Raw genomic sequence first — 72,089 nt, 5'->3', positions numbered from 1 at the left:
AACAGTCTCTCAGACCACAGTGCAATCAAGTTAGAACTCAGAATGCAGAAACTAACTCAGAACCGCACAGCTTCATGGAAACTGAACAACTTGCTCTTGAATGTTGACTGGATAAACAGTGAAATGAAGGCAGAAATAAAGATGTTCTTCGAAACCAACGAGAACGAAGACACAACATACCAGAATCTCTGGGACACATTTAAAGCAGTCTCTAGAGGAAAATATATAGCAATGAGTGCCCACATGAGAAGAAAGGAGAGATCTAAAATTGACACCCTATCATCAAAATTGAAAGAGCTAGAGGAGCAAGATCAAAAAAACTCAAAACCTAGCAGAAGACAGGAAATAACTAAGATCAGAGCAGAACTGAAGAAAATAGAGACACAAAAAACTCTTCAAAAAAATCAATAAATCCAGGAACTGGTTTTTCGAAAAGATCAACAAAATAGACCACTAGCCAGATTAATAAAAAAGAAAAGGGAATAACGAAATCGATGCAATAAAAAACGATAAAGGGGATATCACCACAGATTCCACAGAAATCCAAACCATCATCAGAGATTATTACAAGCAACTCTATGCACATAAACTAGTAAACCTGGAAGAAATGGATAAATTCCTGGACACCTGCATCCTCCCAAGCCTAAACCCGGAAGAAGCCGAAACCCTGAATAGACCAGTAACCAGGTCTGAAGTCGAGGCAGCAATAAAGAACCTACCACCCAAAAAAAGCGCAGGTCCAGATGGGTTCACAGCCAAATTCTACCAGACATACAAAGAGGAGCTGATACCATTCCTTCTGAAACTATTCCAGACAATCCAAAAAGAGAGAATTCTTCCCAAATCATTTTATGAGACAAACATCATCCTGATACCAAAACCCGGCAGAGACTCAACAAGAAAAGAAAATTTCAGGCCAATATCCATGATGAATATAGATGCAAAAATCTTCAATAAAATACTGGCAAACCGATTGCAACAGCTTATCAAAAAGATCACCCACCATGATCAAGTAGGCTTCATCCTGGGGATGCAAGGCTGGGTCAACATACGCAAGTCTATAAACGGAATTCACCACATAAACAGAACCAAAGACAAAAACCACATGATTATCTCAATTGATGCAGAGAAGGCCTTTGACAAAATTCAACAGCCCTTTATCCTAAAAACCCTCAATAAACTAGGTATTGATGGAACGTATCTCAAAACAATAAAAGCTATCAATGACAAGCCAACAGCCAATATCATACTGAATGGGCAAAAACTGGAAGCATTCCCTTTGAAATCTGGCACTAGACAAGGATGCCCTCTCTCACCACTCCTATTCAATATAGTACTGGAAGTTCTAGCCAGAGCAATCAGGCAAGAAAAAGAAATAAAGGGTATCCAAATTGGAAAGGAGGAAATCAAATTGGCTCTAGTTGCAGACGACATGATTGTATATCTAGAAGACCCCATCATCTCAGCCCAAAATCTCCTGAAACTGATAAACAACTTCAGCTAAGTCTCAGGATACAAAATCAACATGCAAAAATCACAAGCATTCCTATACACCAGTAACAGACTTAAAGAGAGCCAAATCAAGAATGAACTGCCATTCACAATTGCTACAAAGAGAATAAAATACCTAGGAATACAACTAACAAGGAACGTAAAGGACCTCTTCAAGGAGAACTACAAGCCACTGCTCAACGAAATAAGAGAGGACACAAACAGATGGAGAAACATTCCATGTTCATGGTTAGGAAGAATCAACATCGTGAAAATGGCCATACTGCCCAAAGTAATTTACAAATTCAACACTATTCCCATCAAGCTACCAATGACCTTCTTCACAAAATTGGAAAAAAACATCTTAAACTTCATATGGAACCAAAAGAGAGCCCGCATAGCCAAGTCAATTCTAAGCAGAAAGAACAAAGCAGGAGGCATCACACTACCGGGCTTCAAACTATACTACAAGGCTACAGTAATCAAAACAGCATGGTACTGGTACCAAAACAGAGATATAGACCAATGGAACAGAACAGAGGCCTCAGAGGAAATACAACATACCCACAACCATCTGATCTTTGACAAACCTAGCAAAAACAAGCAATGCGGAAAGGATTCCCTGTTTAATAAATGGTGTTGGGAAAACTGGCTAGCCATGCGCAGAAAGCAGAAACAGGACCCCTTCCTGACACCTTACACCGAAATTAACTCCAGATGGATTAAAGACTTAAACATCAGACCTAACACCATAAAAACCCTAGAAGAAAATCTAGGCAAAACCATTCAGGACATAGGCGTAGGCAAGGACTTCGTGACCAAAACGCCAAAAGCGATGGCAACAAAAGCCAAAATAGACAAATGGGACCTAATCAAACTCCACAGCTTCTGCACGGCAAAAGAAACAGTCAATAGAGTGAATCGGTAACCAACAGAATGGGAAAAAAATTTTTGCAGTCTACCCATCTGACAAGGGGCTGATATCCAGAATTTACAAAGAACTAAAACAGATCTACAAGAAAAAAACAAACAAGCCCATTCAAAAATGGGTGAAGGATATGAACAGATACTTTACAAAAGAAGACATACAGGAGGCCAACAAACATATGAAAAAATGCTCATCATCATTGGTCATTAGAGAAATGCAAATCAAAACCACATTGAGATACCATCTCACACTAGTTAGAATGGCGATCATTAAAAAATCTGGAAACAAGAGATGCTGGAGAGGATGTGGAGAAATAGGAACACTTTTACACTGTTGGTGGGAATGTAAATTAATTCAACCATTGTGGAAGACAGTGTGGCAATTCCTCAAGGACCTAAAAATAGAAATCCCATTTGACCCAGCAATCCTATTACTGGGTATATATCCAAAGGATTATAAATCATTCTACTATAAGGACACATACACACGAATGTTCATTGCAGCACTGTTTACAATAGCAAAGACCTGGAACCAACCCAAATGCCCAATGATGATAGACTGGATACAGAAAATGTGGTACATATACACCATGGAATATTACACAGCCATCAAAAACGATGAGTTCACGTCGTTTGTAGGGACATGGATGAACCTGGAAACCATCATTCTCAGCAAACTGACACAAGAGCAGAAAATCAAACACCGCATGTTCTCACTCATAGGCGGGTGTTGAACAATGAGAACACATGGGTACAAGGAGGGGAGCACTACACACTGGGGTCCGTTGGGGGGAAATGGGGGAGGGATGGGGGAGGGATGGGGGTGTTGGGAGGTGGGAAGAGATAGCATGGGGAGAAAGGACAGATACAGGCGAGGGGACGGAAGGCAGAAAACCACACTGCCATGTGTGTACCTATGCAACAATCTTGCATGTTCTTTACATGTACCCCAAAACCTAAAATGCAATAATAAAAAAAAAAACCCAGAAATAAAGAAAATCAGTCTTGTGACTTTATGCTGTCTTAATATACAGAGAATAAAACAATACAATCCAGAAACAGGCAGTGAGAAACACAAGGCCTCTGGATGATAAAAATAATTTCATTCATTCTATGTTTAAGTATTTACTGAGCACTTATTAGGTACTAAAAATGTAAATATAAATGTGAGCAAAACATAAATATTCCTTCCTTTTTTTTATGTTCCAGTGTGTGCGTTGGGCTGGGGATGTGAAACGGACTATTAATAATAACTGAGGCAACCTACAAGATGACTTTTATAAAGAGAAAAATGCTATGGAGAAAGATGGGATTTCGTGACAGAGTGAGTTGTTTGCTTGTGTGATAAAGACAGGCAGAATCAACAAGGTAGTCAAGGAAGGTTTTCTAAGAATAAGATATTCGAGTTGAGACTTAAACAAGAAAAAGGAGTGGAGGGTCAGGAGAAAGAAATTCCAGACAGAGGGTATAGCAAATTCAGAGGCCCTAAGTTGGGAACCACGTTGGCTTGTTTGGGCAAGAGTAGAGGTAGCTTGGCCAGTTAGGCTGTTTTTGCAGTGGACTAGGCGTGTGATGATGATGGCTTGGAGTAGAGTAGGAGCAATGGAAATGGAAAGAAGTGAATGAATTTAGGGTGTATATTTGGATGTGGATTGGATATGGAAGATTAAGGAGAAATACTTAAAGAATAACTTCTAGGCTTTTGGATTGAGCAGCTGTGTGGGCAGTGGTGTGCCATTAGCTGAGGTGCGGAAGACTGGAAGAGATATATGCCGGGGTGTGAGTGGAAATCAAAACCTGCTTTGTACATGTTACATTTGAGATGCTGATTAGACACACAAAGGTGGCTGCCAAAAAGTCCTCAGGTCCTCTGTCACAGCAATTTTTCTTATTTTATCCACAGATTAAATGAACTTGGTTCTCTTGTTTTTTTTTTTTTTTTTTTTTTTTTTTTAACCCACAAGATTAAAAGCTTGGCATCTCTTTCTCTCTTGCACACCAGATTCCATATATCAAATTGCCTACTGAAAATATCCACCCAAACCTAATATGTTCAAAGCTAAAGCTGCTATCTTGTTCTTCACACTTGTTCTTTCTGTATTTCTTATTCTGCTCAGTGATTCCTTTGTTCACCCTATGACCCAAGCTTATTTCTACACCCTGTCCCTCCCTCACCCCAACTTTCAATGCATTACTAAGTTGTGTTGAACAATGTCTCCCAAACGTCTCTCTAATCTGTTTCCTACTCTCCATCTGAGCTGCTACTACCATTCAAGACCACGTTACCTCTTGCCTGGATTACCATATCAGCATATGCTGCTGTACCATTTTAGAAAATCACCTTTAACCTCCTACATTTTGAGTAACTTCTGCTTTTTCTTCAAAACTCAGTTCAGTGATAACTTCCTGCAGGAAGACTTCACTGACATTCCAACTTATCCTCCATCCTATCTAGATTAGGTAACCCCTCTTAGATGTCCCTATAGTGCTCTGCTTTTACTTTCATCATAGCACATAGCACACAGTATTATAATTGCCTCTTTACTTATCTGACTATTCAACTATACTCTGAGCTCCCAGATGTCAGAGACTATATCTCTTATTGTCATATCTCCCATGTCCAACATGGTGCCTGGCACATGATTGGCACTCAGTAAATGTTTTTCAATGAATGATTGTTTGAAGCCAATTAGAAGGAAAACCTGCTTAAAGGCAAACTGACAACAGTAAGAGATGGTAGTTTATAGTTCAGTAGGTGAGGATGTAAACAGCAAAATAAGCCATAGAATCTCAAGAAGTACCATAGTCTAGGGGCACTTAGCATAGGAACAATTAGTATTATATTGTATTCTAGTGTTGCATTATAGATGCATAGGATAATGCAATCATTACCATTCATTGTAAAGACAGTGGTGCATCCAGAAAAGACTAAATTGTATTTAGTTAATCTTTGGTTAAGAAAGTTTCAGGGTATGCACTACATAATAGGAGTTAAGACTGACCCAGGATCTATATCAAACCAGGTTGGAGATAAATGATTATATAATACATCAACAGTTTTAACACAGCTAGTTCCAGGACGTACGTGTTTCCCTGCAAATTGATTTATAGTTTTAGATATATATAGAAAATGTTAGAACTGAAGCCCAAGTCATCATTCTATTTTCCTAGAAATGTAGTATTGAGTTTCTGAAAGCATCCAAAAAATCTCTCATATACTAGACAATTAAAGACAGCATTTCTCTAAATAGAAATGTCTGAATAGTGTTTATGGCCTGTGTAAAGTTTATTATCAATACTTTTATGTAAAGCAGCATGAAATTGATGACTCATGCTGACACTCTTTCCTTAATTGCCCCATACCACTATATTCTGACCTCATTTTCCTATTCCTGATGATTGCCCTAAAACTCTTCTCTCCAGTTGACTGGCTAAGCAAATTGCTAAAGTGTAGAGAATATAGGTAATAAAGATCTGGGCAACTCTGAATCCATATTAAGTGGTCAGTAACCTTATAAACATTTGTTTAGGAGTGATTGATGACTGTTGCTGAAAGGCAGCAGTACCAGGATGAATGGTTTGGATACAGTCCACTGACTGCTTACATCTTCATAGGATGATCATAGCATGCAAGGACAGGTATTTGGGTTGGGTAAGAAGAGCAGATTGGGAGAAGAGGCAGTGTTGCAACCAGTTAAAAAAGAAGATAGCAGTGGCCATTCACACATCATTTCTGTCCGTGCAATGTAAGTAATTATTTTTTTCTCTCTGAGAAGATAAAGATCTCATTAGGTCAAGATAGAATTGTGTGATTTCAGAATGGATGTTCAGCCTGAGATGTCTGTTATTCTAGTTTCAATCTGACCTAGAAAAATGATGTGTTGTGTAGGACTGGAAACAGATAGACAGAAAACTCTTTTCAAGGGGACATCAAGATTCATCCCTATCTTTTTAAGGTCAATATTTTGCTGAAAAACAAAGTAAACAGATAGTTTATATGCAAAAAAAAAAAAAAATCCATTCACCACTCTATATTGCCCAGTACTAGAGGGACTATACAGACACAGAATCATCTGGCAAATGCTAATGCTTGACATAGAAACCGTAGAAACCTACAAATCATGGAGAAAAACTAATATTTATTCAGTGCCTACTATGTACTATGCTTTGTGTGTGTTTTCCTCCCTTTTAAATTTAATCCTCACAACAAGCCTATGAGGTACTATTATTATCCTATTTTCCAGATGGGAAAACTGAGGACTCCAGAAGGTGAGGTTAATTGCTCAAGATAACATAGCAAGTAAGTGGTGGAGTTGTCATTCAGACACATGTATTTGGAATTCTAGAGGCCATGCAGTTTCTGTTAAAATATATTATCTTGTTCACTGGCAGGCACCATTTTTCTTTCCCTTCACTCTTTCTCCTCCCATGTTTCTGGGTAGAGAAATAAATGTGGTATATTGGCTTTGCTAAAGCCAAGGTGTGCATGTGGAAACACCTGGTCACCAGCCTGTAACTCCAGAAATGCCTGGAGTGTTTGCACAAGTGCCTCACAGCAGCAGTGGTTCTAATATGATTTGAGGACTGCATAACCTGAGGAGGTTGGTGGTCTCTCACCAGCATGCCATGTGGGCCAACTGGGCCCATATTTTTGAGTACTAGATAGAAATGAGAGCTCTGTGGGAGTGAGGGGATAGTCCTGCTGAGTCCTCAGCAGTACTCAGACACCTGTAAGATGCTCACCTGGAATGGGCTTTGAAGATGAAGTTACATTAAAGCTCCAACATAGAATTATGTGGCTCATGAATATGTTTGTTTCAGCCAAGTATGTCACCGCTGTTGGTTACTAATGGATATGTTAATTCTAATCAGAAGAGGATTTTTAAAAGAACTATCAGAATGCATTTCATGTTTTGCACTGGAGAAATGACAATATTTCTTTCAACTGAGATAGAAACCAAAATATTTCAGTAGCTCCTGTGACACTAATGAATCACAGACATGGTGAGCTTGCCAAAGACACAGAAGCAAAATATATTCTTTGTTCTGCCTGAAGCATGTCAGGATAGTAGTAGATTTTTGTTCTGGTTTCAACTTTCAATGAGTGAATGAGTAAGAAGTGTTTCAGAAGTTTTTTGGTAAGATGTCTTCTGGTCTCTCCTGAGATTCTGAAAACATTTTTTCACAGAAACAGTGTTGGAAATCGTGTTATTTGTTGGGCATGGTGGCTCACACCTATAATCCCAGCGCTTTGGGAAGCGGGCAGATTGCTTGAGTGCAGGAATTCAAGACCGGCTTGGGCAATACGATGTAACCCTGTCTCTACAAAAATAGAAAAATTAGCTGGGCACAGTGGTGCACATCTGTAGTCCCAGCTACTCGGGAGGCTGAGGCAGGAGGATCTCTTGAGTCTAGGAGGTGGACGTTGTAGTGAGCCAATATTTTGCCACTCCTGCAGCCTGGGAGCCAGAGCCAGATTGTCTCAAATTTAAAAAAGGAAGAAATAGTGTCATTTCTTCAGTCTGAAAAATCCACTAAAATCTATCTGTATATAAATTGTATCAACTATTTGTTGATCACGTACTATATTCTAAGCACTTTTTCACGCCATACACACAAAAACCATATGATATGGGGTACTATTAGGTTGGTGCTAAAGTAATTTATGTTTTGCTATTAAAAGGGAAAATTGCAATTGCTTTTGCATCAACCTATATTAATGATATAATTTAACCTCAGAGAGGTTACATTTTTTGACCCAGGTCACACAACTAGAGATTGGTGATTTTATTTGACTCCACAACTCGTATGCATATGCATAGAGTACTCTTAAGTAACTAGTCCAAGGCAAAGAACACAGGTAGTGGTAGAGATAAAGAATTGAACTCAGGCAGTCATAATTGAAGAACTGAACATTTAACCACTATCTTAAAATATCTCAGAAGTGCCTAACTAACATTAGTGAGTAAATGGCGCAGAGTTTGTGTCTATAGATAGACATAACTCATGTGATGTAACTCCTGTCATTGATTGGTACGGGGTGGGAGTGAAAGGGCAAGACAGTGTGTTCATTAGTCCTGGGTGTGCCTGGGACAGATGTGGTTTATGCCTGTTGTTATGGTGTAATTATTACTGGCGTACCCTTTTACTCTCAAGAGTGTGTCTGGGTTTGAGCAATAAATGACATGGTCACCCTAACCACAAGAGAAGAGAAAACACTTGGTCAGTTAATTCTGAGGTGGCTGAAGCCATCCCCATTTTATGGTCAAGGATAATCCAAAAAGGCTTTATAAAGAAGTGGTTTTTGAAAAGAGAGCACTTAAAGATGAATACAATTTCTACAGGTGGTAATAGTCAAGGGGCCAGAGGAAGAAGGAGCTGGGCTCAGGAGGAGCAGGAAAATCACCTTCAAAGGTCAGCAGGGAGTGGGGTCAACTTAAGCAAAAGCACAAAGTCTGCAGGTAGGCACATAGCATATTCAAAAAGTAATGCAGCTCATTTGGGGCATTTGCAAATAGCCTAAAATGAAACTGGCAAGGTAGTTTGTGGCCAACTTGTGGCAGATTGTGAGTACTAAGATAAGGAATCAGACCTTGATTTTTCAGTCAACAGGGTGACGCTAAAGGTTTTTAAGCAGGAGAACGGAGCACTTTTTGCATGGTTATAATTTAGAGAAGTAACTGCCTTGCCCTTTCACTGCCACCCTGTACCAATCAATGATGGGAGTTATATTACATGGGATATGTCTGTCTATTAATGTATGTACAAGCTTTGGGCTAGCTTCCTACTAAGTTAAGCACTTCCGAAACATTTTAAGGCAAATAATAACTTATTTTAAGGTAAACAAGGCATGGCTTATTTTATCCATATTCTAGCTATTTCCAAACTTATGGATTTTGTCAACTCCTTGGTATCTTCTGTTTATTATCTGAAATTTATAACAGTATTTTGAATGTACACAGAAGCCCTCTTATTTTTTTCTTTTCTTTTTTTAAGCTATTTTAAAATTTTTATTTTTTATTATATTTTAAGTTCTGGGGTACATGTGAAGATCTTGCAGGATTGTTACATATGTATACACATGCCATGGTAGTTTGCTGCCTCCATCCCCCTGTCACTTACTTTAGCTATTTCTTGTTATCCCTCCTCAATCTCCCTCCTCAATCTCCCCACCCACTGCTATCCTTCCCCTAGCCCCCTATGCCCAACAGACCCCAGTGAGCGATGTTCCCCTCCCCATGTCCATGTGTTTGCATTGTTCAACACCCACTTATGAGTGAGACCATGCAGTGTTTAGTTTTCTGTTCTTGTGTCAGTTTGCTGAGAACGATGGTTTCCAGATTCATCCATGTCCCTGCAAAGGACAGGAACTCATCCTTTTTTATGGCTGCATAGTATTCCATGGGATATATGTGCCACATTTTCTTTATTCAGTCTATCATTGATGGGCATTTAGGTTGGTTCCAAGTCTTTGCTATTGTAAACAGTGCTGCAGTGAACATATGTGTGTGTGTGTCTTTTTAATAGAACAATTTATAATCCTTTGGTATACCCAAAGGATTATATGGGATTGCTGGATCAAATGGTATTTCTATTTCTAGATCCTTGAGGAATTGCCACAGTCTTCCACAATGATTGAACTAATTGACACTCCCACCAACAGTGTAAAAGTGTTTCTATTTCTCCACATCCTCTCCAGCATCTGTTGTCTCCTGATTTTTTAATGATCGCCATTCTAACTGGTGTGAGATGGTATCTCAGTGTGGTTTTGATTTGCATTTCTCTAATGACCAGTGATGGTGAGCGTTTTTTCATATGTTTGTTGGCAGCATGAATGTCTTCTTTTTAAAAGTACCTGTTCATATCCTTTGCCCACTTTTTGATGGGGTTGTTTGCTTTTTTCTTGTAAATTTGTTTAAGTTCTTTGCCGATTCTGGTTATTAGCCCTTTGTCAGATGGGTACCTTGCAGAAATTTTTTCCCATTCTGTTGGTTGCCTGGTTCACTCTAATGATAGTTTCTTTGGCTGTACAGAAGCTCTTAAGTTTAATTAGATCCTATTTTCCTATTTTGGCTTTTGTTGCCATTGCTTTTGGTGTTTTAGTCATGAAGTCGTTGCCTACGCCTATGTCCTGAATGGTGTTGCCTAGGTTTTCTTCTAGGGTTTTTGTGGTGTTAGGTCTTATGTTTAAATCTTTAATCTATCTGGAGTTAATTTTCGTATAAAGTATAAGGAAGGGATCCAGTTTCAGCTTTCTGCACATAGCTAGCCAGTTCTATTTATTTATTTATTTTTTGAGACAGAGTTTCACTCTTGTTGCCCAGGCTGAAGTGCAGTGGCACGATCTGGGCTCACTGCAACCTCTGCCTCCCGGGTTAAAGTGATATTCCTGCCTTTAGCCTCCTGAGTAGCTGGGATTACAGGCACATGCCACCACGCCCAGCTAATTTTTTGTATTTTTAGTAGAGACAGGGTTTCACCATGTTGACCAGGCTGGTCTCCAACTCCTGACTTCAGGTGATCCACCTGCCTCAGCCTCCCAAAGTGCTGGAATTACAGGCATAAGCCACTGTGCCCGGCCTAGAAATCCTCTTATCTAAAGTGATTCTTTTCGCTGAATTAATTGAAAAAGTCAGATTAAGGAAAATATTAATTAAACATGATACTTTAAGCATGATATTTTTCTCAATATATATATTTCACTTATTAACTGATCTTTGGATTTAGGACTGACCAAGGCTGTCTTTTCTTTGAAGTTTAGCCCATTGAATAGAGTTTTATGATTTCTCTCTCTTTCTGTGTGTGTGTGCGTGTGTGTGTGTGTGCGTGTGTGTGTGCAGAAACCACACCTACAGGGCATCAGCTGATTTTCAGGGCAGTGTCTTTAAAGTATAGTGAGTTCCTAAAGACAATTGCAAAGCAATAAGTAATAATTCTCTCCTTAATTTTTTTTTTTTTTGAGACTGGGTCTCACTCTGTTTCTCAGGCTGGAGTACAATGGTGTGATCTTGGCTCACTGCAGCTTTCATTTCCTGGGCTTAAGCAGTCCTTTCAACTCAGCCTCCTGTGTAGCTGGGACTATGGGTACATGCCACCACACCTGGCTATTTTTTTTTTTTTTTGTAGAGACAGGATTTCACCATGTTGTTCGGACTGGTCTCAAAATCCTGGGCTCAAGACATCCGCCTGCCTCAGTCTCCCAACATGCTGGGATTACAGGCATGAACCACCTCACCGGGTTTCTCCTTAATTTTTTGTAATTGTTTCACATATAACTAATTGAACAGTAGTTTTTAAGTGACTCTCCTTTAACTAGTCTTTCCAAATCTTTTTATGTAATTTTTTTCATAGAAACAACTCTTTTCTCACGAACACTTTAAAAATTTGCATAACATTTTATTAACCTACACAACCAACTGGCAAGTAGAATTGGCAGAAGCAGGTTTTGGAAACAAATGCAAATGACTTTTGGTAAGCCCAGAGCACTGCGCATGGGAGCAGATGCAAATGGAGAAACTGGAGATTAGCCTACCAAAAGGAAAGGTTCAGTGCACTTCACGCATTAGTCAGTAGGTTTTACAATTCATTAAGTGGAGAATTAGTTAAGAGAATATTTACTATAGAAGATTCCAGTAAATATTTGTTGAATTTAATTTAATTCAATTGGATCTTTAGGAAGAAATGTTTCCACCATCCATTCGTACCAGTCATTTATCTACTGTGTCCATGAAAGGGGAAATGCAGATAGGACAATCAGTTTTATGAAAATTAAAATTTCAACTCTTGCCATCCCTCCTCCCTCATGGTGCTCCTTATCCTTCCCCTGGACTCTTTTTCTCCACAGTACTTGACCAGCAGCAGACATATTTAAGGTATCATTTGTTCATTGTCTGTCTCCATACACTAGAATCGAAGGTCAATAAAGGGAAACAATTTGGGACGTTTTTTACTCACTTATGTGTCCCTAGAGTCTAGAAACAGTGATTAGCACAGAGTAGGTGCTCAGTAACTATTTACAGAATGCATAAATGTATGAAGACTGGTTTCATAGACCGCCAAAGCTGCAAGCAACCTTTGAGATTGTCTAGTTCAATATAGCGTTGTGTAGAGGTTTTGTATGGAATATAAAGATGGATCTGGGTTCAAATCCATCACTTACTTGCTGTATGATTTTGGGCAAATTACTTGACCTTTCTGTGCCTCAGTTTCCTCATCTGTAAAATGGGGATAATAATAGTGGACTGTGTTTTAGGGCAAATAGTGAGGATTCAGTCAGATAATGTATGCAAAACACCTTGTGTAGTGCCTAACACACGGTAGCTTTGCATCAGTGAAGGTTTAGAAATAGAAATCACTTCATTGGTTGACAATACAGATAATTTAATTCAGGGAACTGGTAATAAAGGAGCTGAGAAACCAAATGGGATGGCAGGGTAACCCATAGATTTGCAACAGCAGAGCTAGGGCTCTGAAGGACAGTGGCATGGGATGGTTTTATCAGAACTCAGAGGCCTGGTCATGTGAGGTAAGCTAGAACCTTAGTGAGAATGTCTGTCAGGAACTGAACTCACATGGAACATTTAACTGGTATAGGAAATGCCACCCTCGGAGGAGAGGGAGAGAGAGAAGTACTTGTTCCTGCTTTTAGTTACCCTCCAATATCTCTCATTGGCTGAACCTAGTTAGAAACTAACACACAAGGGAACCTGGGAAAGGCAGCTTGGAGAGGTCAAGTCCTTCCTCCTTCTATACAGAGCAGAGCTGAAGAAGGGTGAGGAAGAGTGTACTGTTTAATCAAAAACTATTATTGCCATTATTGGCTTCACTAACACAATGCTGAGCTAACCAGCTAGAGGCAGCCTGTTACATAAGGGGAAATGTGTTAAATGATGAATCAGAGCCACATTTTGTCATGTTCAACCCCATTTACATTAGTCATGGTGTGATTGACTCACAAGGGATTGGCTGGATGTTTTAACGCTTTGAGGTTCCACACACATTGTGCTCCTGGGCTGGGATATCATGAGTTAGCTATGGACATAAGCTTTTCCTCACCCCTAAACTGCGGCTACTTCTCAATTGCACAACTAAATGTTACTTACAGTTCCATAATTTACAACCAAAATTAATGTAGACTGAAATGTTTAATTTTTTTGATGTTCTGCTTAAACAACCCAATTATGGACTAAATTTAAATTAAAAACTCAGCATGAATTGGATGGCTTATGTCTCTGTGTGATGGCTTTTATATTAAATGATTTTCACGAATGCTGTTGTTTATCTTGGAAACAGGTTGTCATGCATATTAATGAGACCCAGGTGTTAACTTCATGCTGTTTTCTTTCCAATGAAGAAAATCTTTACATTAAGTTAAAGTGTTTTTACAAGTATTTGTTGTAATAATTATAAGACAATGCTTTACACATCACAGTGTTTACCAAGTTCATTTCCTAATTCCAGTTTATTTCTTAATTCGTCTCCTATCTCATTCCTTTTTTGCTTTTGGATGCTGAGGGCTTGCAGCTAGACATCTTGGTAGATCTCGGTAGCCTGAGGCTCCTAAAGAGCTAAAGAAGGATAAACTTTCCTCCAGCAGCTCTTCAAATGCCAAGACTTCATGTCTGCCCAAGGACATTTTATACTCACTTTTTGTGGCTTACTTCTTTCCTACCAGGCAGGAAGATTGGCGAAGAGATTGCAGATTAAAAGGCCCCGTATCTTTTATAATTTAAAAATTTTCCTTGGGGTGCTTAAAAAAAAACTCTTTTGATCATTTCTATGACTTCTCTGTAGCTCTCCAACTTTTCTGAAGGTGCAGAAGCCCGGGCTGGTTAAAATTCTCTCAGAGGAACTGACCAATGTTATATATAGCTAGACAATACTTTGTGGATCTTACTCATTTTAGAGAAGATTCATGGAGTAGCAGGAATCTGCCTAATTTTATGAGATTGATGTGGGGCTTGTGTTCAAAGAGGACACCTGTCTGAGTGGTGGGGGCACACTCCTCAATTTTATAAACAGTTCTTGAGTCTGTACTGTAAGCTCAGCACTGTTGCTATGTTCTAGGAATGCAAAGGTATGTAAGACATCATCTCACCCTTTGAGAATTTATAGTCTCACAAGGAAAGACTTGTACATATAGTTTTTTAAAGTGTAGTGTGGACTTGCAGGTGTATGTAAGGTCATTCTAGAGTTCACTAGAAGCACCCAAATCAGTCTTGGGATTTGAGGTAAGGGTTCTAAAAGAAATGATACATGTATGAAGTCTTGAAGTTGAGCTGATTTGGGTGAAAAGGTGAGGGAAGGGTGTTCCTCAAAAAGAGAATAACATGAGCAAAGGCATGGGAATGTGAGGAAACATGGTATATTCATCAGTTCAGTGTTACTACGGATTGATGAATGAGGTGAGGTGTGAGGGGAGAGTGATGGGAGGCGGGGTGGGGTTATGCAAGGCCTGCTGGCCATGCTGTGGACTACAGCCTTTCACCTGGAATTTGTTCTTGGGGTAGGGATAGGGTTAGATGGTCTGAGGAGAGATGGGAGGTTTTAAGGAAGAATATGTGTTTTCTGTGAGGTTTGAAGAGAAGTGATGGGATGAATAGCACTTTATCTTGAAATGGCACTTTTTTCTTTAAAGATTTTCAAAAGCTGACATGTACGCCCTGAGGCTTCTGTCTCTGTGTATGGGCGTGTGAAAATTTTTTTTAATCATGGAAAAAAAAAAAGAGCCCAAATCCAAAGGACTCAATTTTTAAAATAACATTTATTGTGTTTTTTCTTATTCAAAGTAACACATGTTCATTTTTAAAATGTGGAATGTACAGAAAAGTACAACTAAGAAAATTAAAATTACCAATAATCTTGATACTGAGAGATAATATGGTTAACATTTCTAAGTTTTCTTTATAACCTTTTCTATATACATCCATACACATACATCTGTACATATCCCCACATCTGTATGCATTTTACAAAATTAGGATTATATTAAATACTGCGTTTTCTAACTGGCTTTTTTTTTTCACATAATTACATTATATGGCGACCACTTTTCCAGGTTATCTGTTAATTATTCTTTTACCAAATAATTTTTTTCTTTCTTTTTTTGCAGAGTCTCACTCTGTCACCCAGCCTGGAATGCAGTGTGCAGTTTTGGCTTACTGCAACCTTTGCCTCTGAGGCTAAAGTGATCCTGCCACCTCAGCTCTCCAAACAGCTGGGATCACAGACACACCACCATGTCCAGCTAGTTTTTTGTATTTTTTGTAGTGATGGGGTTTTGTCATGTTGCCCAGGCTGGTCTTGAACTCCTGAGCTCAAGCGATTCTTCTGTTTTAGCCTCCCAAAGTGCTGGGACTACAGGCGTGAGCCACTGTGCCCAGCCTCTTTTACAAAATAATTTTAAACCTGTACAGTATATTCTTACACTTATGTGCAAACTATTTACTCCATTTGTATTGTTAGACATTCATTTTCCACCACTTGTTTTGCTATTATATGTAATGCTGTGCTAATCGTGCCCCCACATAAATATTTGAGTACCATACTCATTTTCCACTGGATAAATTCTTAGAAGTGATATTTCTAGAACAAGGGGAATGTATATTTTTAAAACTTTTAATGGAATTTCCTAAATTGTCCTTTAGAAATACTCCATTTTTTAATTCCACTTGTTCTAAATGTTAAAAGGGGGCTGTTTGTTTCTCCACATCTTTGCAAATTTTATAGATAAAATTGGTATCTCATTTGTTCTAATTTATTCAACCACTAGTGAATTTTATCATCTTTACTTATGTCTATCCATCATTCAGATCTTTTATGAATTTCCTATGTGCATTCTTTACAAAATTTTTATTGGCATGCTTTTTATTATTGATTTTTGAAAGTCTTTATATAGTAAAGATATATTTCTATTTGTCCTTTATGTTGCATTTTTTCTCAGTTATTTTCCTGTTTTTTATTCTTGGCATTTTAATACACATTTTGATGTAGTCAAATCTGTAACTTTTCATTATGGTTGCTTTTTTTTAACGTTCGTTCTTAGAATAAAGGATTCTCCTCCACCTCTGATCAGATAGTCACTCATAGTTTCTTTTTTAAAAATATTATATTGGAAAATTTTTACCTTTCTGCCTTTTTATTTTTGTTAACTTTACTTTGTGTTTTTTTCTTAGAGACAGTGTCTCATTCTGTTGCCCAGGCTGGACTGCAGTGGGGTGATCATAGCTCACCGTAGCCTCAAACTCTTGGGCTCATGGGTTCAATCAATCTTCTCACCTCAGATGCCACCACATCCAACTAAGTTAAAATAAATATTTTGTAGTGAAAGAGTCTTACTTTATTGCCCAGGCTGGTCTCGAACTCCTGGATTCAAGTGATCCTCCCACCTCAGCCTCTCAAAGTGCTGGGATTACAGGTATAAGTAACCATGCCTGGCCTGTCTTTCTACTTCATATGGAATTTAGTTGACAAATAGTGTGATAGAGGGGTCTAAGGCTTTTTGTTTTCAAATTTTGTGCCACTTAGTCCAATGTTTATTACTCCAGTGTTTATTGAATAATTTATCAATTCCTCTGCCATACTAAAATAATATGCACATTGTATATTGAACTGTCATGTAAATCTATATCTTTTTCTGGAGTTGTTACTCTCTTACTGTGAGCTGTCCTGGCACTAGTGTTTTTTATTATACATATTACAAAGTTACGATAATATCTGATTGTGTATATTCTTCCTGAATAATCATACTTTAGCTATTCTTTTCTGTTTATTGCTCATATGACCTTTAAAATTATTTTGTTGACTCCCAAAGTAAAATCTAATTGTGCTTTTGATTGGAATTATGGTACATTTATGGAATGAAGAGAGCGAGGAAGTGACATCTTTATGTTTGGTCTTAACCATTTGGGAACATAATATGGGCCTTCATTTATCTGAATTTCAAAAAAGTATGTACTCAGAACTCAATGTTGAAAGTGCCCTTTCTGTTGTCTGTAGACTGGGACAGAGAGCTTGAGTGTAGAACCTGCATCTTCACGTTGAGGATCAATTGGTTCATTATCTGACCTGATTGGGCAATTTGACAACTGCAAACGCAGTAAAGAGAAAGCAGTACAAAAAGACTGGAGAGGCCCTTTCAACATTTAGCCCCCAGTGTTCTTCACATGTTCACAGTTGCACATATCCTCCTAGGTCACTTTGGGCTTTTATCTTGGCAAAAGCACTCTGCTCGAATTTTATTACTCTTAGGGAAGAACCCGGAGTCTCCCAAGTGAACAGCAATATGTCAACACTTCACTAGTCAGAAGAGACCTTAGAACTGAAAAGAGCCAAGGATGGGCTGTGATTTCAAGCAGAGACCTAATTTTAAAGCACAAAACGTAGCCAGAAAACTCTATGTAATGAGATTCTCTAACTTGGTTGTTAGCATTCCCAGACAAACCCACGCAGTGTCAGACACACACACACATACACAGACACACGCATGCACACACACACATGCACACACACGCACACACACAGGCTTGTGACTTGATTTGTTGAAATGGGGACAATTTCATTGCTATGAAGAAAAAAGTAACTCGCATTACTATATCACTTCATCTTATTTTAAAATTGGAGGCATTAAAAAAGTTCCTTATCAATTAGGGAAATACGAAGATTGGGTTTGATAGCCTTTGGAGATAACATGAAAATGGGAAAAGCCAAATTCTGAAGTAAATAATCACCAATGGTGGAGGAAATATTAATGATTACTTTAAATAATAGAATTCCATTGGCCAGGTGGATTTGGATATATTTTGGGGGACATTAACATTCATTATTACACTCTATACAGCAATAACTTGGTGAGACAGGATTAGTTTGTAAGGTAGTAATTATAATGAGTTCCATTGTATGCAAATAAGTATCAGGATTCTTATTGATCTCTGTCATACTAGGGTATAAGTATCAACAAGATAGAGTTGGTTATAACAGTGGATGGGGAGACATGACTTCTCGAATGGTGGAGTGAGTACCTCCATACATCTGGATGAACCATGAATACACTATGCTACATGAAAGAGCCCGTCACAAAAGACTAGATATTGTACGACTCCATTTATATGCAGTATCCAGGATGAGGAAATCTACAGAGACAGAAAGTAGATTTCTAATCACCTCAGATTTGTTGTAATAATTAAATGGTTGCCTGGATTTAGGGCAGGGCATGGTGAGGATGGGAAGTGACTGTCTACATGTATTCCATTTTTGGGGGAGGAAAATATTTTAAACTTAGATTGGGCAAATGGTTTCATGTCTTTGTAAATATAGGAAAATCTACTGGCTAGGCACAGTGACACACATCTGTAATCGCATCACTTCCTGAGGGACGACTGTCTGAGGCCTGAGCAGCATCATGAGACCCCTCTCTCTACAAATAATTTAAAACAATTAACCAGGTGTGGTGGCTTACACTTGTAGTTCCAGCTAGTTGGGAGGCTGAGGAGATGGAGGCTGTTGTGAGGTGTGATTGAGCCACTGTACTCCAGCCTGAGTGACAGAGTGAGATCCAGTCTCAAAAAAAATCAAACTACTAAATTATATACTTCACGTGAATTTTATGATATGTGAATTAAATCTCAATAACTTTTTTTTTCTTTTTTTGAAGAGGGTACAGAATAAGAATTTAGCAGAGTGGGAATAATTGGGATGATACCATCAGTCTTGAACAAGTACCCAAGTCTTCTGGGCCTTGGTTTCTTCATTTATAAAAATAAGAGTAATGACATCAACATCAGACAGTTATTCTGATAATTAAATGAGGTAATTTTCAAGAATTTAACTTAGTAATTGACACATAGCAGCTTTATATGCCATCAAAAAAGAGGTCAAATTCTGAGTGGCCAGTTGCTAAGGTGGAGACAAAGAAGGCACAATAGAGTCAAATGGGCAATCAGGATTGAGGGTCCGAGAAGTCAAAGAGGCAGTAGAAACAAAAGTGTAGGGTTGGTGCCTACCAGTCCTTAGGGTATGTGACCCTGTGCTCCACTTTTTGTGTCTGCTGGGTTGTGCAACCTGGTGTGAGGGTGGGAAGGATGTCAGGTAGGATTTCAATTAGATGGCGACAAGGGTGTGCAAATAAGTCTGTCCTTAGGTGGTAACACACAAAAATTCTTACTTTTGTTGACTTTCCTAGTTGTGGTTTTCCTAGCTAATTGAATCATCTAATAGAAAAATACAGTACTTGCCATGTTGCCTCTGTTATATGACCAACAGATTCGTATACCCGCTGTGCAGTAACAGATAACTACAATGAAACAGTAGTGCTTGCAGCAGAGAAAGAGTATAATGACTGCGGGGCAGCCGAGTGAGGAGATGAGAGGAGATCCTCAAATCCATCTCCCCAAGGAGTGCTGGGTTGGAGTTTTTAAGGGGATTGTGGAGGGCAAAGGGGTGGAAAATTGGGTTCATAGATTGATCAGGGTAAGGGGGATGAAGTCACCAGGATGTGGAAGCTGCATTCTTTGGTGAGTGGGCTTCTCGTGGGGTCCTTCAGACCAGCTGATCTCAGTAGTTTTACTAGTATTCAGGACCTGAAAGAATATATCAAATGGAAAACTTAACATTTCAGAATGTTCAAGTTGTTATCTATAGAGTAGTTAAAGTAAATGATAATCTTGTGACAGAGTCTACGTAATTTCTGGGGCAATAAGCAGCTGAAAAAGTATGAGGATGCTGATCAGAGAGCCAGTGGACCTAATGATTAATCCTGAATGTGCTGCAAGCTTGGTTTATTTTTGTTTCTCTACCCTCCTTTTTCCCTATTAACTCCATAAAGTTTATAGGGATGACTTTACCTCCCTACACATTGCTATCAACTTAAGCAGCTCTGCATTTTCATGAAATGGAGCAAAAAAAATTATGGTTTCTTAGTGGAGAGCTGGCTTGTGACCACATTTTTCTCATGTGTGCTGGTGGGGAAATCAATCTTCATCTATTAGTCATCCATTTGCTTCTCCTAGAAACAAACTGTGGGCCATCTTCCCTGTTTTTGGAATTATCTGGTCTGTCCACTTGGCTTTTCAATCACAACTGCTCGCTTGGCCAGCTAGGTGGTCTGGGAGAACTGGGGCACTCTTGAACACTTGTCCTTGAGGACTTGTCTGAAGCCAATGTAGCTCTTTTCCTTTCGCCAACTAACTTAATGAGGTTCCTCAGGATGACTCCAGTGAGGTTTGAGAAAAGTGAGAAGGAATATTGAAACCAATTAAACTTCAGTCTTGGAAGAAGAAGCCTAACTGGGGGATCCAGTGTTACTGCCAGAGACAGCAGTAGCTCAGTACCTTGGCCATGAAGGATCATAACGTGGCTGGTGGGGAAATGGGAGGCAAGTGAGGTCCTGGAGCTTTGCAAGTTGGAGGCAAGAGGGCTGTTAGTCAGAAAAGTTTTGTAAATCACTTTCACCTTGGGCACGCTGGTGTTTATAGAAAGGTTGACGTCTAGATAACTGCAGTTATTCTTTGTGGAATCTGTGCTGCTGTGCTTCATCTTAGTTGAGATAAAATGAGTCAGGATTTTGTGATTCTTTAGAACTTACAGACATGCTAATCATTTTTACAGGATTGCCAAAATATGTCAGTCTTCTTGACTGATTAATAAGTACTGTTCCTGAGATGCGTTATGATAGTTTTGCAATTTTATATGGCAGTTTGATGATAAAATCTTGGCTGCTTGGTCATGAGACAGCTTAGAATGTCTTGGAGCCATTCCCCAGTGAACTGCATTGAAGCAGGGGATGCTTTGGAGTTCTATAAGGGGAAATCAATCTTTGAGAAAAGCAGGGAGGTGCTCTGCCTGGCTGTAAAACAAATTTGGTAAGACATTAACAGTAGGGAAGAGAGGAAAGGCATTCTGGAAGCTTGTGTCAAATAATAGCCTAGGGATTGAGTTTGCTTGCAGTGGAATAAGATGAGTATGACACTTATAAATGCTGCTGGGAATATTTCAGTTGAGGTGACACAGTTTGGTAATGGATCCTTTAAGCAGCTGAATGCCTTGGAGGAACTGAATAGTTATTCTCCTGCTCTCACGTCAAGGAGACCAGGTGGCTAAGTAGAAGAAGAAATAGTGACAAGTATCCCTAGGTCCCTGACCTAGCTTCGTTAGCGACTTCCTATAGACTCTGCACCTCAGCTATTTAATGATTCATTTATAACACATTTTGTGTGTTGAATGGGGATCCTCGATTAACATTATTTAGAGGAATGTGAAATCTGAGCAGAAAGAGTTTTTTGGTCAAATGCCTTGCTTACAGTGAATGCTACTGCTGGTGTTTCAGAAGGAGAAAGTAAAATAGTAACAAAACTCACTTAGCCCTTATACAATCCTGTGAGATACCATTATTATCTTCGTTATACAGACAAGGAAACCACTGCTCATGGAAATTAATAACTTGCCCAAATGTATACGTCATCTAAGGGGTGGAGTCAGATTTGGAACGCAGGTCAATCAGATTCCAGAGTGTGCATCCTTTACCACAACACTCTGCTGCATCTTTGTATGGGGAAGTGACTTTCCCCAAAGCAAACAGTGCTTACCAGTTATACCATATGAAATACAGTTTGCTTCTTTGAACTTAGGGAAGAGCCCGTTTTCAATCACTGATACATTTCTGGTTAACTGAGACTATTGATGGATGTTTGTTCTATTCCTCGTTCACAAGGTGAAGGTTGCAGAGTTACCAGCAGCAAAAAAGGGCAACCCTCAGTTGCTAATGTTCTTGAGCCTCACAATTGCTATGGTCACATTGGCTAGAATAAGTCAAATGACTGAGCCCAGACTGAAAGGGTAGAGTAACAGTCTACCTTTTGGTGGTGGCGTGGCAGAATTGCAAAGGGATAGTATGCATATAGAGATCTGTGGACAAATTGGGGGCCAATCACTAAAACAATTTACCACACCTACCTATTTCATGCCTCACTTAGAGCTTGTTCTTTAGCCATATAGAATTGTTTCTTCTTCTCTGGAAACCTCAGGCTGTTTCATGTTTTTGTGCCTTTGCTTGTGCCATTCCCTCCGCTTGAAATACACCCTTGATAGCCATACCCCCTCATCCCACCTTCATTCAGTTGGTTAATACCTATGCATTCCTTAAAGATCACCTCTTATTTCCTCAGCCTCCTTGATACCTGGGGTAGACTTCCATCATTACACTCTACCGTGTTCATCTGTTTATGTATCTGTCTTGACTTATCAGTCTTTCATCCCCTTGAGGGCAAGTACTGTACCCTGCACTTGTCAGTATACAGGAGTGTAATATATGTATGCCAAATGAAAGAATAAATGAAATGCTTCCTGATATTTTGCTAGCTGTGGCTGCCTTGCCTTTTTACCCTGCTAACTGATGTTTTCAATGAAGTTATAACCACTTGTCCAGTTTTTCTCACAATGTTATAAAACTTTCAAAACATAGAGTGGATTTTCATTGAGACTTTGCAAGATCACCTTAAGATATAGGAAAATACTGTGGTTTGTTTTCAAAACCAGGACTGGAAAGCACTTGTTTAGATGGACATTAGCCAAAACTTTTGCCTCCCACTCTGCCTGCTGGGAAGAATACTTTGGATCTCACATTTGATGTGAAAATACGGTCTCATAGGTAAGAAATGCTAAGCAAAGCAGCAGAGTAGAAGGTAAGAACGTTGCCTAGCAATTGAACATGTGTATCATCTACAGTATTTGTGTTTCTGGATGGCAGGGGTCAGAGAGTTATTTAATGTGCTGAAGAAATATGGTGAATGCCATTTGTATCCAGAGATAAGAAAATGAAATGTGGCTCATGATGTACAGGAGGCGCTAAGAATGTTTGAAAGTCTGTGAACTTGTATGTTTTCATGTCTGTCAGCAGGTATTTTTTTTTCCTTCCTTCAAAGCGCCAGCCTTTTTATAAACAGTCTTTATTCTTCACTCCCTTTGAAAGAACAAACAAAAAATCAACCCAGCATTTAATAGCCTTTGCTGAGAAAGAAGCACATGCATTCCAATGTGTCAGGTACCCACTTTGCCTAGCCTGGCAGAGGCTCTCCCTCAGAAAAGGCTGCCATGATGTACCTGCAGAGCTTTGGCTGTGCAGAGATTTCAAAGGCTTCAGTGGTCCCAGTTTATTGTTTTTCACCAATGCCATCATCTGCAACAAAAGAAGCAGCGGCCCCAGTGAGGCTTTCCTGCCTTGTTCTTCTCTTCGGCAAGCTTCATCTTCTTTTGTTCCTGCTCAATATTCACCTCTTTCAAAAGCATTCATAGCTGACTCTCTCCTGGTTGGATGTTAGCACTGCCTTTTTCCTCTAATAATAAGAGTGTATCCAAGGGTGAAGTTCAGTCCTTAGAAAGGAGCTGGCTGTTGGCAGGAAGGTGGAGCTTGGGGAAAAAGTTACAAAAGCAAATGCTGTACTTTCTTTTCAATAAATGTCCTTCAAATCTCACAGAAATCTTTGTCATAGGTTAAAATTGCTAAAGTCTCAGACTCTAAAGAAGATCTTTGTGGGGTTTTGTTGTTAAAGATTTAAGGACTTGATTTCGGTAGGCAATATTAGCTTATATTGGATCTTTCATTTACTATGTGGATTTTTGTGAAATGTAAGGTCTTTGCAAATCCGTAAATACACAAAGTTCAGCTCCTTCTTTCTCAGCTCTGATCCTCTAATCAGCTTTATAATGTGTGAACCTCCAAACAACTACCATTTACCTTAAAGGTTCTGAAATTGCTGACTTTGGAAGCTATTTTTTCCCCTCAGTGTTTTTTTATTGTTTATTTTATTTTTTCATTTTTGCCCAGGTTGGAATGCAGTAGCATGATCATAGTTCACTGCAGCCTCAAACTCCTGGGCTCAAGCTATCTTCCCATTTCAGCCTATGGAGGAGCTGGGGCTAAGGTACATGCCACCATGCTCTGCGCATTTTGTTTTGTTTTGTTTTGTTTTGAAGGGGGTTTCACTATGTTGCCCAGGCTGGTCTTGAACTTTAGGCCTCATGGGATCCTCCTGTCTCAGCCTCCCAAAGTATTGGGATTACAGGCATGAGCCACCACATCTGGCTGCCATGGAAGCTATTAGCAAATAGTTTATCAGCACAAGTTGGGGAAATCAGTAGGATGTTGAAGTGCATAAAGGTATATAAAGAAGTGCCTCATAGAGTGGGGGAAGTGTATTTTTTATTTTTTATTTTTTAATTTTTGAAACAGAGTTTTGCTCTTGTGCAATCTCGGCTCACCGCAACCTCTGCCTCCCGGGATCAATCAATTCTCCTGCCTCAGCCTCCCTAGTAGCTGGGATTACAGGCTTGTGCAACCACACCTAAGTAGAGACGGGGTTTCTCTATGTTGGTCAAGCTGGTCTTAAACTCCCGATCTCAGGTGATCCACCCACCTAGGCTTCCCAAAGTGCTGGGATTACAAGCATGAGCCACTGCACCCGGCTGAGGAGGCAGGGTGTTTTTCACTTCCTCTAGAAGGTTGGTGGATGAATAGAATTAAGAAAGGGCTGATATTTAACAGAAGGTCATGAGTTCCTGAGGGTAAGGGAAATAATTTTTGTGAGGTTCCTTCAAAACACTGTTTTTAGTTTCTTATGAATAACTCTAGAATCTTTTTTTGCCTATATAAATGAATATAAATTTATGATTATTCCTGTCTCTTTTACACAGTATGGTATACATATTACTCTGCACTTTGCTTTTTTCACTTAAGAAGATTTCTGAAAAATGTTTCAGTGTCAGCTGGGCATGGTGGCTCATGCCTGTAATCTCAGCACTTTGGGAGGCTGAGGCGGGAGGATCACTTGAGCCTAGGAGTTCAAAACAAGCCTGGGCAGCATAGCAAGATCCCATGTCTATAAGTATGTCATGTCAGTATCAATATATATATAGAGCCTTATCATTCTTTTTTACAGCAGTATTGTATTGTTTACTGAATGTGCCTATTTTTCTAACTAAATCCTGATTGATGTAATTGCTTTTTTTCTCAGTCCTTTGCCTCCATGTGTTTGCAAGTATATCTGTAGGATAAATTCCTAAAAAAGAATAGTTGGATCAAAGAGCAAATGCGTTTGTAGTAACTGTGTTTTATATGTTGCCAAATTGCCCTCCATAGAAGCATGTGGATTATTAATATATTCCCACCAGCAATATATTGGAATGCCTTTATAGCTTCATTACATAGTGAGTTGTTAAAGTTGATTTTTGCCAGTCTGATAGATTAAAAAATGGGTTATTTAAGTTGTTTGATTTTGCATTTATATTGTTATCAGTGAGACTGCATGTGTTTTCTTATATTTAAGAACCACTTGGATTTTCTTTTTGAGCATCTTTTCCTGTTGGGTTCTTGCCCTTTTGACATAGTGTAATGTTAGGATTTGACCTTGCAGAGACACCTTCCTCCAGTGGTGTAAAAAATTGAGATGCAGAACCCCATTACTTTCAAAGTAAAACACTGAGCATTGCACTGTCAGGAGTAGATCTGGGTTGAGATGAGAGGAGCGCAGGGAGAGGTTGTTCTCTGTGAACATAATCTCTAGAAGGGGTGCCTTTTCAACAAGTATGGTAAAGGTTTTCTGCTGACTATGATGAAAAGACATCAGAGGAAGCAGTGTGAAAACTAGACACATCGGGAAGATAGCCAAGGATGACATGTGTCCACTCCCCCTACTGGCTAACAGCCCAGGCCAACATAGCTTCATTCTGTCTAGCTCAGTCCCTTCCCCAATTGGAAACTGGTTATGCTTCTCTCCACTGACTGTTGGCAAAGCGTTCTGTGTGGCTGGGGTTTGTGAGTAGTGCGAGCTTCAGGTCAATGCAGGCAGAGCTCACTCTGTGAACACTTCATTTTCCTTCTTTTTTTCAATTTTGATAGTATATTTTATTTAACCCAATATATCCAAAATATTAAAATTTCAACACTATGAAAATAGTGAGATACTTTCATTCTTAATTTTCATATTAAGTCTATAAAATCTAATGCAAATTTTGCACTTATATCATATTTCACATTACACTAGCCACATGTCAAATGCTTGATAGCCACATGGTCTTGTGGGTACCATATTAAATAGCAGGATAGCACACTTATAGGCAATGGAGAACTGTTGAAGTATTTTTTTTAAATAACTACTTTTTACATGTCTTACACTTAAATAATATTTGCTTTATATAGGGTTCCCATGTGCTCTTTATCCAGTTTTCCCAAGGTGAATGTTTTCATTTTTTCTGTCTATTTTATAACTGTCTCTTTGTCTACCTCCTAGAAGATTTCCATGTTTCTCTTTAAAATTATGAAGATTTAAGAAAATTTAAAAGCGTGGGGAGAAATTCCAGATATAGGTGAAGGGGAGGAAGGCAGCAAATCACGCTGCCATGTGTGTACCTATGCAACAATCTTGCATGTTCTTCACATGTACCCCCAAACCTAAAATGCAATAAAAAAATTTAAAAAAAGAACATTTAAAATCTGCATTTCATTTTATATTTTTATTTTCTTAGAGCTTTTTCTTGTTTTCTGAATGTTCCTTTTCATAGCTTACTGTTTCATGGATGTAATATCTCCTTTTATCTTTCTGGAGATACTAATTATAGCCTGTATCTACTACTCCCCATATTGTTTCTATTGCCTTTGTTTTTTTAAAAAAACTATTTCCTGTCAGTGGCTTTCTTGAAATGTTTGATGATTCCTGATTGTCTTTTTATATTTAAGCATGCAGCATTGTTACATATTAAAAGTCATAAATGGACATGCACATTGACTTGTCAGCTAGTAGAAAAAAATCACATTGGGTGATTGTGTGGGGACACAACTTATTAATTTCGGTGGCATATTAGTATCTATAGCTCTTTTCTCATGGGCCACTCAGTATCCCTATAGAGGTACCTTCAATTTCCTGCTTGGGCAGTATAATCATGTCTGCTGGTGTTGTCGAAGATACATGAGGGAAAGGAACTGAGGGTTTCACCATTCACTATGTGGCCATTCATTTAACGCCTTTCATGTCCATCCTTCACTTGTATCTTCAACTATTCTTATTGCCTCCAGGTACAGATTCTGTCTGGTTTAACCTTACTAGAAATTGATCTGGCAGTAGTAGTAAGTAGTTGTCTATTGTCAGCCCCATTTTGCATCCCTTCTTTTAGTTATATCTCGCACCTCTTATTCTTGTGCCTTCCCAGGATTTTTGAGGCCCAGATAAGCTTGTGTATTGATGAGTACACTTAATGAAGGTTTAGATTTTATTTTCTTTAATCTACTGTCAGTTGCTGCCTAGTTTTTGGCTTTCCAATATTCTAAGACGTTTACATATTTTGTCTTCTGTTGCCTCCCCTCCCGTTCTCTTTGTACATATGAGTTTACACATTTATTATTCACTTACTGCCATTGCAGTGGGGCTTCAGGAGAAAATGGAGATAAACATGTATGTTTAATTATCTGTGCTTAGTCAGAAATGTGAACATTTGATTATAAGAATTGCCCTCATATAAAAACGGTTGCTGCCGGATGTGCTCTCTAACTGCCAGAGGCTGAAAAATGTTTCCTGTATGAACTTCGTCATGTTTTGGTGCCCTGAATGCTTAAAATTTCAAAGCTGTCATGGACAACACTAACCCAACTGCCTCAAAGTGAATAACTGAATAATTTTTCTCTCTCAGAAGCCTGTGATTTTTCTCTAAAGGTACAAAGGGACAGAATTATAGCATGTTGGAGGTGGAAGAGTACTTCCAGACCATTGATCATAGTGTTTCCCAAGTTGTAATCTATGGAAAATTTGTTCCTCGAGGTTCTCTGAGAGAAAAGGTTTCTGTGGTCAAATAAATTCAGGAAACTCTATAGTAGTGCCCCACTTTGAGATTTCACAGAATATATTTTTTTAGTCTCTGAGAAGTTTGCAGAAACTTTCATTATCAACATATGGCAGACTTTGCTGAGCTGGCACAAAAGGAAGGATTCTACAGAGGCCAAAAAGTAGTTGAAAACAGGAGGAATCCTGAGAAGTAAACCAGCCTCCAAATTGGCATTTTTCCTGAGGACTTTTTCTCAACTCTAGAGAACTTGAGCTCCCCCTCCCCCTCAATAACTTCTTAGGGGTCAGGAAAAAACGATTCAGCCTAGAGCCTAGACAGACAGGTTTACAGGAAATTCCTGCATAAAGCCAGGATCCCAAAAGCCATACCTTAATGTGATGGTGATTGATAACTAGTCCTGTAAGTATTAAAACAATAAAATCAGTAGTTCAAATCATCCCGTAATGAGAACAGCAGGCTCAGATCGTTTAAAGGAGAGTTCAGCCTAACACTTTAAGAAGAGATAACTTCAATTTTATACAAAGTATTCGAGAGAAATAAATAAAACAGTCCAGGTGTGGTGGCTCATGCCTGTAATCCCAGCACTTTGGGAGGCCGAGGCGGGTGGATCACCTGAGGTCAGGAGTTGGAGACCAGCCTGACCAACATGGTGAAATCCCATCTCTACTAAAAATACAAAATTAGCTAGGCTTGGTGGCAGGTGCCTGTAATTCCAGCTACTTGGGAGGCTGAGGCAGGAGAATCACTTGAATCTGGGAGAGGGAGGTTGCACTGAGCCAAGATCATGCCACGGCACTCCAGCCTGGGCAACAGAGTGAGACTCCGTCTCAAAAAAAATAAAATACAGGAATACACCCCAACTTTTCCTATGGAGTCAATAAAACCTTGATAACAAAATCAGATAAGGATTATTAAGGAAAGGTAAATTACAGGACAAAGTCACTTATGAACACGTGTAAAAATCTCAAACAAAATATTATAAAATAAAATCCAGCAAAGTATCAAAAGATAATTCTTCAGAACCAAGCAGAGGTTATCCGAAAAATGTAAGGTCGATTTAATATTAGAAAATCAATTAATGTAATTCACTATATTAACAGAAAATAATGTATGATGATGTCATATGATGTGAAAAAGCATCAGGCAAAATTCAAAGTCCATTTATGTTTTTTAAAAATGCTTTTCAAATTAGAAATAAAAGGGAACTTCTGTGTAACTTGATGCAGGAAATCTGTAAAAATCCTACACTGAATATCTTTTTTTTTTTTTTTTTTAAAGAGACAAGGTGTTGCTCTTCATCCCAGTCTGGAATGCAATGGCATGATCATAGCTCACTATTTATCTTGAGCTTCTGGGCTTATGTAATTCTCCTACCTACTTGAATCTCTTGGGCATTTAGGACTAAAGGCAAGTGCCACTATGCTCAGCTAATTAAAACAAATGATTTTTCTGTAGAGACAAGATCTTATCATGTTTCCCAGGCTGGTCTTGAACTCCTGGCCTCAAGCGATCCTCCCCGTTCTTGGCCAAAGCACTGGGATTATAGGCTGGATTGAGCCACCTCCACTACCTTCCACATCATTTCTGATGGGAGAATTGAAAATATTCCTTTAAAGTTAAGAAACAAGACAGGGATGCTGACTTTCATTACTTATATTTATTTAGTATAATGCTTGAGGTTCTAGTCACTTTATGAAGACAAGAAAAATAAAAGATATGATAATTGGAAAGGAAGAAATAAACTATCATTATTTGTAGATTATATGATTTTCTACTTGGAAGATTTAAATATCTAATGGTAATTATTAGAACTAATTAGAATTTAGCAAGACTGACAGATTTAAAAAATCGATGTACATAAATCAATTGTATTTCTCTTCACTAGGAACAATTATTCAAAATGTTAAAAAGTACAATAAAGAAGAAAACATTTGATAGCAATCACTAATATAAGGCAGTCAAGAATCAAAGTTCTTTATGGGGAGCATTGTGAAATCTGAGAGATATACTGTGGATAGGAAGTCTCACTACCAGAAATACCAGAATTACTAAATTCATCTGCAGATTTAACACAATTCCATTCAAATGTTCAATAGAGTTTTCCACAGAATTTGATATGCTGCTTCTAAAATTTGTATGGAAGAGCCAAGGGCTAATAATATACTCCCAAAGAAAAAACCATTGCACGACCGAAGAAAAAGAACCAGGCTGGGAATGGGGACGTAGTAGGTGGGGCTTGTCCTTCCAGGCATACTATAAAAATATAATAATTAAGTGTGTATAGATAATGAGATAATTTTTTTCTGTCTTTTCTTTCTTTCTTCCCCCTCCACCCCCAACTTGAGGCAAGGTCTGGCACTCTGCTGCCCAGACTGGAGTGCAGTGGCACAATCATAGCTCACTGCAGCTTTGACCTCCTGGGCTCAGATAATCTTCCCACCTCAGCCTCCCCAGTAGCTGGGACTACAGACGTGGACCACCAGGCCTGACTAATTTTTGTATTTTTTATAGAGATGGGGTTTCGCCATGTTGCTCAGACTGGTCTCAACCTCCTGAGCTCAAATGATCTACCTGCCTCAGCCTCCTAAAGTGCTGGGCTTACAGGTGTGAGCCACTGCACCCAGCTGAGACTAATTTCATTGAAATATAGTTTACATACAATAAAATACACCTAGTTTAAAATATACAGGTTAATTAATTTACACAAATGTGCACACACTACCTCTCTGCAGCCATTTACTTCTCCCAACCCATAGTCTCAGGCAATCACTGACATCCTTTTTGTCACTATGGATTTGTTGGGAATCACCACATTGGAAACTCAGTTAAAGTTGAACTTCTGCACACTCTGTGATCTAGCTGTTTGACTTCTAGGTATGTGCTCTAGGGAAGCTCTTGCACATGTGCCCAGGAAGCAAGCCTGTGAGTATCCACCAGCATTCACTGCTGCAGGGCTCCTCCTGCTTTAGCTACACCACTCCTTTCATTCACTTTTTCCTTCACTTTTTTCTTCTCTTGTTTTGTAATCTTTTTCTAATTTCTTTTCTCTCTCTTTCCCTTGTTTCTTCTTTGCTTCTGAGCTTTTGTGTCTCCGGTGTATTTTTTTCAAGTCATTAGTAAGCAATAAACCTTCCTTTGCATTGGCTCTATCCTTAGTACTCGAGTTTTCTCAGATATTTTTTGTCATTACCCACTCTTCAGCAGCTTTTTTCTGGAAGAGATGTAGTTGAAGAAAACAAAACAAAAGAGTCCTTCAGATTTTATGACTTTCTGGATGTTGGAGGTGACAGAAGACTGACTTCCAGGTAAAGGCGGGGTGGGCATGGAAATCACAACACCACACTTACCTGGCGGTCTTGCTTCCGGAAACCTGGGTCGCCTGGTATAATAGTTGTGACTGCAAGTGAGAAGGACCTCAGAGCATCAGGGCTATAACAGTCACAACAACATGCAATTTACACTACAGGAGAGGTGTGGGCTTAGTTTTAAGTCAGATGTTACTGATTTAGAGTTGTATAAATTTTATAGTTACATCTTCCTCTATATGGTAGTTTTCTTTTTGTGTATACCTATACATTTGATTCTTGAATAACATGGGTTTGAACTGTGTGGGTCCACTTATACTTTTTTCAGTAAAAGTTACAATGAATGTGCTTGTCTGTCCTGCCTCCCCTTCCAACTCTGCCACCTCTGAGACAGCAAGACCAAGCCCTCCTCTTCCTCCTCCACCTTAGCCTATTCAATGCAAAGACAATGAGGATGAGGACCTTTATGATGATCTACTTCCACTTAATGAATAGTAAATATATTTTTTCTTCCTTATGATTTTCTTTATAACATTTTCTTTTCTCTTTCTTTTTTTTTTTTTTTGCGGGGGGTGGGGGGACATGGAGTCTTGCTCTGTTATCCAAGCTGGAGTGCAGTGGGGCAATTTTGGCTCCCTGCAACCTCTGCCTCCTGGGTTCAAGTGATTCTCCTGCCTCAGCCTCAGCCTCCTGAGCAGCTGGAATTATAGGTATGCACCACCATACCCAGTGAATTTTTGTATTTTTAGTAGAGATGGAATTTCTCCTTGTTGGCCAGGCTGGTCTTGAACCTCTGATCTCAAGTGATCTGCCTGCCTTGACCTACCAAAGTGCTAGGATTACAGGTTTGAGCCACCACGCCTGGCCTTCTTTATAACATTTTCTTTTCTCCAGCTTACTTTATTCTCTTTTGCTCTTTCCTCTTACCTGCTCAACCCTCTGCAGTCTGAGCACTCTTGTCTGGAGAATTGGTCTTTTCCTGGCTTCCATGAGTCCATTCTCTCTTCATTTTCCTCATTTCTCTCCAGTCACTCATTTCCTCTGAATCTGTCTCATAATGTTGATGTTTCCTTGAGTCTCCATATTTGAACCAGTTCTTTGGTCACTCTGCTTACTATCTGTCAGTGAGCTCATCTGCACTTATGACTCCTGCTTCTAATCTCTTTGGTTCACCTTAATTCCAGACCTAAATTTCAATCATCTCCACACAGCCACATGACATACTCAAACCTGAACGCCAGCTCTGTGGTATGAGGAAGAGCAGAAGGAGGATCTTTCATGCCTTTCCTTGTCATATCTGACCTGATCAGTATCTACAGTGAGCTTTCTATTTTCTGGGTAGATGAACCCCAGGGTTCAGTTGCTTTCAGAGCTCACTGTAAATCCTGATTGTCTTAATTGAGACTTTAGCCAAATCATTTAACCTCTGTAAGCCTCAATTTCCTTGTCCGTAAAACAGGGATCATAATAGTAATACCTTTTATATTGGGTTATGGTGAAAGTTGCATAATTAAAGAATTAAATGCATGGACACTTCTTAGTGCTGCTTCTAGAGTTTTGTGAGCATTCAGTTAGTAGTAGGTGACATTTTTTTTATCATTGTTATTGACATTTTTGTTCTTGAGTTGGTTGAGTTTGAATCCAAGTTGTACTTCTAACTCTCTGTTTTGTCTTACCTTTATCTTCTCTAAAATGGGAATTAAAACATCATCGAAGTTATATATATATATATATATATATGTATATATATATATATAGTATTGCACATGAAATGCAATAATGCAGGAGTCTACAAACTTTTTCTATGAAGGGCTACGTACTCAATAGTTTTACTTCTGCAGCCCATATGGTCTCTCAAAACGATTTGACTTTGCTGTTGTAGCAAAGAAACAGCCATAGACAATACCTACATGAGAAAATGTGGCTGTTTCCTAATAAAACTTTAGGGACACTAAAATTTGAACTTAATATAATTTTCACGTTTTATGAAAAATTACTGGTTTTTTTTAGTCATTTGAAAATGTAAAAACTATTTAGCTCTAAGGCCATACAAAAACACGCAGGGATGAATTTGGCCCAAGGGCCATAGTTTACTGATCCCTGAAATAATGCATGCAAATTAGAGATTCTTGCAGAGGAGTGTATGTGCTTGAATTTGCTTGGCTGGGAGAATAGTTATTCTCTATTTGGGGAAATTAGTTAAAGGGAAGGAGATATCTTGGCTTTCCAACATAAGAGAGCTAGCTCTGGTCCTTATCATTCCTGTTGTGTGGGAAGAACAGGGAGAGTCTGTAATCAGTTTTTAGCCTCTTTTAAAACTCTACCTCTACAAAACGTGGTTCCCCAAAATGTCTGTAAATCTAGTCAACCAGATTAGTATTTCTCTTTGAGAAACAGCAGAGAGTAGATCTTCAATGCCTTCCTGCATAAAACCCGACCTAATCAGAAAATGAATTTCTTTTTATCCATTCTTCTTACCACACTCTGCCCCTTCCTTCCACAAGTATTTATTGGGTATCTACTTTTTCCCAGACACTGTGTTTCATACTGGAAGTTTCCGGGCAATAAGACAGACAAAATTGCAGCCCTCATAGATCTTATGTTTTAGCAGGGGTGACAAACATTAATAATTCATGTAATTATTTGGAGGAAAATGTAATTGATACAAATTGATTCAGACATTTCACCTTTCTTCGTGATTGCTTGCCTGCTTGACATTTCCATTTGGATGCCTTACTAGCTTCTCAGACTTAGTATGCTCCAAACAGAATCATGATTGCCTCCATGCTATCTCTAAACCTTTTTGCTCACGTCTTTGTGACTTTAGATAGTTTTACCACAATCTCCTCAATTACTTAAGCCAGAAATGGGGACTCATTCTTCACACTTCTCTCTCTCTCACCTCTCACATCTGGTCAATCACTCTTTTGTCTCTAAAATACATTCAGAATTTGATTACCTGTCACAACTTCTAGCATTAACCCCCTCCTCCAAGTCACAATCATCTCTAGCCTGGACGACTGCAACAGCCTACTGTTGGTATCCATGCTTTCACTTGAGCCTTTCAGCTGTCTATACAGTGGAAGTTAAATCAGATCATACCAGCCTTGCCCCACAACAAAAATCCTTCGGTAACTCCCCATTGCACTTAGAATACAAACCAAGCTCCTTACGGCATATCAGATCAGGTCCTGCACAATCTGGCCACTGCTTGCCTCTTTTATCTCCTCTTGTGCTACTTCCTCAACCTTGTAACCTCCATTAGTAACCCAGCTCCAGTCACACTGGCCTCTATGTTACGTAGGCACATGAAGCTGTCCTGTAATGAAGACTTTGCACTTTTGTTCCCTCTGCCTGGTTCGTTTTCTCCCAGGTTTCCTCATGGCTGGCTCATTCTCATTATTCAGGTCTCAGGAGGAAAGGTTACCTCTTCTCTTAGGTCTTCCCTAACCATCCCATCTACAGTAGCTAAACCCAGCCTCTTATACCTAATCACTATCATATCGCTATTTATTTTCTTTGGAGTGGTTATTACTACCTAACATATTTTTATTTGTTTGCTCATTTATTGTTTCTCTTTCCCTGTTAGAAAGTAACCTCTCAGAAAAAGCTTTTCTGTTTATAAGAATCTTATTTTAGACATGGTAAGGTTTAGGTGCCTGTGAGAGACATACAAGTAGTGATATCAGGTGGGCAATTGAATATGTTTAAGTTAAAAATGCTTAGACTAGTGGCCGATACATATAGTACACACCCTATAATGTGCTAGCGATCATCATCATCCCCATCCCTATCATCATGCAAGTTATTAATTGAAAAAGTAGTTAATTATCTCTAATCTTATATGATGAGATCAACCAATCAACCTTATTGAACTAAATAGCTCTTTTCAACTTGTATTCTTTCTCTACTTTTTAAAAATTGAGATGGAGTCTCACTCTGTCACCTAGGTTGGAGTGCTGAGGCGTGATCTTGACTCACTGCAACCTCTGCCTCCTGGGTTCAAGCGATTCTCCTGCCTCAGCCTCCTGAGTAACTGGGATTATAGATGTGCATCACCATGCCCAGCTAATTTTTGTATTTTTAATAGAGACGGAGTTTTACCCTGTTGGCCAGGCTGGTCTTGAACTCCTGGCCGCATATGATCTGCCCGCCTTGACCTCCTAAAGTTCTGGGATTACAGGCATGAGCCACCACACCCAGCCTCTTTTCAGCTTCTTGTGCAAGCTTTCAAACAGCCAAGAAGGAACTGAAATATTTAAAAGCCCTCCAGGTTCCAGAAATGTCTACCTTTTTGAGGGGAGGATGGGCCATTCTACAGTCAGCTTTGGTGTCCCTCAAGAAAGCTCAATGAAGATAAAATTTGGATGGCATTTAGCAACCCTTTTTCTCAAAACCATGTCACTACCAGACAAGAGTGGTGTGTTTTGAGTCTGTGCTTGCATTATTCTTTGGCAGTGGCAACTTGTAAAGGATGTTCCTTTCACAGATCTTGTTATCGCTTATAAAATTGCTGTCAGTTTCTTCCCTCTGCTTTAAATTAAATATTATCTCTTTTTAGTGTTGGTGACACCTGTATTTATACAAAGCACTAGATAAAATATGAAATGTGTGAATGTATCAGCATGTTTTTAATGCTTTAAGGAAGCCTAATAAATCCCAGTTAATTTGCCCTTTCTCATGACGTCTATGCTTAATACAGTAATAAGTATGAAGTTGCCTCTCTCCTCTATCACCTTTCTAGGAATTGTTGCCTCAGAACCTCCTTGAAAAGCAGAAAAAAATAGTAATAGTTCATCCATTCATGCTAAAGCCTAATCACCCATGTTTACCACCTTTCTAGCAAAATAGAGGCATAAATGGATAGGTAGAACTCAGGGACCAGGGTCTGGATAGGCAAAAATTATAAATGGAAGGTGGTGACGTCTAATAACTTGGAAAGCACATGAAGCTCTATTTTATTGCCAGATTCTAGTTTTTGACACAGATTTTGCTCTATGAACTTGGAGTTTCTATTTAAGTTTTCTGGACCTCAGTTTTCATCATCCACGCTGTGATAGACAATCCTTATTTCTTGGGTTTGTAAGGATAATTGGTATGATGAAATCTGGGAGCTGTAGAAATGTAGACGGTCTATGAGAAGCTTGTCCTACTGTTCTTGTCCACTCATCTCTAGGACTTTTTTCATATATTCCTTGACTTCTGTACCCACCTCACTTGTCTTTCTTTGGTCTTATTCCATGTCATCTGGGTCGATGGTCAGTACAAACCTGACCTTCATCAACTACATGATTCCTCCCTACTCCACTTTAGCCAATGACAATCAGATGTTGAATATTTCTGAACTTTGGGTTATTTCATCTCTGTGATCTAAAAATCAGAGCTATCCCTCTGTCTTCTCTAACCTGTGATTTTTTAACTTTCCTACTCTCATTCACATTGAACATGCTTTTTCCCCCGTATCACAACTCTAGTTTTTCAGCCCTTCCTAGATCACAATGTTCTTCTGGCTGTCCTAACCTTCCTGCCTAGCAGGCATCCTATGGCTACCTGTGCCACTAATGTTTGCTCCAATATCTCTGAATCCTTAACCCTTTGACTCTGCACCATGTTCAACAGAGTAATCTCTGTTACCAGCTTTTTCAGCATCTCCATGTGATAATTGTGGAAGAAAAGCATGAACATTCCTTACCCACTCTCTACCATTAATACTTCATCAGTGATTGTTCTGTTCATCTTCAATGACATCCCATCATGTTCACCAAAATGCATGTCATAGACATTTTCTGTGTACAGACTCTCATTTCTACTTCCTCACACTTTCAGCAGTTGATTTTGCTTGGTATCTCATAAGAAGATGTAGGCTATCCATCATGGAACACCAGATATTCCCTCCTTTCCATCTGTTATCCTTTCTCTACCTACCCAGACTTTCTCTTTCTCTTTTGTTTTCTGCCTTTTTTCTTTCCTGGCCCAGGAAAAGTAGTATTCCTCTTCTTTATAAATCTAATTTCTCCACCTAAGTTTTTAACTTTCCTTTTCCTTTCTAAGGTGGGGCTATACTCCATCAATTTCTGTTTTTCTAATCTCTCTCTCTTCATTACTTTCTACTCACAAGTTTTCTAAGGCGAAAAAAAGTCCCTCAGTCATTCAGAGCTACTATCCTCTCTTTGCTTCCTTGCATTGCCAACTTCTGAAAATACCAATCTGCCCTTATTTGCTTACAACACACTCACTGTTTCACTCTTTTTGTTGTTGTTGTTGTTGTTTTGAGACAGAGTCCTGCTCTGTCGCTCAGGCTGGAGTGTAGTGGTGCAATCTCAGCTCACTGCAACCTCCATCTCCTGGGTTTAAGCAATTCTTGTACCTCAGTTTCCTGAGCGGCTAGAATTACAGGCACCCGCCACCATGCCTGGCTAATTTGGTATGTTTGGTAGAGATGGGGTTTTACCATGTTAGCCAGGCTAGTCTCAAACTCCTGGCCTCAAGTGATCAACCCTCCTTGGCTTCCCAAAGTGCTGGAATTATAGGTGTGACTCACTGCACCTGGCCTCTTTCCCTCTTTAATCTACCTTATTCACTTAATGCTTTGCACCAACCCAGAGAGGCTTTCTTTGAGCATGCTATTTGGTAGGTTTCCTCCATTATTTCTACTCCTGTGTAGTCAGGGATCTCCAGAGAAACAGAATCATCAAGATATACACAAAATAAGGAATTGACTCATGCAATATGGAGATTGAGAAAGCAGCTCCATGATTTGCTGTCTGCAAGTTGGAGATCTAGGCAAATTGGTGCTGTACGTCAACCTGAGTGTGAGTCTGAAGGCTTGAGCACCAGGGAAGCTGATGTTATAAATTCCAGCCTAAGTACAAGAGAAGACTAGTGTCCCAGCTCAGTATCACAGTCAGGCTGAGAAGGGATAAATTCTCCTTTTTTCTCCACCTTTTGTCCTTTGGTCATTGTTGTCGCCATCTTTGTTGCCATCATCTCCATTGTGGCTGTTTCCTCCTCTTCCTCTGTCTCTCTGTTCTTGTGTCTGAGTCTGTCCCTCCTTCTTACTCTCCTCACTCCCCTGGAGGGATCATATGATATCATTATTTTGTGAAGTGCTGTGAAGTTCAAAAATCTTTATGTGTGACCCTGAGCATTTACCACAGATTTCAGTTTTTACCTTCTAAAAGTTTAGTTCAACATTAACATATCTAACTCTAAACTTCATTTGTCCTGCTGAATCACATCCTCACCTGGAACAACTTGAACCTACTGATGACACTGTATGTGTTTCCTGAGGCTACTGTAACAAATTATCACAACTTCAATGGCTTACAACACCACAAATTTATTATTTTACAGTCTGGAGGCCAGACATCTGTTTCTGAAATCAGTTTCACTGTGCTAAAGACGAGGTGTCAGCAGAGGCTGAAGAGAGTACAGGCTGTGGCAGGGGAAGCGGGTGCCGGGTTCCCTTTCTTGCCTCTTCCAGCTTCTAGATCTGAAATCCTTACATTCCTTAGCTCATTGCCACTTTCTTCATCTTCCAAGCCAACAATGTAGCATCTTCAAATACGTTTCGGTGTGCATCGCTTTGTCTTCTTTGCATTCAAATCAAACTCTGTGATAGTCAAGGATAATTTCCCAATATCAAGGTAATCTGGGATAATTTCCCCATATCACGCTCCTTAATTTAATCATATCTGCAAAGTCTCTTTTGTCATACAAGGTAAAGTGTACAGGTGCCAGAGATTAGGACCTGGATATCTGGATATCTTTGGGGGGCATTAATTAGTCTACTACAGCCACTATTTTTCTTTAGTCATTTAGGCTGAAAAATATGAAATAATCTCACCCTTCCCACTCTCTTGTGACCTAAGCAATCAGTTATCCAGTCTGCTAGAATCTCCTTCCTTTATCAATGGCTCTTATGCTTATCCTCTTCTAGTTCAGGCCTTTATTTGCATATTTTAGTGACTATTAGTAATTAAGAGTGCATGACAGAGGAACTACGTTTTAAATTTTATTCAGTTTTAATTCATTTAAATTTAAAAAGACTGCAGGGGGAATGTTTAGAGAATGCTCCCCTTAGGTTTAGGGCATGTGAGTCCAGGCCAGCAGATGTTTTTAATCAGGTATTAAGAGCTAGTAGGGGGGGCTCAGTAGGAGAGGACCTGGAGAGCCTTAGTCAAGAAGGTACACTTGAATGGGAAGTGAGAGGAATGGTGGGGCCAGTGACTGTGACATAGAACTGATAGCCAGGAGTTGACCTGAGGCTAGATGCAACATGAAAAATTTTCCATTGAGAGGCAAGTTGCATGAACAAAAGTTTGCAATCAAGTGTTACTTTTTGTGATGAGTCAGAGGGCTGTGGTTACATCAGTTCTGGACTATTTGAAGAACAGGATTTAAGCGGTATATACCTATTTTGTTTGTTCTGAGCATTCAGTGAGATCATACATATAGAGTGGTTAGAACATAGTGCCTGGCATAGTATGTGCTCAATCAGTGGTAGATATTTCCATTAATAACTACTTTTATATAATATATTAATTATGGGCATGGACTTTGGAATCAGCAAATCTGTGTTCTAGTTCTAATATATATATATATTTTTTGAGATGAAATCTCACCTGTCATCCAGGCTGGAGTGCAGTGGCATGATCTCAGCTCACTGCAACCTCTGCCACCCGGGTTCAAGTGATTCTTCTCCCTCAGCCCCCCAAGTAGCCAAGATTATAGGCTCCTGCCAGGGCGCCTGGATAAATTTTGTAGTTTTAGTAGAGATGGGGTTTCACCCTCTTGGCCAGGCTAGTCTTGAACTCCTGACCTCATGATCCACCCACTTTGGCCTCCCAAAGTGCTGGGATTACAGGTGTGAGCCACTGCACCCAATCTAGTTCTATTATTCTGATGACCGTGACAATCACTTCAACTTGTAAACCTCTCAGTTTCCTCATTCTAAAATGGGAATCATAATCATATCTGTCCAGCAGGGTTTCTGAGGTTATAAGCATTTTAAACTCAGATCACAGAATCTGGTACATAGTATGTACTCAGTCATGCTGTTATTGTGTTTGTTATCTGTTTTTGTTATCTACCGGCTCAGGAGGCATTGCTACTGTTTTAGGGTAGACAGAAGTTCTTTTGAGGCCTGGACAGTGTCTCCTTCATCCACTTAACCTCCAGAAGGAAGACAAAATTTAATGATGCTTTTTTTTTTTTTTTTTTTTTGCAGTGGAAGGTCTTCATTAACAAGGATTGAGGTGTAGATGGCAAATTTTTGCACCATACTCTTTATAGTTCACAAGGTACTAGAAAAGTTCCTTGGCCTTAGGAGCTGGAAGTCAAGACTCACCTGTGTTTTAAACTGAAATTTTTCAACCACCAGATTAATCATTTTGGCATTTAAGAAGGGGCCCAGAAAATGGACCGACAATACCACAAAGGGTTGGGAATTACAGAGGCATTCAAGTGAACAACTAATCTAGCTTGAAGAGGTTCTCGCAGATTCTTGCCAAAAAATCTTTTATAGCCCTCTTGATTTTAAGCTACATCTAGGATATCAGTAATAGACACAGATTCAGTGGTGGAGGGATATAAAATTACTTTATCTCAGTGGTGACCAAAATAGCAGCAAAGAAGGAGGGGAGGAGCAAAAGAAGAGAAGAAGGATGATAAAGAGAGGAGTGAAAAGATTAGGATGACCCTTGGGTTTCTAGATTTAGACTGGGGGAATTGTGGTACCGCTAACTGATGGAATACGGGGGGAGGGACAAGCTCAGAGGGTGTGGAAATGATAAATTTGCTGTTGAAAAATTTGTTGATGTCAGATTGGCAGTAATAAGTAGCAAAAATAATGAACATTTATTGCATGCTTATGGGCCAGGCCCTGTGATGACCATGTTATGTTCAGCATCTCACTGAATCCTCACAGGCAGGTACAATTATCATTCCCATTTTACAGCTGAGAAAATTAAGGCACTAAGAGGTACAGTCGCTTATTCCTGGCAGTGAATGGCAGAGCTAGAATTTAAACCAGAGCCCCTACTATAAACCAGTAGGCTATACTACCCTTCAATGTGGAGCATCAAAAGTGAAGATTTCTAGCAAGTAGTTACGTTTATGAATCTGACATTAATAGGAAAGACCCGGGCCTGAGATCTAGATTTGGGAGTCCTAAGCATATAGGTGTTAGTAGATGTCTTGGGAGTCAGCGCGATCTCCCAGGGAGAATAAGGCAAAAAGAGAGTCTTGGATGGAATCCGGAGGAACACCCATATTTAAATGTGGGTAGACTAAGGAAGCCAGGAAAGAAAACTGAAAAATAGCAGCCAGAGAAGTAGGAGGAAAACCAGGAGAATGTGGTATCATAGAACCAAAGGAAGAGGAAACATGAAGATGGAGTGAGTTGTTGAGCACCACGGGCTGCTCAGAGGTTAAGAACTGAGAAGGGCCAGGCGTGGTGGCTCACACCTGTAATCCCAGCACTTTGGGAGGCCGAGGCAGGTGGACCACCTGGGGTCAGGAGTTCGACACCAGCCTGGCCAACATGCTGAAACCCTGTCTAAACTAAAAATACAAAAATTAGCTGGGTGTGGTGGTGCACGCCTGTAATCCCAGCTACTCAGGAGGCTGAGGCAGGAGAATCACTTGAATCTGGGAGGCGGAGGTTGCATTGAGCCAAGATCATGCCACTGCACTCCAGCCTGGGTGACAGGTGACAGAGTAAGACAACATCTCAAAACAAAACAAAACAAAACAAAACAAAACAAAAAAACCTGAGAAGGGTCCATATATTTGGGAAACAAGGAAGACATTGGTGACTTTAGTGAGCACAATTTCAGTAGATCAGCAGCAGAAGTGAAGCCAAACTTTGTTTGTTTCAGATGAGCAAGATTTGCAGATTTTTATGTGCAGAGGAGAATGAGCCAATAGAATGTTAAAGTATGAGTGACATAAAGGCTAGTTATTGGAGCAGCATTCCTAGGGAGATGTAAGATAAGATTTAGAGCCTAGGCAGAAGTTTGGCCTGACTTAGGTGGGCCCCTCTTTTCCTGTAAGAGGCAAGAAAGTAGGGATTGGTACAGACAGAGAAATGTATGTGGGGAGGGGCTCAGGAAGTTGGGTGAGTTTATTCCCAGTGGTTTTGTTTTTTTTCTGGGTGAGAAAGTAGTTCATCTACTAAGAGAAACATGTTGGGTGAGGGTTTGTGGTGCTTTGAGTTTCATGTTTTCAAATGGTTTTTTGATCAATGTTTACCTAGCAGCCGAGCAGGGGACCTCAGTAAATATGTTGGACATGGTTAAGTGAGGAGCCCATCTTGCCCGTGTTGATTAAGAAACCTATCATTCCTGGTCCATGAAGAAGTCTGTGGCTTGTAAACTTTGAGAGTAGATTATTGGCATTACCTGTTTATTTTCTTCAACTGGGAGAGAATGCCTTCTATCAATGTTGGACTTCAAAAAGAACCTCTTTTTTTTTTTTTTTTTTTTTTTTTTTTTAAGATGGGGGATTTTTACTCCGTCACCTGGGCTGGAGTGCAGTGGCACGATAAGGGCTCACTGCAGCCTTGACCTCTTGGCTAAAGCAATCCTCACACCTCAACTTCCCAAGTACCTCGAACTACAAGTGTGTCACCATGCCTGGCTAATTAAAAAATTTTTTTTTGCAGAGTTGACATCTGGCTATATTACCCAGGGTGGTCTCAAACTTCTAGCATAAAGTGATCCTCCCATCTTGGTTTTCCAAAATGCTGAGATTTTAGACTTGGACCACCATTTCCTGCCAAAGGAAAGCTTTTATAGAAAATTGGTGGGAGGGGACAAAGAACACATAGAAGTGAACAGCCTTCAAGAATATGGATTCATGATTTAAACTACCTCTAACATGGCGCAGATCAACTTGGCTGACCCTAATCTCAAGGTCCTCGCTGCTTTCCTTTTTCTCTCCTTAACCTATTTTATTTTATTTTATTTTTTTTTTTGAGATAGAGTCTTGCTCTGTCACCCAGGCTAGAGTCCAGTGGCGTGATCTTGGCTTACTGCAACTTCCACCTCCTGGGTTCAAGTGATTCTCTTGCCTCAGCCTCCCGAGTAGCTGGGATTACAGATGCCCGCCACTGCGCCTGACTAAATTTTTGTATTTTTAGTAGTGACAGAGTTTCACCATCTTGGCTAGGCTGGTATTGAACTCCTGACCTCGTGATCCACCCGCCTCAGCCTCCCAAAGTGCTGGAATTACAGGCATGAGCCACTGTTCCTGGCTTCCTTGACCCGTTTTTATAGACCATCCGTGGCTCTCCCTCCACTGCAATTGGATGATATCAGATAGTCTCTTCTCTTGCATGGTGAGATATATAATCTTCACCATATCTTTTATTGGCTTCATGTTCTTGATTTCTCCACTGCAGAAGACCCAACTTCCTTCCATCTGTAGCCTACATATTGCTTATCCTGCAAGTCTGATCAAGATCGATGTTCTCCCAGAAGCCTTTCTGACTCAGGTTACCCTGTGATAATTGCTCAAAGCTGTTTAGCACCTTAAAGCAGAGGTTCCTAACCCTCACTAATCATTGTAACCACCAGGGTAACTTAAAAATATTACTTCCTGGGCTCTAACATAGAGATTCTGATTAAGTCATTCTGTGATGGCTCTTGGGCTTTGGGACAAGTTGATTCTAATGATCAGCCAGTGTTGAAGACTCTGTCTTAAAGTGTCTCTGGGGAAAAGAAAAGCAAGCAAATTGGAAAAGAGCCTAAACAGCCAGAATTGTTTCTTTGTTCCTTAGTCCTGTGTTTGACTTTTGACAATCATCTTGACATTGATCTTTGATGTTTTTTTGTGTTTTTGCCATCTGTTGCTTTGCCTTTGCCTTGTCTGCCAGGCCATGCCTTACCCTCTTGGTTTGGTCTGCCTTGACTCTCAGGTGCCTGCCACCATGTCTGTGGCCCTCTCTTTGAACCAGCCTTCTTTCTTGGCTATAGGTTTGTAGCCATAATCTTTGCAGATTTCAGACTTGCCAAAAGGAATCTGATTCCATTTGCAGGCTTCTGGCCCTGCCATATCAGAAGGATCCTTTTCTCTACCCTACTTCTTTCCATCAGCTCAAATTTTGGGACCTGACAAGTCCATGGTTTTGGATTACTTCAGCATGTGCATTCTCTAGATCCTTGCATCTTTTCGTTGTTCAGCTTGTGCATTAAAGAAAGTCTTCAGTGTTTGGCACAAATATATCTGATCATCTCACGTCTAGTGTAAGCAAACTGAGGGGAGAGTACATGCTTTTGTTCTTTGATTTCCCTTCTACTACCTAGAACAGGTGGACACCTGGTAGTTGCTCAGAAAAAGCACTGGGTTTAACTTACAAATTTGTAAACTTACAAAGTTGGAGAAAGTTTGGGTTTCAGAGATGAGGCAGATCCTGGCTGGCTGTCCCTCTATCAGGACATCTTCACTGTATTCATCTAAATCCAGCCCCTGTTTAATTATCTGAGCAGGACTGATTGCTGTTTGATCTAATATTGCCTTGTCAAGCATTAATCAGATTGTTCCATCTGACTTGAGGCAGGAGAGAAGGTTGAGGACAGAAATAGAAAAGACCCTTGGTCTTCTTCCTGGTGCAGACTGTTCAAGAAGGTAGCAAACTGATGGAGGAAACCCTCTCTTTTTTCTATGGCAAGTCCAAACCCTCTACTGGTCCCCTGCTGCCCACAAACCATCTGGCCTCCTACCTTGGTGGCTTCCTACAGTGGGAAGCTAACTATTCCTTTTTCATTTTCCATTCCCTCCAGCAAACTTACAGCTTCTTTTTGTTTGTTTGTTTGAGATAGCGTCTCACTCTGTTGCCCAGGCTGAAGTGCAGTGGCGTGATCTCTGCTCACTGCAACCTCTGCTTCCTGGGTTCAAGCGATTCTCCTGCCTCATTCTCCCAAGTAGCTGGGATTACAGGCGAGTGCCACCATGCCCAGCTGATTTTTTTGTTTTTTAATAGAGATGGGGTTTCATCATGTTGCCCAGGGTGGTCTTGAACTGCTGAGTTCAGGTGATCCTCCCTCCTTGGCCTCCCAAAGTGCTGGGATTACAGGCATGAGCCTCTGCACCCGGCCTAATTTAACAGCTTCTTGGCTGATGACAGCTTAACATGCCACCCCTCCCAGAGTGAGAAGCATTTTAAAAGAAGCTACTCAAAGACAGCAAAACAGTTGGAAATTCTGGCAATAAAGCAAGCCAATAGGAAGAATCCTTTTTTCCTCTTTCTCCTTTTCCCTCGTGGAAGAAGTGGCTTTCCCAGTGCCCTCAAACTTCATTATATTTAGTGCTGCTTTGTAGGTCATCAAATAACAAACAAGAAAAGAAACAACAAAAGATCTTTAGCCAAAGGCCACCTGGTTAGACCATGAACTGGGTTTTCCAATGTAAATCAAGCCTCTTAACTTTATAATGAGGAAACTGAGTCCCAGAGAAGAACCAAGATATCTCAAGTATTCTCCAGAGGGAAGTCTAGAATCCAGGCCTTTGTTGTTCCAGAAAAATGAGAATTATCTGTATTTGGCTGCTCTGATTCCCCACCAGTGTTTCTGCTAAAAGTTGACATGATATATTTAGTATTTTTCACAAGTAGGAGAGATACAAGAGAGTTTAATTTTGCAGATGTTCCTGTTGGAATCTAGAACAAAGTGCCATAAGAACACATGCTAATGAATAGGAAAGTTTGGGGCAAGGAACTGAGTTGAATGGATTGTGCTTGGCAGCTGGATCAATGAAAAGTGCCCACAAAAAGGAAAATGAAGGTATGAGAAGCCTGGTTTGAGAAAAAGTCACTGTTAGATTTCTTTTTCAGAGTTTTCTAAGGAATCATTGTTGGGTATTACTTAACAAAAGAGTTTTGAAGAAAGACTGTCTTCAATTGGACCAGCACTTCTTGGGTAAAGCTGTGCAATCCGTATGTGCCTGAGATGCCCATTTCCATCTCAAGCAGATCAAATAACTAGAATCCCCATTTGATGGTTTTCTAAAGTCTCCGTATCATATTGTGTGTTCAAAGTGGACCAAGCCTTCCCATTCAATTTCAATTTCTTGCTGCAGAGCAGGTCAACAACTGGGGTCAGTTCCCATCATTTTTGAAGAGTGGAGGAAATTGGGAGAACTCTGATGCCTCATCTTCCCTTCTGGTTTTCAGGAGAATTACGTAGAGGTAGGGAGACAGTCTAAGGTCATCCTAAGGGGTGTGTGTATGTGTGTGTGTGTGTGTGTGTGTGTGTGTGTGTTTGTGTGTGCTTTTAATAATGTGTTCAATGACGAACCTGGGCAATGTGCATGACATAGACCTTAGAAGATTTTAAGGCGTGGTGAGGATCCTGCCCAGGAAATACCTAAAGCATTTGCTATAATACTGCCTTCACTGCCTTCTTTCCTGCCTTTACCTCACTTGCACATCGTTCCTTCTGTAAGACTGCAGATAACGTCTGATTATCAGGCTGTATGCATTGAACACATAGGAGCAATTCCCCGTGTCCCCTGATCCCCAAATTTCCTAGTAGATAGGGCATGTCAAGGTATTGTTTCAAATTATTCAAATCTATTTTAAGTCATCACTGATTGTCCTGAGGCTGAGCTTCAAATCTTTTTCTCTTTCCAGAAGCAGAGGAAATAGCTCACCGGTTGCCTGGGTGCAGGGTTGAGTGGGGAAGAGAAGCAGGAGGGCCCTTCCTCAGCATTCACCAATCCTCTGCATCCGCGCATTGTCCTGCAATCTCTAGTATAGTAATTCTTCGAGAGTGAATCAAAGGCTTTCTTGACTGGATAAAGTAGCCCACCAACCCCCATGGCTTACCTGGCAAAGCAGAGTAAGGCAGGGTGAAGATGGGAAAAGACTTGGTGGAGCTGTGAGTAGAATCTGTCTTGCTGAACAGAGTCTTATTTGCAGTGTCACACTGGGCGTGGAAAGCTGTGAGTGCTGTCACAAAGGAAGAGCAGACAGGGAAGTGACATAGCTCTCAGCAACCAGGACTAGATATAGAAATGTAGAGAAGAGGCTAGAGGTGGTTTTTTGAAGTCAGCATGAAACAGATTTTATTCAGAAGCACACCCAAACTTCCTGAGATTTCTGAGCAGATGAAGCAGAAAAGGTGCTGAGCAGTTGCCCTAAACTGTCAATAACAGTGAATCAAACATTCATGAGTTTAGAATCAGAATACAGCCTACAGCCTTGAGGCTGAATCTGAACTAAGTCTAACAACCAGTCAAGAGAGCTGCCTGTTCTGGACTCTTCCTTAAGCTAGTAACACCTGAAGCGGGAAGTAGACACTTTGGTTAACATACATTTTTCGGTGTTTATTTCTTTCTTCATGGCAACTTGGCTAACTGGATTGAAGTGGTGCCAGCTCAGCAGGGAATGAGCCTGGGCTCTTTGATTTACAGCAGAGCCCATTTACTCGTTTGGTTTCAATTTTAAAACCTTAGATATCAGTGGTATTAGAGTGGGCCTAGTAATCTATTCAAAATTTAAAAAAATGTTTTTGAGTAGCCTTCTCTAAATAAGAGGGAGGAGAATGCTTTTCTGAAATTAAGAATGCTTCGTATTTTAAAATTCATAATAGCAATCATCTTGGTCCAGATTTATTACTAATATGTGAAAGAAGAAAGGAGTACACAGGTAATGGATACTGGGAAGGGTCCTGCAACCCCTTTAGATCTAAGGACTCCAAGAAAGACACTAAGAATGATGTTTGGGAGAGGAGCTACAGGTATGCCTAAGGCACAGGCAAAGATAAAACAAGGGGATGAGAGAAGTAGGATAGGGACACAGAGAGGGACTCCAGAGAAAAGGTAGAGAGAAAGTGGTGTATATGGGTCAAGGACCACCCAAGGTGCTGATAACTTAGGATTTTTTTCCCTTACTTTACGCTCCTGGAGGTATGTGGGGCTTACTGGTAGGCTGGGACCTTGATGTTTTCAAAATGTTGATAGCATAAACCTGCAGTGTGACTATGTAACATGTCTCTGACATCTGTCATTTTCATTACCACTCCAACTTGGTTTGTTCATTTATCGAACAGATATGTGTGGTATGCCTCACACACATGCACATCAATGAAGAAAACAGACAAAAATCGCTCCTTTAGTGAACTTTACGTTCTAGAAGTGGAGGAAGATAATACACATATAACAGGAGATAATTTCAGATCATGGTAAACTTTATGAATTAGACAGAAATGTATGTTAGAATGACACACAGTGCATGTGTATGTGCTCTTACTAATTTAGTCTGGTTAGTAACAGAAAGCATCAGCAAGGAGGTAACATTTGAGTAGAGACTTAAATGATAGCAAAGAGCTGCCCAGTCAGACTTGGGGGAAGAACATGTGATTTACAGGAAAGAACAAGTGCAAAGGCCCTGGGGCAGGAATAAGCTCTATGTGCTTGAGGAGCAGCAGGAAGGCCAGCGTAGCTACAGATTATTAAATGAGGGAGAGTGGTAGGAGATAAGGTTAGAGAGGTGGACAATGGCCAGATAAGCTGGAACTCTGTAGGCTCTGGAAAGAATTTAGATTTTATTCTTAGAGCAGTGGGAAGCCATTGGTGGGTTTTAAGCCGGGTTTTTACCTGATATGGTGTATGTTTTTGTTTTTGTTTAAAGATCACTCTGTTTACTTTGTGAAGAATGAACTGTAAGAGGGAAAGACCAGACACAAGATTACCTATCTGTAAGCTATTTGAAAAGTCCAGGCTGGAGATAATGGTGACTTGGACTAAGGTGATGGTAGTTGGACGATGTAGGATATGTTGTGAGTATACATTTGACAGAACATTCAGATGAATTACCTACTAGATACGAGGGAAAAGGGAAGAGTTGATGGTGAACCCATGCAACTTGGATAACTTGTGGTACATTTACTGAGCTAGGAAAATCATTCACCTCAGTCCATGGAAGTTTGTTTCTGGGTGGATGAGGGGACAAAGACTACAGTTTGGGACATGTTAGATATATATTTACAGTCTCTGAGACAGTGGCAGGCAACTGGTTATATAAATGTGGAACTACATAGGACATCAGGCCTGGGGATATAAATTTTTGAGTTGTCATTTAAAGCAAGGGTTGGAAAAGGTCAGCAAGGCTTAATAAGTGAAGATAAGAGAAAAGGAGAGAGTCAATGGGACCAAGCCCTGGGTTAAACCTTCATTTAGAGGTTGAGCAAAGTAGAGCAGCAAGCAAAGGATACTGGGATAGAAGTCATTAAGGTAGGAGGAAAACTAGAAAGGTGTTTTGGATACTAAGAGAAAATAATATTTGAAGAAAGAGGGATTGTATTGTCTAAAGATGATGATAATAATAACTCGTATCCCATATGCTTTAGTTACACTGTGAGCGTGTATATCCCTTCCTTTTGAACCTGAGTGGACTGGTGAATTGCCCTGACCCATAGTGCATGCTAGAAGTGACATTAGCTGACTTTTGAGAATAGGTCATAAAATATAATTCTAATTCCGTTGGGCTCTCTTTCTCCCTCGGGACATGAGCCTTTGGAGCCCTGAGCTGCCGTGTCAGAAGTCTAATGACTCTGACACCACCGTGCTAGATGAACCACATAACGAGACCACATAGAGATAGGGGAGAGATGTCTAATGAGCCCAGATGTTCTAGTCCTCATCTATTTGAGCCTCTCCAGAGCAGGCACCAGACATATTAGTGAACAGTCCTTCAGATGATTCCAGCCCCAGACATTATCTGACTGCAGCCATGTGAGACATGGGAGCTACCTGAATTGTTTCCAAATACCTGACACTGAGACAGTGGGAGAGACAGTAAATGAATGTTAAGCCACTAAGATTGGGGTGCTTTTTTAAATGCAGAAATAGATAATCAGAACAGGGATGAAGAAAGATTGTCTGTTGGATTTGGCAACATAGAAATCATTGATGACTTTAGTAAGAGCACGTTCAATGGAGTACAGAGATGGAAGCCCAAATGGAGCGGATTGAGGAGAGAATGGCAAGTGATAAAATAAATGACAGTAACTATAAACGATTCTCTCCAGATTTCAATTAGTGGGAGTGAAGACATGGGAAAGTGTTTAGAGGGATCAAGGGAAGATTTTTCCTTATTATAATGGCAGCTACTTAAGCATGTTCATGTGATGATAGAGAAAACTCAGAAGAAATAATAAATTAATAATAGAAGAGAAAATGACTCAATTCCTCATTACCTCTTACTTGGACTATTGTAATTGCTTCCCGAAGTGTTTTGTCTATTTTTTCCCCACTCTGTTAATCCTACATACTACAACTAAATTTTTCTAGATTCAAGTGCCCCTTTCATCATATTATATATACCCTGTTCAAATAAAACAAAACAATGTTGGCTACTTCTCCTTTGCCTTACTCATCAGACTACAGTTCCAGAACTGGAAGGAAACAAAGATCATCTAATACCTTCTCCTTTTAAGTACAGAACAGGTCCAGAACAGAACAGAATACAACAGCATAGAACAGGTACTTTTAGGTACAGCACAGAACTATTATTGATTCTAATGTTCAGTGTTCATGTAGTTGCCAATATGAAGAATTGATATCATGCCTTATGCAAGTTACATCTAAACCTGTGCTTATATATTAAGAGTAATAGATACTGTTTAATGTTGTAAAATATTCCTAGCAGCCATTTGCAATTATTGTAAATGCCATGCTAATTCATGAGTACTTCTGGAACCGTGAATTAGAACACAAAGGAAGCATGAAAATGGATGATTGGCATTTCTGAGAAACAATACTTCCTTATGCAAGGCTCTATTACATTCATATGGGCAATTAGTTTGTCTTTTGTTTCCCCAATGCTTTTCTTCTTCCCAAATCCTCTCCATATGCTAAGACATTGTCAGCCTTCAAAATTGGAAGAGGTACAACCTCCAAACCTGCGTGGCATGCATACCTAGTTGCCTTTTGTTTTGAGAACACAGGACAAAAAATATAGCAATCATTGTCTGAACAGCATTAACCATGAGAGTGGGTGTTGAGGGTTATGGATAAAGGTATAACAGTGCTGAATCCTGGATGTGGAGTGACAGAGGCAGTTAAGTGTTTTTAGTAAGTGTAATGTGTTTGAGTATATGTGTTAGTGATATGCATAATTTTCTAAAGCTTGGGGCCCAGGCCAGGGTTTCTTCTTGACCAGAACTAAGAGTGGAGCTGATCAGAACATTTATTGTAGATAATGTTTCTTTGCCTATTTTGTATGTCCTACTTGATCGTGAGGTGCTCAAGGGGTTTATTCATGTTTTATTCCATGTCTCTATTTCATCCCTTCCACCACAGCCTTAATTGTGGCCACCATCATCCCTTACTTTGATCACTGCCACAATCCATCAACAGGTCCCCATTTTTACTTTCTCCAAGCCGTATTCTACATCTGGTCCCCACAGGGACATTTCTAAGATATACAGCTTCTAAGAAGAAAATATCAGAGCTTCATTTTATGTTTGTTTTTATTCATTGTTTAGTTTTTTATATTCGTGTGTGCTTCCTGTGCATAGTGTCTTAGTAGCACTTGTATATAACATATACATTAATAGATGAATATGTAAATTAGAGGTGCATGCTGTCTCTTTGCTTTCAAGAAAATAAGATAGCAAAAGTGCAAGAGACATGTGTCTCTAGGATCAAGTTCAAGCACCTTAGCATGGCAATGGAGGCCTTGCATGATCTGTTCCCATCTCCTTTCATGTCAAAAGCAGGAGCAAACCCTGTGGAGCATACAGTGCAGGTGATGGAAGTATTTATGATCCAGCAAACAGAACACAGCACAACAGGGTTTGGCAGGTAATAATCCTGGCATGTCCTCTCTGTCAGGGGCTTTGATGCAAAGTAGTACAGATGTCTAGAATCCAGTTGCAGATTCTAGAGGTGCAGGCAGGCTGGCAGTTGTCCAATATCAAAGAAAGCTGTCAAGAGGTAGCAGATCTCACAGTTAGACTGGACCGGGGCTCGGGGACAGGACTACAGTTCCTGAGAAGGAAAGGATTGGCAAGAGCAACACAGTGCTCTAGTGCTTGAGGAATGGGAGAACTATGAAGGTATTAATTTAGAGGCAAATCTTCTAAATTAGGATTTAGGTGGCAACTGGCAGTAGACCCAGGGGCTCTGTTTACCCCAGTGAGAGAGGGCACCTGCTAAGGGCCATCCTCAGCTCCACCAGTAGCTTGGTCCCTCACTGCAAGTATTCACTATTTCTCACCCCCTAAAGACCTGGCCCCAGCACAGTTAGAGGCCACGGAGTTGTGAGGTCCTGGAGAGCACCTCACCTTGACCAGGTCCTGAGGGATGATGGTAGCTAGCATCATGGGGCAGGCTGTTTCTCTACCATTGCACCAGAACCTTTCATAGGGACAGCTCCCAGGTAGTCTTGTTATTTTGAATACACTCACACATGCACATGCCATTTAGTTAGAGAGGAAGAGAGTACTCCACAGCCCTACAGCTGCACTGGGCTTAGGCAAAGGGGAAAAGGCAGTAGCAAGAACCGAAGAAGGACTGGAGGGGAAACTGACACAAGAGCAAGAGGACTTCGTTTTTCACAGAACTGGGACCCAATGTCAGGGCTGACCCAGCAGAAAGTGTGGCTTGAGACGGAGTCCCAGAGTGCTGGGAAGGTATGGCTGGTAATCTGCCCTATGGTCCGGGTGAATCCTAGAGTGTGGGGCAGATCCAAGCCTGCAGCCGGGAGTGCGTGACCCTCACAAAGTAGCCCCAGTCATGGGGAAGGATGCAGCAGAGACGAGTATGAGACAGGGCCTGACCCCACATTGCTCTCTAAGACCAGCATTCAAACGCTTCCACAATTTGTCCCCACAATAATAACAGCTGACATCTGGTAAATACTTACTGTGTGCCAGCCACTGCTCCCAGTTATGTGTATTAACTCAGTGAATCCTGAAAACAACCTTATGATGGTTGTATTCCTGTCCCCATTCTGAAGATGAGGAGACTGAGGCACAGAGATTGATCATTTGGCCAGGAATGCACACCCAGGAAATTGAGGAGCCAAGATTCACACAGAAGCTGCCTGGCACCAAAGCCCATGCTCTTAACCTCTGCATAATGCTACTTCTCTGTGTAGCATGCCAGTCTTTATTCCCAATCCCAACTTTTCGTGTACTCAATGCCATTGCCAATTTGGGCATCTCACTGTCTTATGAGTAGGTTTTGTGTGTCTTTCTTTCCAAAGGCTTTTCCATCATCCTTTTGCCTTTGATAATATGACTGGAATGTCCTTCTTGCTGCTCTCAGTTCATCCAAATTATATTTGCACTCCAGGTGCCAGCTCAGGTCTTTTTTTGCCTAATCCTTAATCACTAGCCAGCTGAGCTAATGGCTGAGCTGTGGCTTTGCAGGCTCTGCAGCTGATTGGAGCTTAAAGGGCAGAGTCCTAATCCCGATTGGCACCAGCAGCTGTGGGGCTCTGGAGTACTCTCTCCCACTCTAACTGAATGGCATGTACATGTGTGAGTGTATTCAAAATAACAAGACTACCTGGGAGTTGACCCTGTGAAAGGTTCTGGTGTCGTGGAAAGGAAGGGTCCTGCTCCAAAGAGATTTGCCTTTGTATTAATACAGTGAGGGGAGAGGAGGCACTTAAGTGTACTTGGGAATGATTACATTTGGGCTTGGCTTCCTCTATTGTTTTTGGACAACAGTGTGTTTCTACTCTCTCAGGAGTGTTGACTCTGGGATGGCATCACTTGTGTTAGTTCCCATAATCTTGACAGAACTTCTAATTACAGAGTGGCAGCAGAGAGAACGCGGAGGCAAGTGCATGCTGAAGCAATTGCTAAACAAAGAGTACAAAGTGCAAGTGATAAGCAGTGGGCAATGGGTAGGGTTGTGGGCAGGGAGCAGGAGGCAGGCAAGGATGCATTCAAGAAAGGATAGTGGCATGAGTTGTGCCCACTCCTTTTGGAAAAGGATTGTGCCATCATTAAAGTTCTTTAGAGAATAAGAAATTTTGGGCCGGGCGCGGTGGCTCAAGCCTGTAATCCCAGCACTTTGGGAGGCCAAGGCGGGTGGATCACGAGGTCAAGAGATCGAGACCATCTTGGTCAACATGGTGAAACCCCGTCTCTAATAAAAACACAAAAAATTAGCTGGGCGTGGTGGCGCGTGCCTGTAATCCCAGCTACTGAGGAGGCTGAGGCAGGAGAATTGCCTGAACCCAGGAGGCGGAGGTTGCAGTGAGCTGAGATTGCGCCATTGCACTCCAGCCTGGGTAACAAGAGCGAAACTCCGTCTCAAAAAAAAAAAAAGAAAAGAAATTTTGTATGAAAGGGAGTCAAAAGTCACCCTTCTACTCTTAATGATTCACGTGCTCATAGTCCCTAATTTTCTTTAGGGAGTTCATCCGGTAATGAGAATTATTTGGCTTTGCAGGCACACACACTCCATGGGAGCATGGTTAGCGGATGACAGGCTGTGTGATTTATGTAATTTGAAGGATTCCTCATCTCCTTTATGAGCCTGTGAACTGCTTGAGGGCGGTATAATCTCTTTGCTAGTATATATGCTTCACACCCTGCCCAGGCTATAGTAAGGGATTATTAAATATCTCCTGAAAAATGAGTGGGCGCTATATGTGTCTGATCATTTAAAAGAATGGTTTATAAGTGTTTTTCTAAGCGAAGAGGGCCATGGAGATGGTGAAGATTTTATTCTGTGGGTGGTGTAGAAGCTGGGAAGTTAGCATGAGGTAGTGGCACTAGGCCAAAGGAGTCATCGAGTTAAGTTCTACATCTATGACAGAAATGTATTATAGGGGCTAGCGCAATGGCTCATGCCTATAATCCCAGCACTTTGGGAGGCTGAGGTGGATCACTTGAGTCCAGGAATTTGAGACCAGCCTGGACAACATGGCGAGACCTCATCCCTACAAAAAATACAAAAAAAAAAAAAATTAGCCATATGTGGTGGTGTGTGCCTGTAGTCCCAGATACTCAGGGGATGAGCAGGGTGGGCGTCACAGAGGTAGGAGGATAGCTTGCGCCTCGTGTGTCGAGGCTGCAGTGCACCATAATTGTGCCACTGTACACAAGCCTGGGAGAGAGTGAGATCCTGTCTCAAAACCAACAAAAAGCCAACAAAAAAAGAAATGTATTATATGCCCTAGTAGGTGTTTAGTATAGTCCAATGCATTCAGCAGAAAGCAGGTGAGTCCTGGTGCTGGTCATGCTACTGGTATGGGGGTGAGGTTTCCTAATGGCACATTAATATTTCTGCCAAACAGCTTTCATTTTCTGTCACAGAATTAGGCACGTGTAGATGTTCAAGAACATGTTGTAGATGTTCAAGAAATATACGTTAATTAAGAGTAGATTGCTTATATTGATCGTTACTATGTGCCCTTTCAGATGAAGGAACTAAGCCACAAGGAAATGACTTAGCCGTACAGCTAGTGAGTTGAAAGATCTGTTTTGGAATCCTAGCAGTCTGGCTCCGGCACTCTCTTATACCACACTGTACCCTGAACTTTAGTTACTCCTTTGAACGGAAGGCATTGAAATTGTTGCTGATAATGCAAATATCTTGGAAGGGAACACTTCTGTCCTCTGTTTTGAGCATATTCATCAGTCAATATACTTCTTGACTACAGTATGTGGCCTACCTGAATATGAACTAACTTAACAGTTTAAGTTTCAACATATGCATATCATCCACATAATCAAGATAATGACGAGTATATCCATCGTGCTTAAATGTTTTCCTTGTGCCTAGTTATAAACTCCCCTTCTTATCCCTCTTTACCCTCCTGCCCCATTCCGAGGCAACTACTGATCTGCTTTCTGTCACTATAGATTATTTTGCATTTCATAAATTTGTATATAAATTAAAGCATAAAGTATGTATTATTTTTTGTCTGACTTCTTTCAATTTTAATTAATTAATTAATTTTTTGAGACAGAGTCTGGCTCTGTCACCCAGGCTGGAGTGTAGTGGCATGATCTAAGCTCACTGCAACCTCCGCCTCCTGGGTTCATGCAGTTCTCCTGCCTCAGCCTCCTGAATAGCTGAGATTACAGGCACGCACCACCATGCCTGGCTAATTTTTGTATTTTTAGTAGAGACAGAGTCTCTCCATATTGGCCAGGCTGGTCTTGAACTCCTGACCTCAGGCGATCCACCTGCCTCGGCCTCCCAAAGTGCTGGGATTACAGGCATGAACCACGATGCCCGGCCCAGTTTGATTATTTTTAGATTCACCAGTATTGTTACATGTATAAATAGATAATTTCTTTTTATTGCTGAGTAGTATTTCATTGTACAGCTATGCCACAATTTGTTTATTCATCCATTCATTTGTTGATGGACATTTGGGTTATTTCAAGTTTAAAATGTTACAAATAAAGCCTCTGTGGACATCTGTTTACAAGTTTCTATATAAACATATTTTCATTTATCTTGTGTAAATAACTTTTTTTGTTGTTTTTTCAGAGACAGTATCTTGTTTTGTTGCTCAAGCTAAAGTGCAGTGGCATGATCACAGCTCACTGCAGCCTCAACCTCCCCAGGCTCAGATGATCCTCTCATCTCAGCCTCCCAAGTAGCTGGGACCATAGGCACACACTATCATGCCTGGCCTGGCTAATTTTTGTATTTTTTGTAGAGACTGGATTTTACAACGTTACTCAGGCTAATCTCGAACTCCTGGGCTCAAGCGATCTGCCTACCTTGGCCTCCCAAAGTGCTGAGATTACAGGTGTGAGCCACTGTGCCTGGCCTATCTTGTGTAAATAACATTTTTTAGAAACTGCCAAACTGATGGCAAAAGTGATTGTATCATTTTACATTCCCAAAAGCAGTGTATGAGAGTTTCAGTTGCTCTATATACTTGCAAACAGTAGTTATTGTTGTTTTTTAAAAAATTTAGAGATTTTAGTGTGTGAATAGTGGGATATCGTTATTATTTTATTAATATATCTCCTTAAAGTTTAGCATCTTTTCATATGCTTATTGGCCATGTGTATATCTACTTTGGTGTGAGGCATTAGTTCATATCTTTTGTCCATTTTTTAACTTAGTTGTTTGTTATATTTTTTGAATTTTCACCATTCTTTTATTTTATATACAAGTTCTTTATCAGATGTATCAATTTTCTATTGTCACATGGACTTAACAGATTTATATAACACCCATTTATTTGTACAGAGTTCTGTAGGTCAAAAGTATGGGACAGCATGGCCGGTTCTCTGCTCAGGGTCTCAGAATGCTGAAGTCAAGGTTATGGTTAGGCTAAGTTCTTGTCTCAAGGCTTTGGGGAAGAATCTGCTTTCAAGCTCATTATTGTTATTAGGGCAGAATTGAGTTCTTGTGGTTGTAGAACTGAGGTCCCCATTTCCTGGTTGGTTGGCTGTCAGCTACGGGCCACTCTCATGTCAAGACTATACCTTTCCCCTTGAATTGCTTTTGGAGATTGTCAAAACTATCTATCATCTCTCTCTCTCTCTCTCTCTCTCTCTCTCTCTAATTATCTATATCTATATCTATATACATTTCTAAATTTTCTATTCTGTTTCATTGATTTATTTGTCTATATTTATGTTGATATCAATGTGTTTGGGTTACAGTAGCTTTATGAGTCTTGAAATTAAACAGTGGGAGCTTGAAGTTTCTTTAGGCTATTCTAGGTGGTATGTATGTATGTCCATATGAATTTTAGACTCAGCTTGTTAGCATCTGAAAATACAGGCCTGCTGAGACTTTGATTGGGATAGTATTGGGCAGATCAAATCAGAGAGAATGGACATCTTAACATTATTGAGTTTTCTGGTCCATGAACGTGGTATGTTCCCCTCATTTATTTAGGCCTCTCATGATTTCTTTCATCTGTGTTTTGTATTTTTCAGCATACAGATCCTGCACATACTTTGTCACCTATGTCCATGATCATTTAATATTTCAATGCTATTGTAAATGGTATTGTTTTTAAATTTCATTTTCCAATTGTTTGCTGCCAGTATATAGACATATAATTGTTTTTTGTATATTATTCTTGTATCCTTGAACTTTGCTAAATTCACTTATTCATTGTAGTTGTTTTTATTTAGATTCCACAGGATTTTCTGTATTGACAATCATCATTCTCGAATACGACAATTTTACTTACAATTTTTTTTTCCAATTTGGATGCTTTTTATCTTTTTCTTGCCTTATTATACTAAGTATGACCTACAGTACACTTAAATAGAATGGAGATTCTTTTTTTTTTTAACTTTTAAGTTCAGGGGTACAAATGCAGGTTTGTTACATAGGTTAACTTGTGTCATGGGGGTTTGTTGCACAGATTATTTCTTCACCCAGGTATTAAGCCTAGTACCCATTAATTATTTTTCCTGATCCTCTCACTCTTGCCACCCTCTGCCTTCCAAAAGGCTCCAAAATGTGTTATTCCCCTCTATGTGTCCTTGTGTTCTCATTATTTAGCTCCCACTTAAAGTGAGAACATGTGGTATTTGGTTTTCTGTTTCTGTGTTAGTTTGCTAAGGATAGTGGCATCCAACTCTATCCATGTCCTTGCAAAGGACGTGATCTCATTCCTTTTTTATGGCTGCATAGTAAGAATGGAAATCTTGCTTTGATTCTTACTTTAGGGTGAAAGCATTTAGTTTTTTTTTTTTTTTTTTACCATTAATTATAGTATTAAATGTAGATATTTCCATAGGTGTTTTTTATGAGGTTGAAGAAATTTTTTTGTATTTGTAGTATCATGATAATTTTTAAAAATTAGGAATAGATGTTACATTTTATCAAATTCCTTTACTGCCTCTATTGATGTGATCATATATTTAAAAAATATTGTTATAGTGAATTCCATTAATCAAATTTCAAATATGAAATCAGTCTTTCATTTCTGGATAAACCCTGTTTGATTATGATGTAACAACCCTTTTTTATTGTTAATTTTATTTGGTAAAGTTTTGTATAGGTGTTTGTGTCTATGTTCATGAAAGATAGTGGTCTTTGATTTGTTTCTTATAATGTCTTTGTCTGTTTTGAGTATCAGAATAATGCTGGCCTCTCAGAGAAAGGTTTCTGCAAGAGTTTGGGTAGAATTGACACTATTCCTTTCTTTAATGTTTGGTAGAACATTTAGTCTGTCTTTTTGTACTGTGATTGTTTTGGTAGAATTCACAAGTGAAGTCATCTGGGAATGGAGTTCTCTTTGTGAGAAGATTTTTAATAACAAATTAAATTTTGTTAATAAACATAGAACTGTTTACATCAATACCAAGACTAGGGTGAGACAAGGGGGCACTTACTGCCAGGGCCATGCAAATCCCAAAGAGGACTCAACTCAAAGCTGTCAGGACATCGGTACACTCAGCAAGTGGGAAATGAATGTCATAATCCTCAAGGGTAGATCTGGGAGGCAACATAGCAACTACTACACTGTTCAGTACACTCTAATTCATTTTATAACATTGATATGGAGAAGATCTGCTACTAAAATTCAAAACAGGCATTGGTTCAGTGGTTAGAATATTATGATTTGTTGTTTACAGACATTATTAATTTCTTCTATTTATTTTATTTTTATTTATTTATTTTTACTGAATTGAATTCTTTTTTAAATTATGCTTTAAGTTCTGGGGTACATGTGCAGAATGTGCAGGATTATTACATAGGTATACACATGCTATGATGGTTTACTGCAGTTAGAATATTATGCTTTGTTGTTTACAGAAATTATTGATTTCTTCTGTTTATTTTTAAAATGCCAGCATGTATTTTGCAGGAGTGACTTTAGGGTGAATCCAACTGTCAATTACGGTCAGGATTCTAACCACCAGAATAGTCAAAGGTAGGATACAACAATCATCTCTTTCTAAATTATAGTTACTGCAATCCAAATATCAGCAGAACCTAATTTACCCTCAGAGCCTTGAGGTGAATATAGGGCAGACCCATTTGCATTGGACTGGTGGGACCAAGGTCCTGATATTTCCAGAGTGTATAGGTTTGGGTGGGGAGATGAGTCAAAAAGAGGGAATAGAGCTCTCTGGAAATAATCAAAACTGCCTTTGTGCAGTTTTTTTGGGTCCCACCCTGCTGCAAGCTTGTAGATGTAGTTTTTGGGCAGTAGACTCTTTTCCCTATAATTTGCAAAATAGATAGTGACTTTCATTTTCATCTCATGATCCAAAGAGAAGCAGAAAAAAACCTGTATTACATATTACAGTGCTAAATTTGCAAGTGATAGAGAACATGCTGAAGAGACATCCTTTAGAAGTTTATATCTATTGATGCCTCTGTGTAACAGGGGCATTATATACCTAAAGGCATTATTTTAACTTAAAATAAAAGAAAACCAAGTAAAGGAGATTTGTTTAAAGATAAATTCAGACACGATGTAGTATACAATGAAAAGTTTAAAGTTTTAAGTAATTCCATTTCTTCCTTGATATGCTCTGAGCTAACAGGTCTTAAATGACAGCCCTAAAGTAATCGTTTCTCTCTATGTTGTAATCTTGCATGGATTCCTGACCCTATGGCTGGGATAATGCAGTTTCTTCTTACATAAAGGCACAGCCCTATGTCATGTATTCTGTCGAGGCAGGAAAGATCTCTGGAGTCCTTGACACAGTGCTCAGCATTGAGTAAGCCTTGTCGTCAACTTCCTGATGGATTTTTCCCATGCCTAAGTGCCTTGATATAGTTGTGCTCTTGCCGTGTGCTTGATTGTCCCCTGGGCACTGGAGGCCTATGATTTGATTTGATTCTAGGCCTGGTGATAGGATCCTTGCTAGGGTCTGCTTCACTTCTACACACTGCCCTGCCTGCCTCTCCATCACACCTCAGTGTAAATTTCCCTGTTGGCAATTGCTTATAGCCCAGTTGTTCTTCTGCCAATGTTATGCTGATTCTTTCCCCGCTGGCACCTACCGCGTGGTATTAGCACCAGTGACAGACTCTGTAGATTTGAATGTGCCTCTAACTTGTTGTTTGACGTTTGACAAGTTAATAAACTTTTTAAAACCAAATTTCTATCTCATATCTAAAATAGTGCCTAGTAGGAGGGAGGCAGAGCAAAATGGCAAATAGAAGCCTCCACTGATTGTCCTCCCTGCAGGAACACCAAATTTAACAACTATCTACATTAAGAAGCATCTTCATAAGAACTAGAAGTCAGGTGAGCCATCACAGTACCAGGTTTTAATTTCATATTGCTGATTGCTGAAAGAGGCACTGAAAATGGTAGGAAAGACAGTTTTGAATTGCCAACGCCACTCATTCTCTTTATTTCAGCTGTGGCTTTGAGGCAGGGTGAATCTGTGCACTTGAGGGAGAAAGAGTGCAGTGACTGTTGAACTTTGCATTGGAACTCAGTGCTGCCCTGTCGCAGTGGAAAGCAACACCAAAGCAACACCAAAGCAACACCAGGCAGAACGCAGCTGATGCCTATGGAGGGAGCACTTAGACAAGCCCTAATCAGAGGGGAATCATTCATCCCAACCATGAGAACTCAAGTTCCCATAAGCCTCATCACCTTGGGCTAAAGTGCTTTGGAGTTTTAAATAAACTTGAAAGGCAATCTAGGCCACAAGGACTGCAACTCCTAGGCATGTCTTAGTGATGTACTGCGCTCGGAGCCTGTCAACTTCTGGGGGCACGTGACCTAGTAAGACACCAATTGGGGTGGCCAAAGGGAGTCCCTGTGCCACCCCTTCCCCAACCCCAGGCAGTACAGCTCCCAGCTCCCTAAGAGACTCCTTTTTTTCTGAGGAGAGGAGAGCAAAGAGTAAAGAGGGCTTTGTCTTGCAACTTAGATACCTGCTCAGCAGCTGCAGTAGGATAGAGCACTGGGCAGAGGTGAAAGGTCCCTGTTCCCAGCCCTAGCTCCTAGACTACATGTCCAGTCACACCCTAGATCAGAAGTAAACCCACTTTCTTGAATGGAAGGACCCAGTCCTGATAGGATTTCTCATCTGCTATGTAAAGAGGCTTTTAACCCTGAATTATCAGCAGCATTTGCCAGGTAGTAGATGCTGTGAGCCTTTGGTGAGACTCTGAGATGTGACAGCTTCAGTTATGGCCAAGCACATTCCCAGCTGTGACAGCTATGAGAAAAGGCTTTTTCTGCTTGAGACAAACAGGGGGAACAGTAAAGAGGACTTTGTCTTGCAGCTTAGGTATCAGCTCAGCCAAAGTCACTCTTGGCATTCCCGATTCCAGGCCTTGTCTCTTAGACAGTATTTCTGGACTTATCCTGGGCCACAGGGGAGCCCACTTCCATGAAGGGTGAAGGCCAGGCCTGGCAGCATTCACCACAATCTGACTGAAGAGCCCTTGGGCCTTAAGTGAACATTGGTGTTACCTGGCAGTACTCTTTGTGGACCTGTGATGATGGTATACATGGGGAGAGACTCCTCTGCTTGTGGAAAGGGGAGGGAAGAGTGGAAGGGACTCTTTCTTCTTGTTTGGATGCCATCTCAGCTGCAGTATAATAGAGCACCAAGTAGATTTCTGAGGTTTCTGAGGCCTTGGCTCCAGGATGGCATCTTTGGACCCGATGCGGTCCAGGGGAATTTGCAGCCCTAAAGGGAGGGATACAAGCCAGGCTGTCTTTGCCACCTGCTGATTTTAGACCCTTTAGGGCCTCAAGGGAGCAAAAATGGTAGCCTGGTGGTAGTTCCAGCAGGCCTTGGGTGAAACCCAGTGCTGTGCTGTCTTTAGGTCTGACCCAGTGCATTCCACAGAGGGGCTTGTTTGGGAGAAAGTAAGGACAGAGAAGAAGAGTTGTTGCCTGGAAATCTGGAGAATTTCTCTGAATCTTATTCAAGACCACCAAGGTGGTAGGTACCTCTATGAGTATGCAAGAGCCATGACATTACTGGGCTTGGACACTACCTAATGCATATAAGGCTGCATTTACCAAAAACAAGTCACAACACCCAAGTCTCTTCAAATATCTGGAAAGCTTTCCCAAAAAGGGCACACACAGGCCCAGACCATAAAGGTGTTAATGAATACCCAGCTCTCAATGTCAAGACACTGACAGATTTCTACAAGCATCAAGATCATCCAGGAAAACATGACTCCACCAAAGAAACTATGTAAGGCACCAGGAATGAATCCTGGAGAGACAGATATGTGACTTTTTAAACAGAGAATTCAAAAATAGGTGTTTCAAGAAAACTCAGTGAAATTCAAGATAACACAGAGAAGACATTTATAATTCTATCATATAGATTTAACTAAGAGATTGAAAAACTAAAAATAATCAAGCAAAAAATCTGGAGTTGAAAAATTCATTTGACCTACTTGTGAATGCATCAGAGTCTGTTAATAGCAGAATTAATCAAGCAGAAGAAAGAATTAGTGAACTTGAAGACAGGCTGTTAAAAAATATACAGTCAGAGAAGACAAAAGAAAAAAAGAATAAAAAACAATGATGCACGCCTACAAGATCTAGAAAATAGTTTCAAAAGGACAAATCTGTTATTGGTCTCAAAGAGGAAGTAGAGGGAGAGATAGAGGTAAGAAAATTTATTCAAAGGGATAATAAGAGTTAATTCCCCAAACCTAGAAAAATATATTAATATCCAAGTCTACGAAGATCGTAGAACATGAAGCAGATTTAACCCAAAGAAAACTACATCAAGGCATTTAGTAGTTGAACTCTGAAAGGGCGAGGATAAAAAAAGGATCCTAAAAGCAGTAAGAGAAAAACAAATAACATACAGTGGAGCTCTAATATGTCTGGCAGCAGACCTTTTCAGTGGAAGCCTTACAGGCCAAGAGACAGTGGCACGACATTTTTGAAGTGCTGAAGAAAACAATTTTTAACATAGAATAGTATATCTGGTGAAAATATCATTCAAACATGAAGGAGGAATTAAGACCTTCCCAGACAAACAAAAGCTAAGGGATTTCATCAACACCAGACCTGTCCTAAAAGTAATACTGAAGAGACTAGTTTAATCAGAATAAAAGAACATTAATGAGCAATGAGACATCATCTAAAGGTACAAACTCACTCATAATAGTAAATTTGGAAATAGGGAAACACAGAATATTATAACACTGTAACTATGCTTTGTAAACTCATCTTGAGTAGAAAGACTAAATGATGAGCCAATCAAAAATAATAACTACAACAACATTCCAAGACAACGTACACAAAAAATATGAACAGAAATGACAAAAAATTAAAAAAGGAGGATGAAGTTAAAGTGTTAAAGTGAAGTTAAAGAGTTTTTATTATTGCAAGTATTTTCTTGGACCACAATGGAATAAAACTAGAAATCAATAATGAGGAATTTTGGAAACTCTAAGAACACATGGAAATTAAATAAGATATTCCTTAATGAGTTAATAAAGGGACTAAGAAGGAAATTGAAAAATTTCTTGAAACAAAAGCTAATGGAAACACAGTATACCAAAACTTACGGGATACTGCTAAAACAGTACTAAGAGAGAAGTTTAAAGCTATCAGTACCCGTATGGAAAAAGAAGAACTTCAGATAAACATCTTTAAGATGTGTCTTAAAGAACTAGTAATTCAAGAGCATACCAAAACTAAAAGAAAAGAAATAAAAATCAATGCAGAAATACATAATAAATAATATATAATAAATAATAATCAGAGAGAAATAAATAAAAGTGAAAATAGAAAAGATCAATGAATCAAAAAGTCAGGTTTTGAAAAGCTAAACAAAATTGAAAAACCTTTAGCCTAAGAAAAAAAGAGAGAAGACTCATATTAATAAAATCAGGCATAAAATTGGAGACATTACAACCAATATCGCAGATGTTCCAAAGATCATTATAAGCAACTATGAGCAACTATTGTAATACATGGGAAAACATAGAATAAATGAATAAATTCTTAGATACATACTGTCTACCAAGATTGAACTATGAAAAAATCCAAATCATTAACAGACAAATGACAAGTAATCAGTCTCCTGGCTAAGAAGAGCCTGGGACCTGATGGCTTTACCATTGAATTCTAGCAAACATATAAAGAATAACTACTACCAATCCTACTCAAACTATTCTGAAAAATGGAGGAATATGGAATACTTCTAAACTCATTCTATGAGGCCAGGGTTATCCTGACACTAAGACCGGGCAAAGACACATCAAGAGCAAAAAACTATAGGCTGATATCTCTGTTCAACATTGAAGTAAACATTCCAACAAAAATACTAGCAAGTGTAATTCAACAACACGTTAGAAAGACCATTCATTATGACCAACTGGGATTTATTCCTGTAATGCAAGGATGGTTCAACATATGCAAATCAATCAATATGATATATCAGTAGAAAGAAGGATAAAAACCATATGATCATTTCAACTGATGCTGAAAAGCATTTGATAAAGTTCCACATCCCTTCATTATTAAAACCATCAAAAAACGGGATAGAAGGAACATACATCGACATAATAAAAATTATGTACAGCAATCCCACAGCTAGTATCTTACTGAATGGGGGAAACCTGAAAGCCCTTCCTCTATGATCTGGAACATTAGGATGCCCACTGTCACTACTCATATTGAACATAGTAATGGAAGTCCTAGCTAGAGCAATCAGACAAGAGAGTGACATAAAAGGCATCCAAATTGAAAATAAGGAAGTCAAATTATCCTTATTTTTAGATGATATGATCTTATATTTCTAAAAATCTAAAGACTCAACCAAAAAACTATTCAAACTGAAACACATTCAGTAAAGTTGCAGGATACAAAGTCAACATAAAAAAAAAATCAGTAGCATTTCTATATCCTAGCAGCACACAATCTGAAAAAAAATCAAGACAGTAAACTTATTTACCATGGCCACACACAATAAATGCTCAGAAATTAATGGTAACCAAAGAAGTGAAAATCTCTACAATGAAAACTATTAAAATGCTGATGAAAGAAATTGAAGAGGACACCAAAAAATGGAAAAATAGTTCATGTTCATGAATTGGAAGAATCAATATTATTAAAATATTTGTAATACCCAAAGCAATCTACAGATCCAATGCAATTACTATGAAAATATCAATGACATTCCTCACAGAAATAGAAACAAACAGTCCTTTGTGGAACCACCAAAGACCCAGAATAGCCAAAGCTATCCTATGCAAAATGAACGCATCTGGAGGAATCACATTTCCTGACCTTAAATTACACTACAGAGTTATAGTAATCAAAACAGTGTGGTATTGTCATAAAAACAGACCCATAGAGCAGTGGAACAGAATAGAGAACCCAGAAACAAATCCGCACACCTACAGTAAGTTCATTTTTGACAAAGGTGTCAAGAACATACATTGGGGAAAAGATAGTCTCTTTAATAAATGTATTGAAATACTGGATATCCATATTTAGATGAATGAAACTAGACTCCTATCTCTTGCCAGATTCAAAAGTCAAATAAGAATGGATTAAAGTCTTTAAGACCTTAAAATATGAAATTACTACAAGAAACTTTGGGGAAAATCTCCAGGACATTAGTCTGAGCAAAATATTCCTGAGTAATAACCCAACAAGTACAGGCAACCAAAACCAAAAATGGACAAATGGGATTACATCAAGTTAAAATACTTTTGCACAGCAAAGGAAACGATCAACAAAGTGAAGAGGCAACCCACAAAATGGAAGAAAATATTCGCAAACTAACTATCTGACAAAAGATTAATAACTAGAATATATAAGGAGTTTAAACAACTGTATAGGAAAATAGTAATATGATTCAAAGATGGGCAAAACATCGGAATAGACATTTATAAAAAGCACATATAAAATGGCAGTTACATGAAAATGTACTGAACATTAGAAGGCCTGTGCTATGGAACCAACTCACCCTGAAACCTGTTCAGAGTCCAGGTTTGTGGATTCTTTTTGGATTGCTCCAGACAAAGGGATATGGCAGAGTGCTAGCCCACTGAAGGGCTTTTCTGATCTTTTGCCTGGAAGTCATTCTTGCCTAGGCAGAGTTGTACTATCACAGAGGCCCAGACCATTGGGATGAGTCAGGTTCTCCAAATACCTTCTGATTCAGTCTCAAAGATATTGGCTAAAACTTCCACCGTTAAGTCCTCCTTTGAAGATTTTTGGCGATGTATTCATTTTATCTTGATTAAGCAAGTATATAATTTGAGAGAGATAACAAATGAATGGGGATTATGACACGATTAATTTATCAGCAGCCACTGACTCACCCAGCAGAAAATTGTGTCCTGGGAGACCCTCACTTACATTGGATCTGAGGTTGGTACGGCTGGATGATGCAGTTGGTGGTACAGCATGGAGAGAGGGTGGTAGGGTGAATCAGGCAGGGACCGTTTTGTAAATGTGGGCTTAGAAAATGGAAACTCATTTTAGAATCTGATGAGCAGAAGATAATTAGGGAAGTTAAATCTGCTGGGAAAAAAATGAAAAAAATTACATGACACCTTTCAAAGCCAAATCGAAATAATTCTTGGATTATTCACAGTTTTAAATGAGCTATACCATGGCTGGACCTTCTTTGGTACTGAGCCCAGAAAGTAGAGTCTGTCAGTGGGCAGAGCTGTCCAGGGAGGCTTTAAGGACTGCTAGAAGGACTTGGGATTCCCTGCCTCTATCTGTCTTTTATTCCATCAAACTGCATATGGCACAGAACTGACTCCCCCTCCTATTTAGGTCTTATCTGTTCTTCAAGGTCCAGTTCAGCAACTACATCTTCTTTGAGACTATCCCTATCTACTGCAGTATGTAGTGCCTTTCCTCCTTCTGAACACCGTAGTAGATGTAGACAGGTATTTGCTTATAGAGAATCTTTTCATGGATTCACATTCTGTCTCTCTGCCCGGAAGAGAAGCTTTTGGAGGACAGGGCTCATTGCTCATTTATGTTTGTAACCCCATACCATCTGCCACAGAATCTGCTCTCAATAAATGTTTGAAATATTGTTTTTTTACCTTTGCCAGTGAAAACACATCTAGGAATATTTTTCTTTTAACACTTTCATTTATTATAAATTACTCACATGACATACGAATACATTGTCATTGTAAAATTTGAAATGATGAAGATAGTGTTAAATTCCCCTTGACCTTGACCATTCTTTTCATTCCGGTCTTCTTTCTAGAGATAATCACAGTTCACAATTTGATAGGGAATCTCCCAGTCGTTTATCTCTGCATTTAGTACATATATGTAATAGAGATTATGAGTGTATGTGTTTTCCTACAAATGGATGTCTTATCTATTATTTTTCAGCTTGTTTTTAAAATTTAACAACCTATCTTCGGTATCTTCCTAGGTTAGTTAATGAAGATTTACTTCATTCTTTTCAACTGCTGCATGGTACTTTACACCATGAATACACAGATCTCCTATTAATGAATATTTAGTTTTTTTCTAACTTTTGTCTTTATTGAAACAAAAAAACAGTAATGAAAAATCCTTTTAAACAGCTCCTTAGGACACACTGTGTATGTCCTCTAGAGCAAATATAAAAATTTGGAATTTCTGTGTCATAGGGTATGTGTTTTGAACACAATTATAATGAAACCTTCCAGCGGGGATCCTATAGCTCTTTCTAACCTATGTGGAAGCAGCTGGCAGTGTTTGTCTCCCTGAGACACACTGCCTATAGTATCAATGGGATTACTTTTTAAAAAATTCTTGTCAAGGAGGAGACAGTAAAACATTTATACAAGTTATTTCCTGGTTTTTATGGCTGCTATTTGAATACTCCAAAACAGGGAGATTTTATTGCCATGGTACAGCCCTAGGTGGAATTCAGAGTGGCTTTGGGGATTTTAAAGCCACACAGCAGCTAGAGCAGTAGCAGGCAAGGTGGGGCTACTACCAAATAACTTTCTTGTGGGCTTTATTACCACAGGGGGTTGATTGCTCCACTCTGTGCTCCAGAATGTCAACTGGCAAACAGGTGTTAGACTTGACAGGCAGTAAATGAATGAGTTCAGAAGGTTTAAGGACACATTTTTCCACACTTGTCAAAAACACTCAAAAGTCCACCTTTTTCTTCTGGGATGTGGTAAGCTATGTTGGAATACAGACTCTGTCCCAGAGCAGTGAACATCAACAATAGCAGTACTTCAAAAATAAATGCAGTTCACTTAATATAATGTCCTCTAGGTTGATCCCTGTTGGGGCTAGCAGCAGGAGCTCCTTTTTTAAGACTTAATTATATGTATGCATGAATTATTATATATAATATATAATTATTATAAGTAATTACAATATAATGTATAATTATCATAAATAACATAAACATAATTATGTATATGTGTACATAATTTCTTGATGGACATTTCATAATCCGGATACAGAAAGAAAAATTATTACATGATCCTACTTACACAGAATATTTTAAAAAGAGCTCAGGTTGGCCGGGTGCAGTGGCTCAAACCTGTAATTCCAACAATCTGGAAGGCCAAGGTGGGAGAATCACTTGAGCCACTGAGTTCAATACCAGCCTTGGCAACATAGCTATACCCTATCTGTTCAAAAAATTAAAAATATTTAGCCAGATGTGGTCATGTGTGCCTGTGATCTGAGCTACTTGGGAGGCTGAGGCAGGAGAATTGCCTGAACCCATGGGATCAAGGTTGCCGTGAGCTGTGGCTGCCCCACTGCACTCCAGCCTGAGTGACAGAATGAAATTCTGTCTCTAAAATAAAAATAAATATAGCTCAAGTGCATAGATAGATAATTAAAGAATGGTTGCCGCAGGCAGGGCCCAGGGGAAATGGGGAAGGGAGACAGGAAATGGGGAGATTTGGATTAAGGGATGGGTAGGATGAACAAATTTGGAGACCTCATGTACAACTCGAGTACTAAAATTCTCAACATTGTATTGTATTAGTGTTATTTATTTATTTATTTATTTATTTATTTATTTTGAGACAGAGTTTCGCTCTGTCACCAGGCTGGAGTGCAGTGGCACGACCTTGGTACATTGCCACCTCTGCCTCCCAGATGCAAGTGATTCTCCTGCCTCAGACTCCCAAGTAGCTTGGGACTACAGGTGCATGCCACCACGCCCAGCTAATTTTTTGTATTTTTCGTAGAGACCGGGTTTCACCATGTTGTCCAGGATGGTCTTGATCTGTTGACCTTGTGATCTGCTTGCCTCGGCCTCCCAAAGTGCTGGGATTACAGGTGTGAACCACTGTGCCCCACCTGTATTAGTTCTTTTTTTAATAAGTAAAATCTAAGTATGTGGGATGATAGATATGTTAATCTACTTCACTATAGTAACTGATTTACTATCTATATATATATTGTATAACAGCCATGTTGAAAACCTCAAATATACACAAAATTTACTTAAAAAAATAAAAAAGCAGCTCCATCAAAATGATTATAAGATTACATTTTGAGGCAATCTTGGAAATGTGACTATGCACCAGGTTTTATCAAGGAATTGTTAATTTTATTTGATGTGAAATGTCATTATGAATGAGTAATAAAAATGTCTGTACATTTAGAGATGCATACTGAAGTACGTAGGGGCTTAACGACATCCTTGAGACTTATTTTAAAATACTTTAGAAATAAAGAAACAGGGTGGGGCATGGTGGCTCCCACCTTCAATTCTAGCACTTTGGGAGGCCTAGGCCAGAGGGCCACTTTTGGCTGTCCTCAGGGTTCAGGGTTACAGCTATGATCACTCCATCCTGGGAGACAGATTGAGAATTTGTTACATAAAAAAGATAAAAATAAATACAGAAACGAGATAGCTAAAGCACGTGTTACAATATTTTGTTCCTTGTTGCTCTCACTGGTAGATCTTTATGAGGTCAGCTACGATATTCTCTTGACACTTTTGTATGTTTGAAAATATTCATAATGCATTTTCATAAAAAGAGCATGATAAAGATCCACTTGGAGAAAAGGCACACCTAGAGCAACTTAACTAATGAGACTGTGGATTCATCTCCTGATGTAATTTTTAATGTACACTCAGTTATTCTATTTTCTGATGAGAGTTATTTCAATACGTCCAAAAGACTGTGGGCTGGTCTGGATGACCTTCAAAGACCCACTTTGGCACTCTGTTCTATGTTAACCAAGGCCTATGTGCATCTGTATGGAAACTCAATGTAAGAAAATCTGAATTCTTCCAAGTTGTGACTCTAGGGCCTTTTTTTAAAAATCAAAAATTCACTGTTTCTTTCCGATCTTATTTAAATATCCCCTTTGTTTGTTGATTGGATTTAAATAAAAAAAACATATGGTCAAATAATTATACTCACCAGAGTCATAACATGTGTGTACATTTTAAAGAAAGAAAACGAAGGGAAATAAAATGAGCACTTCACTCCCAGCTTAGGAGAAGAGAACATTGCCACCATTTCTGAAGTTACCTGTCTGCCTCTGAGTGAATCCCTCTTGTCACCTGGCGGTAACTGCTACTCTGAAATTCAGATATGTCATTTCTTTGATTTTCTTTACTTTTATCACACATCTATAATACTTTCAAAAGTCATATAAGTTAAATCACACTGTGTATGTACTGTTTCTTTGCTCAATGTTACGTCATTGAGATCCTTTCA

The sequence above is a fragment of the Saimiri boliviensis genome, chromosome X (assembly GCF_048565385.1).
Source record: "Saimiri boliviensis isolate mSaiBol1 chromosome X, mSaiBol1.pri, whole genome shotgun sequence".
Lineage (NCBI taxonomy): Eukaryota > Metazoa > Chordata > Mammalia > Primates > Cebidae > Saimiri > Saimiri boliviensis.
This window is presented reverse-complemented; position numbering follows the sequence as displayed.